This window comes from Rana temporaria, chromosome 10 (assembly GCF_905171775.1).
Source record: "Rana temporaria chromosome 10, aRanTem1.1, whole genome shotgun sequence".
NCBI lineage: Eukaryota > Metazoa > Chordata > Amphibia > Anura > Ranidae > Rana > Rana temporaria.
Genome location: NC_053498.1, coordinates 18,542,140 through 18,614,228, shown reverse-complemented (window position 1 = coordinate 18,614,228; position 72,089 = coordinate 18,542,140). Strand labels below are relative to the sequence as shown.

Here is a 72,089-nt window from a genome sequence, read left to right as displayed (position 1 = left end):
CCCTCAAGGAGCTTACAATCTAAGGTCCTTAACTCACATTTATACATACACATACTAGGGCCAATTAACTTACCAGCAAGTAATAATTAAAAATATTAACCACTTAAGGACCGCCTCCTGCAGATATACGTCGGCAGAATGGCACGGCTGGGCACAAGCACGTACCTGTACGTCCTCTTTAAGTGCCCAGCCCGCGACCCGGTCCGGAGCTCCGTGACCGCGGGACCCGCGGACCAGATCACCGCCGGAGTCCCGCGATCGGTCCCCGGAACTGAAGAACGGGGAGAGCTGTGTGTAAACACAGCTTCCCCATTCTTCACTGTGGCAGCTTCATTGATCATGTGTTCCCTGTTATAGGGAAGCACGATCAATGATGTCACACGTGCAGCCCCACCCCCCTACAGCTAGAAACACATATGAGGTCACACTTAACCCCTTCAGCACCCCCTAGTGGTTAACTCCCAAACTGCACTGTCATTTTCACAGTAAACAATGCATTTGTATAGCATTTTTTGGTGTGAAAATGACAATGGTCCCAAAAAATGTGTCAAAATTGTCCGTAGTGTCCGCCATAATGTCGCAGTCACGAAAAAAATCGCTGATCGCCGCCATTAGTAGTAAAAACATTTTTCGATAAACGCTTATTGCGATTTTTTTTACCAAAAATAGGTAGAAGAATACGTATCGGCCTAAACTGAGGAAAACATTTTTTATTTTATATCTTTTTGGGGGATATTTATTATAGCAAAAAGTAAAAAATATTGTTTTTTTTTTCAAAATTGTCGCTCTATTTTTGTTTATAGCGCAAAAAATAAAAAACGCAGAGGTGATCAAATACCACCAAAAGAAAGCTCTATTTGTGGGGAAAAAAGGACGCCAATTTTGTTTGGGAGCCACGTCGCACGACCGCGCAATTGTCAGTTAAAGTGACGCAGTGCCGAATCGCAAAAACTGGCCAGGTCCTTTACCTGCATAAAGGTCCGGGTCTTAAGTGGTTAAAAATATAATATAAATGTATTCCAGCCTGAACAAATATGTGTGACATTTGTCCGACGAATGTCTTATAAATAGACCCAAATTTTGGGCAAAATAACACCCCAGGATCCCCTCACTTCGGAGGCATTTCCTCTCATTTCCAGTTTCGGCTGTGAAGGCAAATCTCCCCAATAAAACAAAAATGTTTGACTTTATTTCTACTTAAAAAAAAAAACAAATAAAAAAAGGTCTATGTAATAATCTATACATCAATGAATAAATTATTCTCCTCTGTAGCTCTGTTCAAGCAGCAACTCTGTGGAGATGTATCATGCTAAGGATAAATCACATCTACATTTTCATAGCAATCCATACAGCCACTGGATGATGCTCCAGGCTTACAGGTCCTGCTGTCTGTCCCCATAAAGGGGTACAGCTGCTCCTCCTCCAGTAACAAGTGGTTGAGCAACCTCCGCTGCTAAATTGTCAGGTCAACCAGCAGGGGGCAGTGACTGCAGCAACTTGGATAAAAGCACAGGGTGACCATTGTCCTCTAGCACTGAAACCTTATTTACCACTTGCTGTCCACCCCATAGCAGATTTACTGCTACAGGGTGGCTCTCTTGTGCAGGATTACATATACCAGGGATATGCAATTAGCGGACCTCCAGCTGTTGCAAAACTACAAGTCCCATCATGCCTCTGACTCTGGGTGTCATGCTTGTGGCTGTCAGAGCCTTGCTATGCCTCATGGGAATCGTAGTTCTGCAACAGCTGGAGGTCCGCTAATTGCATATCCCCGACATATACTATATATATATATGTGAATTTGCACTTTGACCTGCAGGGGGCACACAGGCTCAACCAGTGAGCGGCCTCTGCTGTGATTAATCAAAGCAGAAGCCGATCTGTGGGAGCTGGGCACTTGACGATCGTCGGTACAACACACAGAACTGAGGCTTAAACAAGGCAGATCTTCGTTCTGACAGGGGGAAGGGATGGATTTTGTGTTCCTGCAAAGCAGAGAATAAAATCCACCTCTTCCCCTAGTAAAAGCACGTCACACAGTACACAAAAACACTGGCAAGGCACACAGTTAACCTATTAATTGCCCTAGATGTTTAACCCCTTCCCAGCCAGTGTCATTAGTACAGTGACAGTGCTGATCACTGTATTAATGTCACTGGTTCCTGCAAAGGGCCAAAAGTGTCAGTTAGTGTCCGACAGGCCGCTGTAATATCGTGGTCCCGCTATAAGTCGCTGATCGCCACCATTACTAGTATAAAAAAAATTCATAAATATATACTATAGTTTATAGACTCTGTAGCGTTAGCGTAAACCAATCAATATACGCTTAATGGTATTTTTTTTCCAAAAACATGTAGCAGAATACATATTGGCCTAAATTTATGAAAAACATTAGATTAAAAAGAAAAAAATTGGATATGTTTTTTAGGAAAAAGTAAAAAATATTGTTTTTTTTTAAATATTATTGGTCTTTTTTTGGTCTATAACGCAGAAAATAAAAACTGCAGTGCTGAGCAAATACTGCTAAAAGAAAGCTCTATTTGTGATGAAAAAATGTCATACATTTCATATGGGTACAGTGTCACACGACTGCACAATTGTCAATTAAATTAGTGCAGTGCTGAATAACATAAAATGGCCTGGTCATGAAGGGGAGGTAAAACCTTCTGATTGAGGATAAATCACATCTACATTTTCACAGCAATCCATTCAGCTTTTGGATGATGCTTCAGGCTAACAGGTCCTGCTGTCTGTCCCCATAAAGGGGTACAGCTGCTTCTCCTCCGGAAATGGGCCAAGTTGTTGAGCAACCTCAGCTGCTAAATTGTCAGATCAACCAGCAGGGGGCAGTGACTCCAGCAGATTGGGTAAAAGCACAGGGTGACCACTGTCCTCTAGCACTGAAATCGGGTTGTCACCTTATTAAAGAAGGCCTGAGAGAGGGCAGAAATTGGCAGGATCCAGGGCCAGACTTACCATTGGGCTTGACTGGGCTCAAGCCCATGGGCCCCACCCAATAGGGGGCCCCGGGAGGAGGAAGCAGGAAGAGCCATGCAGCTTCTGGTGAAGAGAGGTAAGAAATCCTCTTCACCCCCCGCTCAACAACTACGATCTGCGGCACCCCCCCTCAACAAGTTCGATCAGCGGCACCACCCAACCCCCCTGCTTCTCGGCCTCAGGGGGCCCCTCAATCAACACTCAAGCCCAGGGGCCCCCACCACCCTAAGTCCTGCCCTGGCAGGATCAAAGGGTTTTTATTAAACATTTACTCACACCAATATAAATAAAACCTTCTGGATAAATCACATCTACATTTTCACAGCAATCCATTCAGCCATTGGATGATTCTCCAGGCTAACAGGTCCTGCTGTCTGTCCCCATAAAGGGGTACAGCTGCTGCTCCTCCAGAAATAGGCCAAGTTGTTGAGCAACCTCAGCTGCTAAATCTTCAGATCAACCAGCAGGGGGCAGTGACTCCAGCAGATTGGATAAAAGCACAGGGTGACCACTGTCCTCTAGCACTGAAATCTGGTTGTCACCTTATTAAAGGAGGCCTCAGAGAGATAAGAATCTGGCAGGATCAAAAGATTTGTATTAAACATTTACTCACACCACTTTAAATAAAACCTTCTGGAGGGCAAGTGATGATTGAGGATAAAACACATCTACATTTTCACAGCAATCCATTCAGCCATTGGATGATGCTCCAGGCTAACAGGTCCTGCTGTCTGTCCCCATAAAGGGGTACAGCTGCTGCTCCTCCGGAAATGGGCCAAGTTGTTGAGCAACCTCAGCTGCTAAATCTTCAGATCAACCAGCAGGGGGCAGTGACTCCAGCAGATTGGATAAGGGTGACCACTGCCCTTTAGCACTGAAATCTGGTTGTCACCTTATTAAAGGAGGCCTCAGAGAGAGCAGAAATTGGCAGGATCAAAAGGTTTTTATTAAACATTTACTCACACCTATATAAATAAAAAATCTCACACAATTACATTTCCGAGAGCGATTTGCATAACTAGTATTTGGGTTTAAAATTGAAATGCAATCAGCTGTTTTTTTGATCAGGCTCCGGTAATATAAATGTGACATTTTCATTTTTTAAACATAAACCTTTTTATTTACTTTCATAATACAGATTAATTTACACACCCGGCTCTCTGTTTATTCGGGCGTAAAATGAAATGCTGACCCATATCCAGCCATTCACCTCTTTTTTCCCTGAGCTGCTTAATTGATCAATTAGCTGTTAATTGGAGAAATTGTAAAGCAGTGTCAGGAGCCAGAACGGTGACACGACTGATTGGGCTGCCGCCACCTACAACACGGAGACGCAAAGCAGCTACTACCTTGCCGTACAGCGTCCTGGCCTTCGGAATTTTAAGAATTTTGGAGATACAATGGGAGTCTTATGCCACGTACACACGATCGTTTTTTGGCATGAAAAAAAAATGTAATTTTTCAGCATGTCCAAAAAACAATGTTTTTTTTCCATGCCGAAAAATGATCGTGTGTACGCGGCATTACACGTATTAAAATGTGGGAAGCCTTCATATAGGTGCATTGGCTGGGTGAGGAGGCAACTTCAAATACAAACATGTCTCCCTCGATGCGTGCCAAAGAATGGTAAACCAAGAAAAGTGGGCATCAGACCATAAAGCGAAAGAATCCAAAATGAATTTTATTGATTAACCGCTTGCCGGCTGCCTAACGCACATTTATGTTGGCAGAATGTCACGGGCAGGAAAAAGCAACTTACAGGTACGTTGCTTTGAATCTGCGGCCTAGCGCACGCGCATCGCGGGTTTTTTGGACCGTATCCGGGTGACCCACGGACTCGTGTCAGGGAGAGGCAGAACGTGGGGGTGCCTATGTAAACAAGGCATTTCCCTGTTCTGCCTAGTGACAGGACACTGATCTACTGCTCCCTGTCATCGGGAGCAGTGATTACTGTCGTGTCACTGGTAGCCCAGCCCCTTCACAGTTGGAATCACTCCCTAGGACGCACTTAACCCCTTCCTTACCCCCTACTGGTTACCCCCTTCCCTGCCAGTGTCATTTACCCAGTAATCAGTGCATTTTTATAGCACTGATCGCTGTATAAATGACAATGGTCCAAAAATAGTGTCCAATGTGTCCTCCGCAATATCGCAGTCACAATAAAAATCGCAGGTCGCTGCCATTACTAGTAAAAAAAATATTTAGAATAAAAAGGGCAAAAATTATCCCTTATTTTGTAGACGCTATTGGCCAGATTCACGTAGAGCCGCGTAACTTTTGGCCGGCGTAGCGCATCCCATTTGCACTATGCCGACGTAACATAGTGAGGCAAGGCCCGTATTCACAAAGCACTTGCTCCGTAAGTTACGTCGGCGTAGCGCAAATGGGCCGGCGTAACCCCACCTAATTCAAAGTAGGCATGTAGTGGGCGGGCTACATTTAAATTAACCGTGACCCCCATGTAAATGAAGGCCGTTCATACGGCGCATGCGCGCGCATGCTCAAAATCACGTCGCAAATACTCAATGCTTTCGACGTGAACGTCACCTACGCCCAGCCCCATTCACGTACGGCTTACGCAAACAACGTAAAATACGACGGCACTTCCGACGTCCATACCTTGCATGGGCTGCGCCATTTTTTTGATAGCTTATCTTTACACCGGAAAAATGCCTTACGTAAACGGCGTAGCTTACTGCGACGGGCGTACGTACGTTCGTGAATCAGCGTATCTTGCTCATTTACATATTCGACGCGTAAATGAACGTACACGCCCCTAGCGGCCAGCGTAAATAGGCAGCCAAGATACGACGGCGTAGGAGACTTACGTTGGTCGTATCTTGGCCAAATTCAGGTGTATCTGGTTTCCAGAATACGCCTAAAGATACGACGGCGCACATTCAGACTTACGACGGCGTATCTACTGATACGCCGTCGTAAGTCTACGTGAATCTGGCTATATAACTTTTGTGCAAACCAATCAATATACACTTATTTGGGATTTTTTTTTGCCAAAAATATGTAGAAGAATACGTATCGGCCTAAAATTAGGAAAAAAAAATGTTTATATATATTTTTTGGGGATATTTATTATAGCAAAAAGTATTGCTTTTTTTTCAAAATTGTCGCTCTTTTTTTGTTTATAGCGCAAAAAACAAACAAACGCAGAGATGATCAAATACCACCAAAAGAAAGCTCTATTTGTAGGGAAGAAAGGACGCCAATTTTGTTTGGGTACAGCGTCTTACGACCGAGCAAATTGTCAGTTAAAACAACGCAGTGCCGAAATGCAAAAAATGGCCCGGCCTTTCGGCAGCCAATTCTTCCAGGGCTGAAGTGGTTAATAATGTGACCAACACATTTTGGGGGCCACAAAACTCCCCCCTTCATCAGGGCTTAGAAGAACTTGAATAGACACCTCCCTTGAAGGGCCTTCCTCAATGGGTGCCAAGGAATAAATCTAATTGTAAACAAACAATTAGTGGGCCCCAGACCATAATATGAAAGAGTCCAAGAAGAATTTTAATAGTTAGAATTTTAATAGACTAACATGTTTCTGGGGCCACAGTACTCCCCATTCCTCATGGCCTAGAAGAAGATATACACATTTGGATGAACACCCTTAAAGGGCCTTCTTCAATTGATGCCAAAGAATGGATCTAATGGTAAACAAACATAAATGGGACCCAGGTCATAAGATGAAAGAGTCCAAGAAGAATTTTAATACCCTGTTTCCCTGAAAATAAGACCTACCCCGAAAATAAGACCTAGCGTTATTTTCCAGGAGGGCTGCAATATAAGCCCTACCCCGAAAATAAGCCCTAGTTTAAAATGTTTGTAACATCCTACAGTATAATCCGCTCTATTACACAATGTTCAATGTGTGTGTTTCTGTAATATAATTGCGGGGAAGAGAGCTCCGGCGGGTCACAGAAGCGCTATAACGAAGGTATTTGGCACAATTATATTACAGAAACACACACATTGTACATTATATACTACTGTAATAGAGTGGATTATAGGATTTTACAAACATTTTAACTCAGAGAGAGAGAGGGGGAGAGAAGACAGCACATTACATGGTAAGACATACCCCGAAAATAAGCCCTACTGTGTCCTTTGTTGCCAAAATTAATATAAGACCCAGGCTTATTTTCGGGGAAACACGGTAGTTACAATTTCATTATACCAACTTGTTTCTGGGGCCACCACTCCCCATTCTTTAGGGCCTAGAAGAAGATATATACATTTGGATGAACACCCTTGAAGGGCCTTCTTCAATCGGTGCCAAAGAATGGATCTAATAGTAAAAAAACATAAATAGGCCCAAGACCATAATATGAAACAGTCCAAGAAGAATTTTAATAGTTAGAATTTGAATAGACCAATGAGTTTCGGGGGGCCACAACACTCACCCTTCACCAGGGCTTAGAAGAAGATATATACACTTGGATAGACACCTTTCCTTAAAGAGTCTTCCTTAATGGGTGCCAAAGAATGGATCAAATGCTAAAACAAAAATAAATGCGCCCCAGACCATGAGGTAAAATCGTCCAAGAAGACTATTATTAGTCAGGCCGCGTACACACGGTCGTTCCAAACCGATGAGAATGATCCGATGGGCCATTTCCATCGGTTCGCCGCTGAAGTGGCCTGATGGTCTGATGTGCGTACACACCATCGTTCCAAAAACCGATCCGGTCAGAACGCGGTGATGTCAAACACACGACGTGCTGAATAAAACGAAGTTCAATGCTTCCAAGCATGTGTCGACTTGATTCTGAGCATGCGTGGGTTTTGAACCGATGCTTTCTGTACTAATCATCGGTTTGGACCGATCGGGCAGCGGGCCATCGGTTCGATTTTAAAGCATGTCCCTGTAAATGATAGTATAGGGCAGTATAGTGGCAGGTTAGGGTAGTATAGAGTGGTATAGTGGCAGGTTGGTGTAGTGGGGTGGTATAGGACAGGTTAAGGTGGTATAGGGCATGTTGGGGTGATATAGGGTAGTTTGGGGTGGTATAGGGCAAGTTAGGGTTGCATAGGGCAGGTTGGGGTGGTATAGGGCAAGTTAGGGTGGTACAGGGCAGGTTGAGGTGGTATAGTGCAAGTTAGGGTGGCATAGGGCAAGTTGGGATGGCATGGGAAAGGTTGGGGTGGTACAGGGCAAGTTAGGGTGGCATTGGGCAGGTTGGGGTGGTATAGGGCAAGTTATAGTGGCATAGGGCAGATTGGGGTGGTACAGGGCAAGTTAGGGTGGCACAGGGCAAGTTGGGGTGGTATGGGAAAGTTTGGGGTGGTACAGGGCAGGCTGTGGTGGCACAGGGCAGGCTGGGTGGTACAGGGCAGGCTGGGGTGGTACAGGGCTGTTTGGGGGGTACAGGGCAGGCTGGGTGGGTACAGGGCAGGCTGGGGTGGCACAGAGCAGGCTGGGGTGGTACAGGGCAGGCTGGGGTGGTATAGGGCTGTTTGGGGTGGTACAGGGCAGGCTGGGGTAGTACAGGGCAGGCTGGATGATACAGGGCAGGCTGGGGTGGCACAGAGCAGGCTGGGGTGGCACAGGGCAGGCTGGGATTGCACAGGGCAGGCTGGGCATGTCAGCTAAAAAAAAAAACGAGATGGTGTCACCCCTGTAGTGGGTGTCACCCGGTGCGGACCGCACCCCCCGCACCCCCCTAGCAACGCCTCTGCGACCTTGTCCAACGCGGTGACGTGAAACACTACGACATGCTGAGAAAAATGAAGTTCAATGCTTCCGAACATGCGTCGACTTGATTCTGAGCATGCGTGGATTTTTCTTCCACACAGACGATCGTTTTTTTTCTATCAGTTTTTTATCCATAGGAAAATTTTAAAACATGTTCTATTTTTTTTCACCGATGGAAAACAAACCGATGGGGCCCACACACGACCGGTTTGTCCGATGAAAGCAGTCCATCGGACCGTTTTCATCAGACAAACGGATCGTGTGTACAGGGCTTTAGACAGGACAATTTGGTTGGTTGTAGGCTGATCGGTAAGTTGAGCTCTCACAGGACTGCACTAAGGTAAAGGAAGCTGTTTAGGAAAAAAAATTGTACCTTTACAACCCCTGTAAAACACAGCAAAAGCCCCACTACTGCAACTTTGTAAAAAGATTTGGCGCTTTCCACCAAATGTCCCAGGTTTTCATTTTAGATCATAGGGGATGAGCTCCCTCCTGTGGCTATTCTGCTGAATTACAACTGTGGCACAAATTGGTTTCTGAAGGTGAGTGATGATTGGTGATTCCGCTCTGCTCTTCATATGGCTGTGAAATGCACTTGGCAGCCAATAAAAGAGCAATGCCAACCGCAAATCAATGTTCATCTACAGGAGTCCAAACACACCTGAGGTTCAAACAAACCCCAAAATGAAAATACCGTCTAGTAAAGAAAAACTCCAGGCAACAAGAGAAACCATCCTGTGAACTTCTATGGCAATCCAGCAGGTGCTGCAGTCGCGTTAAAGTCTGGAAATGAACTCGGCAAACCTCATGGCTGAAGTTCTGGGCAAACCGCTAAATACGCACATTGAAATACATAAATGAGAGCGGCTGTAGCTGACAAAATTGTTTTTATTTACAGTAGTGGGGTAGATTCAGAAAGATGCGCGCATCTCTGATACGTTACGCCGCTGTAACTTTGGGCGCAAGTTCTGTATTCAGAAATAACTTGCGCCCTAAGTTACGGCGGCGTAACGTATGTGTTTGGCGGCGTAAGCCCGCCTAATTCAAATGGGGATGTTGGGGGGTGTGTTTTATTTACATTTTACTTGACCCCGCGTTTTTCCCAGTGTGCATTGCTCCAAATTACGCCGCAAGGACGTATTGGATTCGAAGTGAACGTAAATGACGTACAGCCGTATTCGCAAACGACTTACACAAACGACGTAAAAATTTCAAAACTCGGCGCAGGAACGACGGCCATACAGTCTGACACCCTGCATCTCCGATCTCGGTAAAGAGCCTCCGGCGGAGGCTCTTTACCATGTGATCAGCCGTGTCCAATCACGGCTGATCACGATGTAAACAGGAAGAGCCGTTGATCGGCTCTTCCTCACTCGCGTCTGACAGAGGAGAGCCGATCGGCGGCTCTCCTGACAGGGGGGGGGGTTCGCGCTGATTGTTTATCAGCGCAGCCCCCCCTCGGATGCCAACACTGAACCACCAGGGAGTGCCCCCCGGTGCTCAATAGAGCAAAAATAGCCCAAAAAAAATATTTTTTTTTAACACAATCGATGCCAATCAGTGCCCACAAATGGGCACTGACTGGCAACATGGGCACTGACTGAAATGATGCCCAGCAATGCCATCAGTGCCACCCCTCAGTGTCCATCGGTGCCACCCAGTGTCCATCAGTACCACCTCTTAGTGCCCATCTATGCCCAGTGTCCACCTATCAGTGCCCATCTGTGCCACCCATAAGTACCCATCAGTGAAACCCATAAGTGCCACCCATGAGTGCCCATCAGTGCCGCCTATGAGTGCCCATCAGTGCCGCCTATGAATGCCCATCAGTGCAGCATACCAGCGCCGCCTATCAGTGCCGCCTATCGGTGCCCATCAGTGCCACCTCATCGGTGCCCATCAGTGCCACCTTATCGGTGCCCATCAGTGCCGCCATATCAGTGCCCATAATTGAAGAAGAAAACTTACTTATTTAAAAAAAAAAATAACAAAAAAAAAAAAAAACGTAATTTTTTTCAAACAATTTCGGTCTTTTTTTAGTTGCGCAAAAAATAAAAATCGCAGAGGTGATCAAATAACACCAAAAGAAAGCTCTATTTGTGAGGACAAAATGATAAACATTTCATTTGGGTACAGCGTAGCACGACCGCGCAATTGTCATTCAAAGTGCGACAGCGCAGAAAGCTGAAAATTGGCTTGGGCAGGAAGGTGCGTAAGTGCCCGGTATGGAAGTGGTTAAGGTGTTACCTGAAAATGGTCACGGTGCACACCGCCCCCCAAATCACCCTTCCCCCTTGCTATATCTGAGGGCGCTTCTCTCTGCAGCACCTGTCATTTTACATTTTTCATGGCTCCGCCCCCCTACACTCACATTATCCATTATCTGTGAATGGAGAGACTACAAGTCCCACCATCCACCCCAGCAGAGGAATTGTGTTTTTCAATGCAGCACAAGTGTGGTGACATCACCGACCTCGTAGTCTGTTGCTATCTATTCCCTCCAGCCTTATAGGTGAAGGTAAGTACCTCGGGATGATCCTGCTGCTGGAGGAATGGTCTGCAGGAGGCTGAGCATTGCACCCGCCATCCACCAATCAATGCTTTGCATTATTAAATGCATGCGTGTTTTTTTTTTTTTTTTATATCAGTGTGGGTGCTTTTATTTATTTTTGAACAAAAGGTGGACTATGCCTTTAAATAACATCCCCCTAAATGGACTTCCTAATTAGAAAATCCAAGCATAGAGATTAAAGCCAATCTATAAATCAAGGCATGCCTGTTACTAATACAGAAGTCTTTTATAACACAATAAACGTTGGCCTTCTATATTGCATAAAAAAAGTTTTATTCTTTATAAAAGATGATAAAAAAAATCAGAAAACTAAATGAGCCTCAGTACATGAGTACAGTACACTGAGCATGGAGGTGTAGTTCTGTATTATGGCCACCAGTGGCAGCACTGAGCATGAACACAGAATGGCTCAGAGGTGTAGTTCCGCATTATGGCCACCGGTGTCAGCACTGAGCACGCAGAGAGCATTTTCTATCCATGCTCAGTGCTGCCACCAGTGGCCATAATACAGAACTACATCACTGAGCCATTCTCTGTTCATGCTCAGCGCTGCCACTGGTGGCCATATAGAGGAACTACACTGCCGAGCCTATCAGCTGACGTACACCACCGAGTGGGGAACCGATAGGGAGCAGAATACGACAACACACCGGCCGAAATCCCTCCCATCCCATGTCTTGCGTGGCACAACCCCGCCCCCTCCATCTTGAAATCTCCTCCCCTCAGCTGTCTGATGTCACCACGCTGCCTCCGTGGCTCCGGTTGCTATGGTATCCGGAGAGGAGAATGTTTTTCTGCACAGGCGCCTTCCTGTCTCTGCCAGGTCACTTCCGGTGGGAGAAGAAGGAACAGGTAGGATGCTGGTGGAGGGGATTTGTGTGCCGTGTATGTTGGGGGAAGGCTGAGCACACCCCAGTGTTATCTATAGGCCAGTCTGTGTGAAGTCCGGGCATGTCTGTTGTTGTTTGTTCCTCAGAAGGAGACATTTTATAATCATTTCTGTGGTGACCTATTTAAACGAATGGTCTGCCTAACGTAGCGCACGTTACACCTGCTGTGTGAAGTCAGTGTTACACTCCCCCAACTTCCCTCCATCTTTCCCTACAGCCTATGACACTTCCTGGTGTGTGTCCCGCTACACGTCATGGTACCTTCCTCCGACACCCCCCCCCCCACATGTCATAGTACCTTCCCCCGACCCCCCCTGCTACACGTCATGGTACCTTCCTCCGACACACCCCCCCCCCTACATGTCACGGTACCTTCCTCTGACACCCCCCCATCCTACATGTCATAGTACCTTCATCTGCCCCCCCCACGCTACACGTCATGGTACCTTCCTCCGACACACCCCCCCCCCCCCCCCCTTCATGTCACGGTACCTTCCTCTGACACCCCCCCATCCTACATGTCATAGTACCTTCATCTGCCCCCCCCACGCTACACGTCATGGTACCTTCCTCCGACACACCCCCCCCCCCTACATGTCACGGTACCTTCCTCTGACACCCCCCCATCCTACATGTCATAGTACCTTCATCTGCCCCCCCCACGCTACACGTCACGGTACCTTCCTCCGACACCCCCCCCCCCTACATGTCATAGTACCTTCATCTGACCCCCCCCCCCCGCTACATGTAATAGTACCTTCCTCCGACACCCCCACCGCTACACGGTACCTTCCTCCGACACCCCCCCCTACATGTTATAGTACCTTCATCTGACCCCCCCGCTACATGTCATGGCACCTTCCTCCGACACCCCCCCCCCCCCCGCTACATGTCATGGCACCTTCCTCCGAGACCCCCCCCCTACATGTCATAGTACCTTCATCTGATTCCCCCCCCCCCCCGCTACATGTCATGGTATATTCCTCCGAAACCCCCCCGCTACACGCCATGGTACCTTCCACCTACATGTCATGGTACCTTCGCCTGACCCCCCTGCTACATGTCATGGTACCTCCCCTCCGACCCCCCCGCTACATGTCATGGCACCTTCCTCCGACACCCCCTTCCGCTACATGTCATGGTACCTTCCTCCGACACCCACCCTACGTGTCATAGTACCTTCATCTGATCCCCCCCCTGCTACATGTCATGGTATCTTCCTCTGACACCCCCCCCCCCCCCCGCTACACGCCATGGTACCTTCCTCCCCTCCGACCCCCCCCCCCCCCCCCGCTACACGCCATGGCACCTTCCTCTTACACCCCCCTGCTACACGTCATGGTACCTTCCTCCCCTCAGGCCCCCCCCGCTACACACCATGCTATCTTCCTCCTACGCCCCCCTGATATGGATAGAAGAAGATCCTGGACTGCCGCACTTAAAACTATGTCTTTATTGTACAAATGGAATCCAAAAAACAACCAAAGCTATGCAGTCAAAATGAAGTGAACAGGAAAAAGGCGGCCGACATGTTTCACATCATGTGATGCTCACTCATAGCTAGTGAACAATGACAAAAACTGTGTTTAAAAAGAGGACGGGGGGGGGGTGAATGGGGTGTGTCACCAATTAGCCCACAGGTGATCGTTAGTCAATGGAACACTTTGATGAACCCTGATGTGTCGCACATGGAATACTATCGTATATGGGGGGATTCAATAAAAATCTCATACCGGTGATAAAAAGAAAGATTATTATCCATGTCCATGTGTGAAACAAATATATATCATAACCAATATGATGAAAAAAGTGATGTGTGTGTGTGTGTGTGTGCCATAAATTAGTAAAGTATTTAACAATAATAAATAAATAAATGATTGAATGTCAAGAAAGAAAAGAATATATAACAGTATGTGTATAAACACACGGACATATAAGATGTCACAAAATTCACACACAATATTTGTGTACTGTAATATAAAATGATTTGAAATTACCATATATTGCTTAACCACTTGAGACCCGGACCTTTAGGCAGCTAAAGGACCCGGCCAGGTTATGCGATTCGGCACTGCATCGCTTTAAATGACAATTGCGCGGTCGTGCGAAGTGGCTCCCAAACAAAATTGGCGTCCTTTTTTCCCCACAAATAGAGCTTTCTTTTGGTGGTATTTGATCACCTCTGCGGTTTTTATTTTTTGCGCTATAAACAAAAATAGAGCGTCAATTTTGAAAAACAAATGCAATATCTTTTACTTTTTGCTATAATAAATATCCCCCAAAAATATATAAAAAAAAAAAAAATTTCCTCAGTTTAGGCCGACGTGTAGTCTTCTACCTAGTTATGGTAAAGTAATAAGCGTTTATCGATTGGTTTGCGCCAAATTTATAGCGTTTACAAAATAGGGGATAGTTTTATTGCATTTTTATTAATTTTTTTTTTTACTACTAATGGCGGTGATCAGCGATATATATTTTTTTTCCATTACTGCAACATTATGGCGGACACTTCGGACACTTTTGACACATTTTTGGGACCATTGTCCTTTTCACAGCAAAAAGGGCTATAAAAATGCATTGTTTACTGTGAAAATGACAATTGCAATTTAGGATTTAACCACTAGGGGGTGCTGTAGGGGTTAAATTTGACCTCATATGTGTTTCTAACTGTAGGGGGGCAGGACTGGATGTGTGACGTCATTGATCATCTTTCCCTATATCAGGGAACAGTTGACGATCAATGGCAGCGCCACAACGAAGAACAGGGAAGGTGTGTTTACACTCTCCCCGTTCTTCAGCTCCGGTGACCGATCGTGGGACACCGGCGGCAATTGGGTCCTGCGGTCACGGAGCTGGGCTTAAAGAGACACGTACAGGTACGTGATTGTGCCCAGCCCTGCCATTCTGCCGACGTATATCGGCGTGAAGGGGTCCTTAAGTGGTTAACCACTTAAGCCCCGGACCATTTTGCAGCTAAATGCCCAGGCCAGGTTTTGCGATTCGGCACTGCGTCGATTTAACTGACAATTGCGTAGTCCTGCAACGTGGCTCCCAAACAAAATTGGCGTCCTTTTTTCCCCAACAAATAGAGCTTTCTTTTGGTGGTATTTGATCACCTCTGCAGGTTTTATTTTTTGCGCTATAAACAAAAATAGAGCGACAATTTTGAAAAAAATTCAATGTTTTTTACTTTTTGCTATAATAAATATCCCCCAAAAGAAATATATATATATATATATATATATATATATATATATATATATATATATATATATATATATATATATATATATATATATAAATTTTCCTCAGTTTAGGCCGATACATATTCTTCTACATATTTTTGGCTTCACTGTGTCGGCGCACCGATCGCGTCATCCCCTTTATAGGGAAGACACGATCGATGACGTCATTCCTACAGCCACACCCCCCTACACTAGTAAACACACAGTGATCCCTAAATGTTACAGTGCCCCCTGTGTTTAACTCCCAAACTGCAACTGTCATTTTCACAATAAACAATGCAATTTAAATGCATTTTTTGCTGTGAAAATTACAATTGTCCCAAAAATGTGTCAAAATTGTCCGAAGTGTCCGCCATAATGTCGCAGTCACGAAAAAAAAATCACTGATCGCCGCCATTAGTAGTAAAAAAAAAAAAAAGCAAAAAAACGATCCCCTATTTTGTAAACACTATAAATTTTGCGCAAACCAACCGATAAACGATTATTGCGATTTTTTTTTTTTTTTTTACCAAAAATAGGTAGAAGAATACGTATCGGCCTAAACTGAGGGAAAAAAATGTTATATATGTTTTTGGGGGATATTTATTATAGCAAAAAGTAAAAAATATTGCATTTTTTTCAAAATTGTCGCTCTATTTTTGTTTATAGCGCAAAAAATAAAAACCGCAGAGGTGATCAAATACCACCAAAAGAAAGCTCTATTTGTGGGGGAAAAAGGACGCCAATTTTGTTTGGGAGTCACGTCGCACGACCGCGCAATTGTCTGTTAAAGCGACGCAGTCCCGAACTGTAAAAACCCCTTGGGTCTTTAGGCAGCATTTTGGTCCGGGGCTTAAGTGGTTAAAGAGGATGTTCTGGACTCATATAATGGTCTAAATAATCATTGGTAAATGATATCAAGTATAGAGCTCATTAAAAAACAACAAAATATATATGGATCACAAATATCTAAAAATATAGTTAATGATTATAATACTTTACGCTGTACCATGTCATTTTAAAGCACCTATATATCCTCATAATATTTCTCTCATCACCTTCCAGGACGGCACCTGAGAGATGATGGCTCCTCCCCACAGGAAACACAATCACTTAACAATTTAAAAGTCCCCACCCTTCCCCTTGATCCTCAGTATTGATTGTGTTTCTCCCCAACACATGGTCACGTTTGTTTTGTTTGAAAACCTAGAGACCGGGGAGGGTCGAAGGTACCCCTGTTGAGACAGGTTTTAGGGAGGCCGGGGAGGGCTGAACGGTAAGTAGGCTTTCGGGTCCCACTCACAGGTCACCCCAAGGCGTGCACCAGCACTCTGAGCTGCGGGGAGGCTAGCCATCGCTATGGTGCAGAGGAAACGCCGCCATTTGAATCACTCTCTCTTCCCGGGCTTCCTATTTTGGAACACTGCGCTCCAAGTCTCGCACAGCGCAACCCGGAGGGAACGCCTGGAGAGCAGCGTGGCGGCGAAAGGGTCGGCTCGCGGTAACCCTTACAAGAGGTACCGACAGCCATGGACCCAGCCAAACCTCCTCATGGAACAGGAGGAGATGAAGGCGAATGTGACTGCAGGCAGATCCAGGTCGGGCGCAGTGAGTACAGGAAGGGAGTGAGAGTACTGGCTTCAGGGTTTGAGATTCGGGAGCCAGCCAGCACAGGACTGGTTTTTACTTCTCACCCCTTTCACCTCCCCAGTACAAACCTGCAGTCCTGGGGGAAGACAAAATAATATTATGCATATATGTATATCTCTTGTCTTGCAAAAACCCCCCAGCGGATCCCAGGAGACCCCAAATAAACAGTCTCCTGCCGCTACAGGGCATAGCTCCTCTGAAAATAAATAGTGGGTAGTTAACCACTTAAGCCCCGGACCAATATGCAGCCTAAAGACCCAAGGGGTTTTTACAGTTCGGGACTGCGTCGCTTTAACAGACAATTGCGCGGTCGTGCGACGTGGCTCCCAAACAAAATTGGCGTCCTTTTTTCCCTACAAATGGAGCTTTCTTTTGGTGGTATTTGATCACCTCTGCGGTTTTTATTTTTTGCGCTATAAACAAAAATAGAGCGACAATTTTTAAAAAAATGCAATATTTTTTACTTTTTGCTATAATAAATATCGCCCAAAAACATATATAACATTTTTTTTTTTCCTCAGTTTAGGCCGATACGTATTCTTCTACCTATTTTTGGTAAAAAAAAATCGCTATCGGTTGGTTTGCGCAAAATTTATAGCGTTTACAAAATAGGGGATAGTTTTTTTGCATTTTTATTTTTTTTTACTAGTAATGGCGGCGATCAGCGATTTTTTTCGTGACTGCGACATTATGGCGGACACTTCGGACAATTTTGACACATTTTTGGGACCATTGTCATTTTCACAGCAAAAAATGCATTTAAATTGCATTCTTTATTGTGAAAATGACAGTTGCAGTTTGGGAGTTAAACACAGGGGGCGCTGTAACATTTAGGGTTCACTGTGTGTGTGTTTACTAGTGTAGGGGGGTGTGGCTGTAGGACTGACACCATCGATCGAGTCTCCCTATAAAAGGGATGACTCGATCGATGCGCCGCCACAGTGAAGCACAGGGAAGCCGTGTTTACATACGGCTCTCCCCGTTCTTCGGGTCCGGGGAGCGATCGCGACGGAGCGGCTATAAACAAATAGTCGCGCCGTCGTCTCGGATCGCTGCCCGAGCGGACCCGACCTCCGCATGTACCGGGGGGGGGGGGGTCCCGATCGGCCCCGCCACCCACGTCTAGGCAGGCACGTACAGGTACGTTGATGTGCCTGTCCGTGCCATTCTGCCGACGTAAATGTACATGAGGAGGTCGGGAAGGGGTTAATTGGGAGTTTCTCTGGTGCAAACCTCTGTGATAAAGCTATGGAAATCGGCCATACAGGTGTCTGATTGCCTAAAGCCCCATACACACCATCAGATTATCTGCAGATTTTTGTCTTCAGATTTACCAAAACCATATAATAGGAGGTCAAACCTTAAGAGTTTCAATTTGTATGCAATCAGGCAGGCCCTTGTACTACATGGTTTTGGTAAATCTGAAGACAAAAATCTGCAGATAATCTGATGGTGTGTATGGGGCTTTAACTGTGGTCACCTCCTCAGGAGAGACCTAATTGATTTCCAGGTCTATGCTCATTAAAACCTTAAAGGCTTGGACTCGCCCCACCTGTGTGTGTGTGGGCCAGCTACACCTACTCAGACCTATGCAATAGTAGAATAGCAGCTACCACTACCATGGTATAGTCACACACCTCGGATTTCCATTATTTGGAACTACCATGTTCCTTCACTGGGATGAAGGATCAATATCTGAAACTCGGGTTATGCCTAGGATAGACTGTTGGTCTGTCCGCACGTCAGAAATGCACAAACATGGTTTTATCTTGGGTCATTTCTGATATATGTATGTGTGTGTGTGTGTGTGTGTGTGTGTGTGTGTGTGTGTGTGTATATGTATGTATGTGTATATATATATATATATATATATATATATATATATATATATATATATATATATATATATATATATATATATATATATATATATATATATATATATATAATTAGTGATATCCTATGACTCACCAGAAGTGCATAAGACTCACCAGAAGTGCATAAGATTGATTAGGTAACGATACTCTGTTCCTTATCGAATGCATAACACTGAATGGTGGTGACGCCTCTATTGTATATCCGCACACTATTGTTATTCAGAAACGCACCACATTGAGTTACTGTCGGTGTAATTTCTGTCGGATACATGACTGTATATTATTGCTCATCAGAGAAGCATGACATAGATCTGTCGATGACACCTCTATTATATAACCGCACGCTATTGTTACTCAGAAACATACCACACTGAGTTACTGTTGGTAAATTTTTCTGGAGGTTACATGTCTGTACACTATTGCTTATCAGAAACGCATGGCGCCTAGTTACTGATAGCGACTTTTCTGCTGGTTATATGACTGTACAATTTTGCTGATCAGAAACGCATAACCTTGTATTGTTGGTAATGATATTTATGAATTCAGATATGCACTGCTTTAAGGGTCCTTTTTTGCTAGTGACATTTCTGTTGATTAGATGACCCGACAAGGTTGCATTAAAGCGGAGGTTCACCCTTAGATTCCTGCTCGTTTTGTCTAGGGGAATCGGCTAGTTGTTTGAAAATATGAGCTGTACTTACGGTATACGAGATGCATCTTCTCCGTCGCTTCCGGGTATGGGCTGCGGGACTGGGCGTTCCTTCTTGATTGACAGTCTTCCGAGAGGCTTCCAACGGTCGCATCCATCGCGTCACGATTTTCCGAAAGAAGCCGAACGTCGGTGCGCAGGCGCAGTATAGAGCCGCACCGACGTTCGGCTTCTTTCGGCTACGAGTGACGCGATGGATGCGACCGTCGGAAGCCTCTCGGAAGAATGTCAATCAAGAAGGAACGCCCGCTCCCGAAGACCCATACCCGGAAGCGACGGAAGAAGATGCAGCTCGAAAACGGGTAAGTACTGCACATATTTTAATATAAATAGCCGATTCCCCTAGACCGAACGAGCAGGAAGCTAAGGGGAGATTTTTTTTTTTTTTTTAAATGGGTGAACTCCCGCTTTAAGTAATTTTCTAGCAGAAAAAACTGTTTTAGTCTTGTAAACACCGAATCTGAAAAACACCTAAGGTCTGGAAGTGGTTAAGTAACACATTGGGTTGTCGGCAACGTTCTGTTGGGTCATATAAACTCTCCAAGTTTTTTTCTAATCAAACTAATGCACAACGGGTATTGTGGGTTCATGACGGTATGCTGTTACTATCCAGAAACGCACAGCACTGAGTTTTTCTTGCTAAGCGGCGTTTCTATCAGGTATATGACGGTGGGTGTTGGTAATTCAGGAATATACAATGTTACTGTCTGTAACATTTTGGTCCCTTGTCCTATACCCTATTGTTTATCTGAAGTATACTAATACCACTCTCTGCTAGTTATGACTGCAGGTAGTATGACACCAGCAATACACGGTTATGTCCTTTTTTGTCTTACTGGCTATGCGACTGCCTTTTTTTAGGATCATCAGAGATATACTATAGGTGCCAGTATTATTTTCTGCTGATAAAAGACCGTACTGTGGTCAGAGTCAGGAATAGACAACACTATAGTGGTTCTTGTCCTCCTGTCTCGAATCTGCTACCTTGGGTCGCTGCACATAAGTAGAGCGCAGTAGTAGAAGGTGTCTGTGTCCTCTGCGTTTAATTACTCAGAAAAACACCATATTGGCCAAAGACCTTTCTGCTGAATGTAGGACCTATAACCTATTAAAGCGGGAGTTCACCCATTTATTGAATTTTTGCCCTTTTTCCCCTTAGATTCCTGCTCGTTTTGTCTAGGGGAATCGGCTATTTGTTTTAAAATATGATCCGTACTTACCCGTTTTCGAGATGCATCTTCTCCGTCGCTTCCGGGTATGGGTCTTCGGGAGCGGGCGTTCCTTCTTGATTGACAGTCTTCCGACGGTCGCATCCATCGCGTCACTCGTAGCCGAAAGAAGCCGAACGTCGGTGCGGCTCTATACTGCGCCTGCGCACCGACGTTCGGATTCTTTCGTAAAATCGTGACGCGATGGATGCGACCGTCGGAAGCCTCTCGGAAGACTGTCAATCAAGAAGGAACGCCCGCTCCCGAAGACCCATACCCGGAAGCGACGGAGAAGATGCATCTCGTAAACGGGTAAGTACGGATCATATTTTAAAACAACTAGCCGATTCCCCTAGACAAAACGAGCAGGAATCTAAGGGGAAAAAGTGCTCTCTAAGGGTGAACCTCCGCTTTAAGCATCAGAAGCTCACATTTGGAGCTTCTGTCCTTTCTCTAGGCTTAGGTTATATGGTATCCTACTACATATGAGAAATACACACCTAAGGTTGGTTGTGTCTTCTCTATCCTACAGGTGTCTGTATATCAGAAAACACAGCAGTGGAGGCTGGGGGTGTCTCCCTGTTTGTATGTTCCATATTAAGTCTGAGTTTACTGTCCTTCTGAGATACAAGATCTAGGACCTGTGGGCCTAATCCTCAAAAAAATGGCGCAACGTAACTTTTTCCATTTAAGTTACACCGCCGCAAAATCTCTAACTAAGTGCCCGATCCACAAAGCACTTACCTAGAAATTTTGAGCGGTGTAAATTAAATCAGGCCGGCGCAAGGCGTTCCTCTTCTCCAGGGGGCGATTACCATTTAAATGAGGCACGCTCCCGCGCCGGCCGTACTGCGCATGCTCGTGACGTCATTTTCCCGACGTGCATAGCACGAAATTACGTTACGTCGGGCTTTGTGGATTGCGACGGGACAATAAAGTTGCGTCGGGTAAAAAAAAAAGATACGGCGCCAAAAAAAAAAATTCAAATTTAAAAAAAATCGCGTCGCGAGCAAGAAAGGTCTGTTTTTACAAGCTGTAAACAGTTTACACTTTGTAAAAGCAGCCCTAATTTTGCGTTTGCAAAATTAAATTTACGGAGAAAAAACGAAGCTGAAAAGCTTCGTGGATCTCCGTAAGTCCTAATTTGCATATCCGAGGCGGCATTTCGACGCGAAATGCCCCCAGCGGCGGATGCGGTACTGCATCCTAAGATCCGGCAGTGTAATTCAATTACGCATGCCGGATCTTCGTCCTAACTATGGGAAACTGATTCTGTGGATCAGTTCCATAGATAGAAACAGGGATACGACAGAGTAACAGCAGTTACTCCGTCTTATCTTTTTTGAGGATTTGGCCCTGTATATCTGGGACATTTCGGTCATTTTATTTCAGACCTTATTTTCCATTTACATGGAAGGAACAGGATTTCTGATTGCGGGACTTTACTTGTAGGCATGCCAGAGACATTCCCTAGACCTGAACCCAGTAGGGTTATAGGACACTGGAAGGAGGTCATAAAATCACCTACCATGTTCTCTTTAGTAGGAAAGGGGTTATGCTGTTAGGGGCTGTTTCCCTAAAAAAATTCAGCATCAGACCTTATCTGACTAGCTCGGGAGATGTCCTTCATGTCACCCCCTTGGACGAACTGGATGTGAATAACCAATATTCGTCTACTCCTCCTATAGCATTGGTCCCTTGTGGTAGGGATCTGCTCAACTTAAAGCGGGAGTTCACCCATTTATTTAATTTTTGCCCTTTTCCCCTTAGCTTCCTGCTCGTTTTGTCTAGGGGAATCGGCTATTTGTATTAAAATATGAGCAGTACTTACCCGTTTTCGAGCTGCATCTTCTTCCGTCGCTTCCGGGTATGGGTCTTCGGGAATGGGCGTTCCTTCATGATTGACAGTCTTCCGAGAGGCTTCCGACGGTCACATCCATTGCGTCACGAGTAGCCGAAAGAAGCTGAACGTCGGTGCGGCTCTATACTGCGCCTGCGCACCGACGTCCGGCTTCTTTCGGAAAATCGTGACGCGATGGATGCGACCGTCGGAAGCCTCTCGGAAGACTGTCAATCAAGAAGGAACGCCCATTCCCGCAGCCCATACCCGGAAGCGACGGAGAGGATGCATCTCGTAAACGGTAAGTACTGATCATATTTTAACACAACTAGCCGATTCCCCTAGACAAAACGAGCATCCATCTAAGGGGAAAAAGTGCCATCTGCGGGTGAACCTCCGCTTTAACACTCCTTGGTGCTTGGAGTGGATAATGACCTCAAACACTGGATATATACAGAATACGGTATTCTGTTGGTGCGTGGCACTCATGTGTTTACCCTGAGTATATAGGGTAAAAATGTGTCTGCGTGTTATATGCGGGGTGTCGGTGAAAAATTTGTTTCTTTCCCCGACACCTTTTGTTCTTTTCTGTTATATACCAATGAATGCAGTGGTTACTCGCAATTTCGTAACAAGCTCCTTTTCTGCGTAGTTTAATGTATCAACTCACAGGGTTATAAGGAACTTGGGGTATATAGAACAATTTCACATCTGACATGTCGGCATTCAGATGGGAAGAAACCCAGAAATGGGGAAGGACCAGGATGGGACCTGCTTGTCAACCGGCTTGCAGAGCAGCTGTTTTGATCGGTCTAGCAATAGGCGTTGGAGACAGGATTTTGTCCACGCGTATTGGCGGACGCATGAATGAGCCACGCCAAGGCATCCTGTGGTCCTGACACTGACCTATAAGTGTCCTCGCTATAGAGTCATGGACAGGTGGACTGAAGGGAGTGCAGGAACACACCAAACGCTTTGCTTGGTCGCATACCTGTCCAGTCATTTGAGTCAAGGGAATAGACTTCCCTTAATCTAGTATCCTTGAGTGGGTTTATTTCCTTGTTTCACCAGGACTATGGCAAACAAAAAGGGGACCCACAAGGATTGTCCGTCAGGAGACCTTTTTTTCTTTCTAAACCATTCTCCTGGACAGACTAGTGGCTTAGAACCACATGTTTTCTCTTGGCTGATCAAAGTAGGTCTTTGTTTCACAGAACAAATCTCTGGCTAAACTTTGGATGGTCTTATACAGCTTTGCAGACACTATCAACCACGATGGCTAGAATATTGGCGCAGCCAACCTTTCTATCCTAAAGAATACTCAAGCTCTCAGAATTTTTTTTTTTTTTTTTTTCTTTAACCACTTAAGCCCCGGACGATATTGCTGCCTAAAGACCCAAGGGGTTTTTACAGTTCGGGACTGTGTCGCTTTAACAGACAATTGCGCGGTCGTGCGACGTGGCTCCCAATCAAAATTGGCGTCTTTTTTTTCCCCACAAATAGAGCTTTCTTTTGGTGGTATTTGATCACCTTTGCGGTTTATATTTTTTGCGCTATAAACAAAAATAGAGCGACAATTTTGAAAAAAATGCAATATTTTTTACCTTTTGCTATAATAAATATCCCCCAAAAACATAGGTAACATTTTTTTCCCTCAGTTTAGGCCGATATGTATTCTTCTACCTATTTTTGGTAAAAAAAAACGCAATAATCGTTTATCGGTTGGTTTGCGCAAAATTTATAGCGTTTACAAAATAGGGGATAGTTTTTTTGCATTTTTTTTTTTTTTTACTACTAATGGCGGCGATCAGCGATTTTTTTTCGTGACTGCGACATTATGGCGGACACTTCGGACAATTTTGACACATTTTTGGGACAATTGTCATTTTCACAGCAAAAAATGCATTTAAATTGCATTCTTTATTGTGAAAATGACAGTTGCAGTTTGGGAGTTAAACACAGGGGGCACTGTAACATTTAGGGATCACTGTGTATGTGTTTACTAGTGTAGGGGGGTGTGGCTGTAGGAATGACGTCATCGATCGTGTCTCCCCTATAAATGGGATGACGCGATCGATGCGCCGACACAGTGAAGCCGTGTTTACACACGGCTCTCCCCGTTCTTCAGCCCCGGGGAGCGATCGCGACGGAACGGCTATAAACGAATAGCCGCGCCGTCGTCCCGGATCGCTCCTGAAGCCACGGGGACCGCCGCATGTACCGGGGGGGGGTCCCGATCGGACCCCCGACCCACGTCAAGCAGGGCACGTGTATATATACGTTGATGTGCCTGCCTGTGCCATTCTGCTGACGTATATGTACATGAGGCGGTCCTTAAGTGGTTAAGAGCACGTGCCACCTAGACTTTGCATCCAAAGAGGAGACAGGAGCATAGGTGGGGCAGACCTGCAGGTCAATTTCATGATCCAGCTAGGATACCTTCATCGCACACGAGGGAGTGGAGGTGATGAAATAAAGTCAGATTCTGACATCTAGCAGAAAGACCTTGCAGGCAAGGAGTCCCACCCTAAAGTAGGCCTGCTGGTTCCTTGATTATCCTCTCTGGTGCCGCCCTGGAAGGCGATGAGAGAAAACCAACGTTACTTACCGGTAACGGTATTTCTACCAACCTTCCAGGACGGCAGGCCTACTTCCCGCCCTATGTGGAAGGAAAAGATAAGCTAAACGCTAGGTGCTAAGTACCTATATGGAACAATGTCCCTTGTGAACCAGTTCAGGATTACTTTAATTCATACTGAGGATCAAGGGGAAGGGTGGGGACTTATAAATTAAGTGATTGTGTTTCCTGTGGGGAGGAGCCATCATCTCTCAGGTGCCGTCCTGGAAGGTGATGAGAGAAATACCGTTACCGGTAAGGAACGTTGGTTTTTACAAGAAATGCTCAAAAAGACACATACTAATGTAACGTAGAATACCCCCCCGCTACACGCCATGCTATCTTCCTCCGTCCGACACCCCCGCTACATGCCATGGTACCTTCCTCCTACAACCCCCCCCCCTTACCCACTACACGCCTTGCTATCTTCCCCCGCTACAAGCCATGGTACCTTCCCCCTACACCCCCCCCCCCCGCTACACGCCTTGCCATCTTCCTCTGTCCGACACCCCCGCTACATGCCATGGTACCTTCCCCCTACACGCCTTGCTATCTTCCTCCGTCCGACACCCCCGCTACATGCCATGGTACCTTCCCCCTACACACCCCCCACTACACGCCTTGCTATCTTCCTCCGTCCAATACCCCCCGCTACATGCCATGGTACCTTCCCCCTACACCCCCCCCCCCCCCCGCGCTACACGCCTTGCTATCTTCTCCGTCCAATACCCCCCGCTACAAGCCATGGTACCTTCCCCCTACACAACCCCCCCCCCCCCCCCACCCGGCTACACGCCTTGCCATCTTCCTCTGTCCGACACCCCCGCTACATGCCATGGTACCTTCCCCCTACACGCCCCCCACTACACGCCTTGCTATCTTCCTCCTTCCTCCGTCCGACACCCCCCGCTACATGCCATGGTACCTTCCTCCTACAACCCCCCCGTTACCCACTACACGCCTTGCTATCTTCCTCCGTCCAATACCCCCCGCTACAAGCCATGGTACCTTCCCCCTACACCCCCCCCCCCCGCTACACGCCTTGCTATCTTCCTCTGTCCGACACCCCCGCTACATGCCATGGTACCTTCCCCCTACACCCCCCCCCCCCCGCTACACGCCTTGCTATCTTCCTCTGTCCGACAGACACCCCCGCTACATGCCATGGTTCCCTTCTCCTACACCCCCCCCCCCCCCCTTACCCTCTACACGCCTTGCTATCTTCCTCCGTCCAATACCCCCCACTACATGCCATGGTACCTTCCCCCCCTACACCCCCCCCACCCGCTACACACCATGCTATCTTCCTCCGTCCGACACCCCCGCTACATGCCATGGTACCTTCCCCCTACACACACCCCCCACTACACGCCATGCTATCTTCCTCCGTCCGACACCCCCGCTACATGCCATGGTACCTTCCCCCTACACCCACCCCCCCGCTACATGCCATGCTATCTTCCTCCGTCCGACACCCCCGCTACATGCCATGGTACCTTCCCCCTACACCCCCCCCCCCCGCTACACGCCTTGCTATCTTCCTCTGTTCGACACCCCCGCTACATGCCATGGTACCTTCCCCCTACACCCCCCCCCCCCCGCTACACGCCTTGCTATCTTCCTCTGTTCGACACCCCCGCTACATGCCATGGTACCTTCCCGCTACACGCCATGCTATCTTCCTCCGTCCGACACCCCCGCTACATGCCATGGTACCTTCCCGCTAATGCTATCTTTCTCCGTCCGACACCCCCCTCTACTTGCCAGTGCCAATCAGTTCCCAGCATTAACACCTGTCAGTACCTGCTCATCAGTGCCAACTATTAGTGCCCATCAATTCTACTTATCAGAGCCACCTTAACCGTGCCAACTCATCAGTGCCCGTCAGTGAAGTAGAAAACTAAATTTTATAACAGAAACAAAGAAAACCCTTTTATTTTTTTTATTTTTTTGGTCTTTTTCTGTTTCTTTAGAAAAAAATAAAAACCGCCGCAGAGGTGATCAAATACCACCAAAAGAAATTTCTATTTGTGGGGAGAAAATGATAAGAAATTTATATGTGTACAGTGTAGCACGACCGCGCAATTGTCATTCAAAGTGCAACAGCGCTGAAAGCTCAAAATTGTCCTGGGCAGGAGGGGGCAAAAGGTATTGAAGTAGTTGGGCTTTGATCGAAAAAAAAGTGTGAAAGCTGCTGATTGGCTGCCATGCATAGATTTTGTACTCGGGTTTTAGTAAATCGCCCCCCATTGTCTTCACCTCTCTTATTCAGACGGGTGCTGACGCCTGTATCCTGTGAAGGAGTGCCTTGTTTATGTGGTGCGGTGTGTAGGCCGCCTGTACTGGGATGCAGCGGTTGCCTGGACGGTGTAGGTTCGGTGCCGCTCTCCTACAGGGCTGTCCAATTGGGACGCGTGTCTGTGCAGAGGCGGGCTGACGACTGGAGCCACATAAACAAGACACTCATTCATGGGCTACAAGTCTCGGCTCCCTACTCATTTCTCCATGTAATGTCAGTCCTGAAGGGTTAATCTGTACACGGAGCTCTGACACCGTGTCACCTTGTCGTGTCCGGTGTATACAGGATCCTGGAATCTAGGGGTGTGACATCACTGAGAACACAGCTCTCGCCTCTCCCTGGGGGGGGGGGGGGGGATGAAGTATCAACATGAATTATTACTTGCAGTATGTGGGATATCCGAGTAGTCTAAAGAATATGTGAACCATCACCTTGTAAAACAACTTATTTCTGCTTTAAAAATAGAAATCAAAGGCAAAACATTTGTGTACAGATATAGAAAAACATTATCCATGACCTTTTTTTATTTATTTTTTTAAAAATTTTTAACCACTTCCATACCGGGCACTTACGCCCAGGTCAATTTTCAGCTTTCAGCACTGTCACACTTTGAATGACAATTGCACGGTCATGCTACACTGTACCCAAATGACATTTTTATCATTTTGTTCCCACAAATAGAGCTTTCTTTTGGTGGTATTTGATCACCTCTGCGATTTTTTTTATTTTTTTGCGCAACAACTAAAAAAAAAGACCGACATATTTTTGAAAATAAGTTTTATTTTTTATTTTATTTTTTTCCTGTTAATTTTTTTTGTAAATAAGTACATTTTTGTTCTTCAATTATGGGTACTGATATGCCGGCACCGATGGGCACCGATAAGCGGCGCTGGGTGGCACTGAAGGGGACTTATGGGTGGCACTGAAGGGGACTTATGGGTGGCACTGAAGGGGACTTATGGGTGGCACTGAAGGGGACTTATGGGTGGCACTGAAGGGGACTTATGGGTGGCACTGAAGGGGACTTATGGGTGGCACTGAAGGGGACTTATGGGTGGCACTGAAGGGGACTTATGGGTGGCACTGAAGGGGACTTATGGGTGGCACTGAAGGGGACTTATGGGTGGCACTGAAGGGGACTTATGGGTGGCACTGAAGGGGACTTATGGGTGGCACTGAAGGGGACTTAGGATGCATTCACACCTGAGCGTCAGTCGTTTTTTCGGGCATTTTTTTCCGGCGGTTTGTTGCTCATATTCTATGCTTATTTGCATACAGCGTCGTCCGACGTTTTTGTACTTCGACGTTTTTTATTTTAGACAATAGGAAAAATTATCATCTTCATCACTTGTTGCTATGTTGGTAGATTTTTTATACATACATACATACATACATACATACATACATATATACATTTTTCTCTGAGAAGAATAGCTGTATATAAGCATCTTTGGCACACATTTATACATATTCGGTGTATTGTCAATGGAGGTGATATATATTGGGGGTTAATAATTAAAAATATCGCCCGGAAGTAGGTGGCGATAGACTAACCACCAGGGGAGCGCAATTCACATACTATATTCATTTTTTAAGGACAAGACTCCATTGGGGGTTCTTGTCCCCTTTTTTTTCTGATTGCAGCACACCCACTATTATAGAATAATTTTGGTTTTCACTTGCGCCAGCAACACTCGTATCGCAAGGTTCCACTGTACCTGGATTTGACCTGGTATCGCAGTCCTTATACAGAGTGGGAGAGGGACAAAACTGGGTGCCAGACACTTCTGTTTGCATGCATGCTGGTAAGGGCATTCTTATAGGAGACGTAAGCAGAAAGATGGCTTCATTAGTCTGCTGCTGCTCCTTCTTTGTTCAGTAAGAATGCTGAATATACCTGAGAGAGTGTGTCAGTGGTGCTCGTGGTGTGTGTGTGTGTGTGGCAGAGCTGTGTAAATTTCAGGACTGAATAGACAGAAATGCAAATCCTCTGGCAGGTGAAACGGCTCACGTTTTTCTCTATTCCTCTCACAGGAGGCTCAGTATTGCCAGAACACCTAAACATGGCGGGCAAGAATGGGGAAGTGTTAAATGGAGGAGCAGAAGAGGGACCTGCTGGAATTATTAACAAGTAGGCTTATTTACTAACAAATATGTCATTTAATCCTTCATGTCATCTCAGTGATCATCAGTTCAGTCTGCATCCTGCATATACAATATACAGTGGCTTGAAAAAGTTTTCATACCCCCAAATTTTCCACATTTTATTATGGTACAACCGAAAACAAATGTATTTTATTGGGATTTTATGTGATGGACCAACACAGAGGGGCACATAAATGTGAAGTGGAAGGAAAATGATAAATGTTTTCAGATATTTATTTGTAAAAAAAGAAAAAAGGTGTGATGTGCATTTGTATTCCGCCCTCTTTACTCTGATATAACTAAAATCTAAGGGTAACCAATTGCCTTCAGAAGATGAGTAAAAAGTCCACCTGTGTGTAATTTAATCTCAGTATAAATACAGCTGTTCTGTGAAGCCCTCAGAGGTTTGTTGGAGAACCTTAGTGAACAAACCGCATCATGAAAGCCAAGGAACACACCAGACGGGTCAGGGATAAAGTTGTGGAGAAGTATAAAGCAGGGTTAGGTTATAAAAAAAAAATATCCCAAGCTTTGAACATCTCACGGAGCTCTGTTCAATCCATCATCCGAAAATGGAAAGAGTATGGCACAACTGCAAACCTACCAAGACATGGCCGTCCACCTAAACTGACCGGCCGGGCAAGGAGAGCATTCATCAGAGAAGCAGCCAAGAGGTCCGTGGTAACTCTGGAGGAGATGCAGAGATCCACAGCTTAGGTGGGAGAATCTGTCCACAGGACTACAATTAGACCCCTTTCACACTGAGGAGTATTTCAGGCGGTACAGCGCTAAAAATAGCGCCTTAATACCGCCTGAAAAACTCCTGCACAGCATTCTCAATGGGGCGATGCGCTGGCAGGAGAGAAAAAAATCTCCTGCAAGCAGCATCTTTGGAGCGGTGTGTATAACCCTCCTTCACCGCTCCTTCCCATTTAAAACAATGGGAAACTGCGGTAATACCGCTCGCAATGCGCCATTGCAGAGGCGCATTGCGGGCGGTATTAACCCTTTATTGGCTGCTAGCGGGGGTTAATACCGTACCGCCACCGCGCCTCCCGCCCCAGTGTGAAAGGGGCCTAAGTCATACACTCCACAAATCTGACCTTTATGGAAGAGTGACAAAAAGAAAGCCATAAGAAGTCCAGTTTGTAGTTTGTGAGAAGCCATGTGGGGGACACAGAAAACACGTGGAAGAAGGTGCTCTGGTCAGACGAGACCAAAAACTTTTTGGCCTAAAAGCAAAACGCTATGTGTGGTGGAAAACTAACCCCTCACATCACCCTGAACACACCATCCCCACTGTGAAACATGGTGGTGGCAGCATCATGTTGTGGGGATGCTTTTCTTCAGCAGGGACAGGGAAGCTGGTCTGCATTGATGGGAAGATGGATGGAGCCAAATACAGGACAATCTTAGACAAAATCCTGTTAGACATTTTGGCCCACTTAACGTTAATCAATTTAAGCAATTGTGTAATTTTGGGATCCCCATTAGACATACAAATAGATACAACTAGTTCAAAAGACTTGAGACTGGGGTGAAGGTTCACCTTCCAGCAGGACAACGACCCTAAACGTACAGCCAGAGCTACAATGGAATGGTTTAGATCAAAGCATATTCATGTGTTAGAATGGCCCAGTCACAGTCCAGACCTAAATCCAATTGAGAATCTGTGGCAAGACTTGAAAATCGCTGTTCACAGACGCTCTCCATCCAATCTGACAGAGCTTGAGATATTCTGCAAAGAAGAATGGGCAGAAATGTCCCTCTCTAGATGTGCAAAGCTGGTAGAGACATCCCCAAAAAGACTTGCAGCTGTAATTGCAGTGGAAGGTGGTTCTACAAAGTATTGACTCCGGGGGGGCGCCATACAAATGCCCCCCACACTTTTCACATATTTGTAAGAAATTTGAAAACCATTTATAATTTTCCTTTCACAATTATGTGCCACTTTGTGTTGGTCTATCACATAAAATCCCAATACATTCATGTTTTTAGTTGTAACATGAGAAAATGTGGAAAATGTCGAGGGGTATGAATACTTTTTCAAGGCGCTGTACATCTGATGATCCAGAAGATATTCTTGTGCTTCTATTCACCGTTTGCTGTTCCTTTTGGCAGGATATTTCCCAAGATGATCAGTCCGAGCACAGCCAAGGACTGGCTGATAAGACGCCGGGCTCACATCCGCCCGTGGAACAACTTTGTCGACCAGAGGCGCTTCTCCCGTCCGCCGAACTTTGGCGATGTGTGTAAGCGGGTGACACGGAATGTGGAGCACTTCCAGAGCAACTACATATTTATTTTCCTGGGCCTCATCCTCTACTGCATGTGAGTTATTTTATGTTATCTTTTTTTATTTTTTTATTTAGCCGTTTATATTTACTAAAATAATTAATTTCCATTTACTGTGTGCTGTGGGAGACCAGATATCGTGAATGCAGAGTCCTGCTGGGTTTAGTAACATCTTAAGACTGTAGTGCAAGCAAAAAAAATGTATTTTTTTTTCTTTATTTATATATATATATATATATATATATATATATATATATATATATATATATATATATATATATATATATATATATATATATACATACATACATACATACATACATACATACATACATACATACATACATACATACATACATACATACATACATACATACATACATACATACATACATACATACATTTTTTTTTTTTTTTAGATCTGTATTAAAGTGGTTCTAAACTCCCTTTTGTCACAGCAAAAAAAAGGGAGTTTAGAACCACTTTAATCCAGATCTCCAAAAAAAAAAAATAGTAAAAGTAAAAATAAAATTTTTGCTTTCACAATGTAGAGTATAAGATTTCCTATCATCTGTGCCCAGTCTTGCCACACGGAGTTAATCCAGCTCTGAGCAATCCTCTTTTCTTTTTTCAGTGAGATAAACGGACAAACAGGAGACAACTTTTGTCCGTTCTTCCCCCTTGCTGTGAGTGAAAGGTTATTTACATATCTCATGCACTAGCTTGAGACGGGGATATTTTTTAATTCCCACCCCCACTCCTTTTCTGAAGTCATGTGGTTACTTTTCTGGATTTTGACTGGATGTTAGTGATCCTAGCAGAATTTAGTGTAAGGAATACACAGGGGAAAATGCATGCTGACAGGGGGAGTGTAGAGGAGGGCGGGGAGTCTACTGACATGACTCCACCCACCGAGCTCCAGACAACAGACCCACCTACAGAATCTGCAGTTTTTCAGTTCCCTTTAACAGACAGAGGGGAGACATTTGACAGGTAAGGATACATGCAGGAGGCATCTATATCCTTATAGATCAGCACTATGGCAGTAGTTTAGAAAGGATGAGAGCGGCTTTACATCCACTTTAAAGAGGAGCTCCCCCTAGAAAATTAAGTCAGCAGCTACAAATACCGTAGCTGCTGATTTTGATATAAGGACACTTACCAGTCCAGGAATCCTGAGGTGTGTGTGTGTGTGTGTGTGTGTGTGTGTGTGTGTGTGTGTGTGTTTTTTTTATATATTTTTTTTTTCTCACCCGAGCCGATTCTTCAATCAGCTTCGGGTGCACCAACATGTCTAGTAAGGGAAACGGGCAGTGAAGCCTTCACAACCAGTTTCCTACAGTGCATGTGCGAGTCACGCTGCGCCTTGTGAATGATCCTGTAGTCTTCTGGGACCTGTGATGTGTCTCAGAAGATTGCAGGGAAAGGAGGGGTGGGCCAAACCTGCAGCAAAGATCGCTGCAGCAATATGAGCCAGAAGTGGGAGCGGGTACCTGTCAAAACCAGGTACCCGCCCACCCCCCCCCAAAAAAATCACTGAATGTGGTAGTAAATGGTGGGCGTGCAAACAAGAGGAGCTTCCCCTTTTGGGTGGGGGGTCCACTTAATGCATTCTCTGCATTAAGGTAAAAAAAAACTTCCAATACCTGCCCCCCCCCCCATTTCTAATCACTTACCTGAGTCCTCTCACGGTCCAGTGCTGTTCCTGGCTGCAGTGCCACTACTCTCTCTTCCTGGTCTCACAGACTCTGAGAGCAGCAGGGGAGCAGATAGGCTCTTGATGCTGTCAGTCAATTCCTGTGAAGAGGGAGCAGGGGGCATGGCCAAGCCATGCTGTGTGTGTGTTTGTGTCTATGGATGCACATAGCCCAGATTGGGAGTGTGTCAGCATGGGTGCCCCCATAGCACATAACTAAGCGCTTTTAATCTACAAGATGAAATGTTGAATTTCTAGGACTCCAGAGATCAGATATCTGCTTCTCCACTCCATGGTGTCACCACATTCTATAGACAGAAGTCTCATTCTTTCTGTTGGATTTTTACTGTTATACGTTATAGAACAGGGATATGCAATTGGCTGTTGCAGAACTACAAGACCCATGAGGCATAGCAAGACTCTGACAGCCACAAGCATGACACCCAGAGGCATGATGGGAATTGGAGTTTTGCAACAGCTGGAGGTCTGCTAATTGCATATCCTTGTTATAGAACAGGGATATGTAATTAGCGGACCTCCAGCTGTTGCAAAACTACAAGTCCCATTATGCCTCTGTCTCTGGGTGTCATGCTTGTGGCTGTCAGAGTCTTGCTATGCCTCATGGGACTTGTAGTTCTGCAACAGCTGGAGGTCTGCTAATTGCATATCCTTGTTATAGAAGATACTACAGGAGGAGTCTTTGTCCATTTTAGGGACGGAAGGGAGGAACTCCAGCAGAAGTGACCAGCACATCATTAAAGCGGGGGATATAGAAGGGGAGGGGAAGATTTGGGACTTTAAATGAGGTGTATGAGTATAGCACCTCCATCCCTGGTTCAAGAGAAAAAATGTATAAAGGGAAAATTTAAAGCGGGGGTTCAACATAAAAAAAAATTCTAACATTACATTGAGCCGAGTTGTGAGAATGACATTATGCTGACCTTTTTTATCTTCTTACCGTTTTATCTATATTTTCACAGCGGCTTCCGGGTATGTAATCCTGCGGGACTGGGCGTTCCTATTCACATGCTAATTGATTGACATGCTTCCCACCGGCACATACAGCGCGTCACGAGTTGCCGAAAGAAGCCGAACGTCAGTGCGCAGGCGCCGTATAGAGCCGACTCGCAGGCCGGCTTCTTTCGGCAACTCGTGATGCGCTGGTGGGAAGCATGTCAATCAATTAGCATGTGAATAGGAACGCCCAGTCCCGCAGGATTACATACCCGGAAGCCGCGGTGAAAATATAGATAAAACGGTATGTACGGCAAGAAGATAAAGGTCAGCATAATGTCATTCTCACAACTCGGCTCAATGTAATGTTAGAATTATTTTTTAGGGTGAACCCCCGCTTTAAGCCCCCAAGTACACAACTAACCAATCTTCTTTTTCTCTCGTTCACAGCATCACCAGCCCCATGCTGCTCGTTGCCCTGGCCGTTTTCTTTGGCGCCTGTTACATTGTTTACCTGAAAGGCCTCCAGTCCAAGATGGTTCTGTTTGGTAAGTTCCTCCATAGCAGATCTGTCAGGTTATGTTCAGAATGCCTGCTGGGTGCACATCCTTTATAAGCTGTCAAAATAATTATACCCACTTCACCTCCGGAAGATTTACTCCCCCGTCATGACCTGGCCTTTTTCTTTATCGTACATCACGGGACACAGAGAAGCATAGTAATTACTATGTGGGTTATATATCCTACCTTCAGGTGCTGGACACTGGTGTAATCAATTAAGCAAGAAGTTCCCTCCCTATATAACCCCTCTCATACTGGCAGTGCCTGAAGGTGTTGGTCACGAATGAACATGTGCTCTTAGGAGCTCCACTGGAGGGATCCATGCTGGATGTAAAAAGCCTCCATAAATCCGGATCCGTCCAAAGTGCTTCTGAGCCAAAGTGGACGGTACCCGGGCCCCGGTTGAGAAGAACGGGGTTTGGCCTGTAATGCTCCTCTTTTGAGGGCTGGATCCTGATTATTCAGTACTTGGTCAATTTCCTAATACCAAAAGTTTACTAAGAGGGTGCGATATGGGTCCAGGGGTGTGGTGTTCCTGTCCATGGACCCCGGTCCCTGAAGGTCTTGGACAAAACCCACGGTGAGGGGTGAAGGTTGGGCCTCTTGCTTAAAGCAACACCCTGCAGCGTGGAGAGGTAAGTGAAGGTGCCTACGGGACTTGGTCCGACAGTAGGTCCTTCAATTTTTTTCGGGGTCTATGGGGTGGCCTGTATAATGCTTTTATGCATGGGCAACTTAACCACTATGTCTTTGTAGACAGGATGGCTCTAGCACCCATATACCTCCCCGAACTGGTCCTAGTCCTCTCCTGTGGGGGCTATTGGGTCTTGCCTATAATGCAGGTGTGCCTGGGCAAAGAGACCACTATGTCTTTTAAGACAGGATGGCTATAGTACCCATATGTCTCCCCTGGAGAGGGCTGGATGGCCATGAGTAGCTGCATGTCTTATCTGTTCTCCACTACTAAAGCCAGTAAGAAGGGCATGCCTGGTGTTTCACTTACCATGCTTTCCAGAACGGAAGCTCAAGGTTAGCTGATCTATGGTGCGGCTTACTTCCTCCGTTTCAGGCTCCGCCATGATGGGGGGGGTCCCTCGTAGTCCGGGTCCACGGCGCTCCTTGGGGGATCCCTCTCTCCCCCCGCCTTCACCATTCCCTACGCGCGCGTTTTGTGGGCAGGGGGAGCGATGTGGCAGACGCAGGGCGGCCTCTTCTATAGGCCCAGACGTCAGAGCTCGGTAAAACCAGTGGGGACACAGTAGCCTGAGCACATAATACACCTTGTGGATGTTGAATACAGTTTTATCTAAGACACCTACTCAGCACCTGGCTGTGCAGATTAGCAGGCATTATTGCTAGACTAAGGATGCACCAGGGTTAAGTTCCTCTGCTTTTGGCTTAGGAGAAAGCTCACACAATGAGCGACCAGCCCTGTCAGGTGATTGTAGCCTCCCCCCAACAGTGAAGTCTCTCTGCATATGTTTTGTTGCATTGCACCTATGGGTCTATAAGAGGTTAACTGTTATATTCACAGCCTCACAAGCAGAAAACAGGGTGTGTCCCTTTCCCTGCTTTAAATCCACAAACCAGGGGATTGAAAGACCTGGGGATGAAGGTGCACTATCAGAGAACAATAGCAGGTGTCGGTTTAATGAGGGTAAATTTATCGGAAGCCCCGCAGGCTCTGGTTGCAGATGCAGTCTTTTCAAAGATTCAAGCAGCATATAAATTCCCTCAGCCTAAATCCTGGTGTGGTTTCAGGCTAACCAAATGCACAACGGGGGGGGGGGGGTGCACAGTTGCTGCTGTGCACACGGATAATGTTGCAGGTTGGCTAAATCGCATATCTGCAGAGCATAACTGCCTCTTTACCAGTCCGCATGTTTGCATGATATACATGAGTTTGGAAGGTTCAAAATGCATGTGGGGTAAAAACAGGTAACAAAGCATGTTTTATTGTTGATCACATAAATATACATGTTTTTTGTATGTTACATGGTCACATAAGGGTGTTTAATCACAGCAAAGTGCCTAAAATTGCATAAAATGCTTAAGTGCATAAAGATGCGGGATTTCACATGGTTACCTGATAACTCAAGTCCTTGATTATCCAAGGATATTGGTTCACACAAAGAGGCTTATTTCCACAGGGATGCCTAAAAATCGCATAAAAATGCTTAAGTGCATAAAGATGCAGGGTCACACATGGTTACCTGGTAACTCCAGTCCTTGATTATCCAAGGATATCTGATCACACGGAGAGGCTTGTTTCCACAGGAATGCCTAAAATCGCATAAAAAATGCTTAAGTGCATAAAGATGCGGGATCACACATGATTACTTCATAACCTGGGTCCTGGATTACCCAGGGATATCTGATCACACAGAGAGGCTTGTTTCCACAGGAATGCCTAAAATCGCATAAAGATTCTTAAGTGCATAAGGATGCGGAATCACACATGGTTTACCTGATAACCTGAGTCCTTGATTACCCATGGATAATTGGGTCACACAGAGAGGCTTGTTTCCACAGGAATGCCTGGAATCGCATGAAGATGCTGGAATGCATAAAGATGCGGGATCACACAGAGTTATCTGACCACCCGAGTCCTGGATCACTCAGGCATGTTGGTCACACAGAGCCGCAGAAATGCTAAGTCGCATTAAAATGCTTAAGTGCATAAAGATGCTGGATCGCACAGGGGCGCTCGATCATACAAGAATCCTTGGTCACACAAGGGTACTTGTCCGCACAGGAGTGCTTAAAATGCATAGATGTTGGATCGCATAGAAATTGCTGAATCGCAGAAGGATGCATGTTTGCCTACATTTTGAGTTATGAGGCATGATAATTCAGTTTTCCTTAATTATACAGGATCCCTTGGCCTTGCATAGGAATTCGGGTCTGCAGGGGTGCATGTTGTGCAATGCTGCATAACCCGTTCATAGCGCATACTTGGTTGCAAGATGCTTATTCATAGCTCACGTGCTATATGTATACGTGTATGCAGCACGCCCCCTTTTATGTTTTTTGCCAAAAACATATTTGCATGATTTCATATTTTCATGTACACACGCTTCCATAGAGGCATGTGGCTTTTAAAAATGGCCACATGCACATATGAGGAGCCATTTGCAGGTGTGTTTATTTACGAGGCTGCTAGGGCCCGCCTCTACCTAAGGGCCCAGGGTATAGCAGTAATGGCATACCGAAGCAAACTCCTGCTGACCGATCAGTCAGTAGCATGGTTGGGCCTTGGAGTCCAGCATGATTATGTATCTGGAACTCCTGGGTTAGGATCCCAGTCTAGTGGGAATATGCTGGCTTCATTCAGAGACAATTCCCTATGCTCAGTTTTAATCAAGGCTGATAGACATTGTTCGGTCTTCCTGGAACAAGTGGATCCTAACCTAGCATTATCCTATGAGTCTGATCCCAGGGATATGCTGGAATTTCAGTTAAGAGTTTTTAACTGCTTGCCGACCGCGCACCGCCATTCTACGTCGGCAAGCTGGCTCTCCTGAGCGAGAGCACGTCATACTACGTCGGCTCTTTCAGCCGCCACTAGGGGCGCTCGCCCCCGACTCCCGTGCGTGTGCCCGGCGGGCGCGATTGCCGCCGGGCACAAGCGATCGCTCGTTACAGAGCGGGGACCGGGAGCTGTGTGTGTAAACACACAGCTCCCGGTCCTGTCAGCGGGGGAAATGCTGATCTTCTGTTCATACAATGTATGAACAGAGGATCAGTGTTTCCCCATGTCAGTCCACCCCCCCACAGTAAGAACACACAAGGGACATACTTAACCCCTTCCCCGCCCCCTAGTGTTAACCCCTTCACTGCCAGTGGCATTTTTATAGTAATCCAATGCATTTTTATAGCACTGATCACTATAAAAATGCCAATGGTCCCAAAAATGTGTCAGAAGTGTCCGCCATAATGTCGCAATACCGAAAAAAAATCGCTGATCGCCGCCATTACTAGTAAAAATAAATATATTAATAAAAATGACATACAAATACCCCCTATTTTGTAAATGCTATAACTTTTGCGCAAACCAATCAATAAACGCTTATTGCGATTTTTTTTTTTTTTTTTTTTTTTTTTTTTTTTTTTTTTTTTTTTTACGAAAAATAGGTAGAAGAATACGTATCGGCCTAAACTGAGGAAAAAAAATGTTTTTTTATATATTTTTGGGGGATATTTATTATGGCAAAAAGTAAAAAATATTCATTTTTTTCAAAATTGTCGCTCTATTTTTGTTTATAGCGCAAAAAATAAAAACCGCAGAGGTGATCAAATACCACCAAAAGAAAGCTCTATTTGTGGGAAAAAAAGGACGCCAATTTTGTTTGGAAGCCACGTCGCACGACCGCGCAATTGTCTGTTAAAGCGACGCAGTCCCGAATCGCAAAAAGTACTCTGGTCTTTGGGCAGCAATATGGTCCGGGGGGTAAGTGGTTAACTGAATAATTGACAGAAGGGAAGATCCTTCATACCCGTTACCTGGGAGCAGGTTGCGAGGGCTGGCCTCTAGGGATAGAATCCAGGCCTGGAAGAGACCACGGCACAGAGAAGGTGGTCATGCTCCAAAGGAGCTTTATCTGTCAGCCTTCTTGAGCTGCGGATGGAACATCTGGCTTAAGGGCCTGAACGTTTAAAGTGGAAGTAAACCCACCTATCATTTTCAGCCAAGGAAGCTGCCATCTTGGCCTATGTTTAACCTTCAACTGCCATGGTGCTGCACATGTGGTCAGTTATGACACCAGCCATTGGATGGTTTGACAGTTTGGTTGAGAGCACAACCAATGTCACAGTTAGAAATCCCGGTGACTTGTCCTCAATTTTCCACTGTGGGGGAAGTTCCTTCACTGACTGCGCAGGCGCAAACTTCCCGACGGAAATCCATCCAGGCTCATTCTTTAACATCCCCGTGGATTGGAGGATGTTAAAAAAAGAGCCAGGAGGCCGAGCGAGCGAAGCGTGAGGCCGACTGGCCACTTACCTCAAAATTCACGTCGCCCTGGATGCCGGCCACCGTTCGGGGATTTCCGTCAGCAAGTTTGCACCTGCGCAGTGCTTGAAGGAACTTTCCCGACAGCTGGAACCAGCTCAGCGCATCAGTTTGCGCATGCGCTGGAACTTCCAGGACACCTGGAACCAGCACGGCAGAACACCGGCATGCCGGAAATGTAACTGCTTTTTAAAACTGTTAAATCGATGGGTTTACTTCCGCTTTAAGTTACAGGGTTGCTATGTCTGAATACAATCTGACAGTGCCTCTCTGGTGGTTTTTCTTATTTACCAGGGAGGAGCCTGTGCCTTGCCTATTGACAATCGTCAATTCATGGAATGCTAGATTGGTAGGCGATTCGCTAAAGCCGTCTACGATTATGTCCGGGGGATTAACCTCTACACCCCAACCTGTTTCTGACCAAATGTCAAACGGTACCCTGTACATAAGGGGCGATGGCGTCCAGGTTCAACAAGAGATTGAACAACTTTGTGTCGAGGACAAAGGATCCACCCGCATGCGGAACAGATGTGATCCTGGGGGACCAGTCGTCGCTGGTTAGGTGTTTTCTCCCCCCAGGGCCTCAACTTTCGTGGCTTCCATGCTACATCAGAAGAACGGAAGCTGTAATTGCTCCGGCATAGCCGATGCGACCTGACTGTGCAGGCACAGCAGAAGTGATCGTATGGGAACTAGGACTCCTTATGGCTTGTCCAGGGTTACACTCTGTCTTGCATACAGGGGTATTAATTGTCTGGCTGTTATAGCCTGCATTCTTGAGGATCGGGGTTTTCAGAATCAGCAGCAACTACCTTGATTCATACAGGAGAGCTGGCCTCCAGGACCAGATATCCTAGGACCTGGAAGGCCCATGTTCCTGGTGTGAAACCAAGGGGTGACATCCTTGGTAGTATGTCTCAAGTAAGATTCTTGCCTTCCTACAGTGGTAAGGAGATGGAGCTAGCCTTAAGTTCCATCAATGATCCGATCTTGGCCTTGTCAATATTTTCAAGGGTCGCTTGTGTCACACTCTTGATCCGGGCCGTTGTACAAGGGGTGACGGGTATAAGTCCGCCAGTTAGGTCGCCCTTAGGCTCGGAAGATTGGATCTAGGTGTGTCGGCTTACAGGGTCGGCACCTTGGGTTGATGCGCCATACTCCCTTAAAGCGGTGGTTCCCCCTAAAACACATTTCTAACAATAGATTCGTAAGACCCGTTGCACTGCGGGTAGGCTGGCTTTTTTTTTTTTTTTTTTTTTCGTACATACCGAGATCTCGGCGTCTCGTCCCTTGGCGGTGGGCGTTCCTAGTTGATTGACGTTCCTCGGACGGGCGCATACGTGACGTCACGACTTTCCGACAGAAGCCGAACGTCATTGCGCAGGCGCCGTATAGAGTCGGCTCTATAGGAAAGTCGTGACGTCACGTACGCGCCCGTCCGAGGAACGTCAATCAACTAGGAACGCCCACCGACAAGGGACGAGACGGGGAGATCTCGGTATGTACTAAAAAAAAAAAAAAAAAAGCCAGCCTACCCGCAGTGTAACGGGTCTTACGAATCTATTGTTAGCAATGTGTTTTAGGGGGAACCACCCCTTTAATTCTTCTAAAGAAGGAATTGGTGTTCTTGGTTGCATCTGCAAGAAAGTATTGGCAACTTTCTTTGTATAGCCACTTCGTTACTGGCCCATAGTCAAATGACGTCCTGTTTTTAAAGATGGATATCTCAGTAACGGCAGCAGCTGCTGCCACAACTGAGGTATCCATCTTTAGTGCCGACGGTCCTGTACACGATAACGGCTGTCTCCGCGGCGAATTCGCCGCGAGATCGCCGTTATCGGTGGCGGGAGAGGGCCCCCCCCCTCCCGCCGCTGTCCCGCGCCCTCCGCCGCTTACCGGAGCCGTCGGTAGCGGCGGAGGGGATCGTGACCATCCGACAGCTAAGCGGGGACGAGACTGAAGGAAAAATCTCCTTCGCCCGTCCCCCATAGCTCTGCTGGGCGGAAGTGACGTCAAAACGTCAGTCCCGCCCAGCCTCTTAAAGAGACATTTTTTTTTTTTTTGTCATTTGAAAAAATGACATTTCCAAATTTTTTTTTTTTTTTTTTGCATTTAAGCCCAAATATGAGATCTGAGGTCTTTTTGACCCCAGATCTCATATTTAAGAGGACCTGTCATGCTTTTTTCTATTACAAGGGATGTTTACATTCCTTGTAATAGGAATAAAAGTGATAATTTTTTTATTTTTTTTTATTTCAGTGTTAAAAATTGTAAAATAATTAAAAATAAATGCGAAAAGCAAAAAAAATTTTTTTTAAAGCGCCCCGTCCCGACGAGCTCGCGCGTAGAAGCGAACGTATACGCGAGTAGCGCCGACATATGAAAACGGTATTCAAACCACACAAGTGAGGTATCGCCGCGATCGTTAGAGCGAGAGCAATAATTCTAGCCCTGGAGCTACTCTGTAACTCAAAAAATGCAGCCTGTAGAATTTTTTAAACGTCGCCTATCAAGATTTTTAAGGGTAAAAGTTTGACGCCATGCCACGAGCGGGCGCAATTTTTAAGCGTGACATGCTGGGTATCATTTTACTCGGCGTAACATTATCTTTCACAATATATAAAAAAATTGGGCCAAATTTATTGTTGTGTTATTTTTTAATTTAAAAAAGTGAATTTTTTCCAAAAAAAGTGCGCTTGTAAGACCGCTGCGCAAATACGGTGTGACAAAAAGTATTGCAATGACTGCCATTTTATTCTCTAGGGTGTTAGAAAAAAATATATAATGTTTGGGGGTTTTAAGTAATATTCTATGCCCCGCAGTCTCTGATCATCTCCTGTACTATGCCCCGCAGTCTCTGATCATCTCCTGTACTATGCCCCGCAGTCTCTGATCATCTCCTGTACTATGCCCCGCAGTCTCTGATCATCTCCTGTACTATGCCCGCAGTCTCTGATCATCTCCTGTACTATGCCCGCAGTCTCTGATCATCTCCTGTACTATGCCCGCAGTCTCTGATCATCTCCTGTACTATGCCCACAGTCTCTGATCATCTCCTGTACTATGCCCGCAGTCTCTGATCATCTCCTGTACTATGCCCGCAGTCTCTGATCATCTCCTGTACTATGCCCGCAGTCTCTGATCATCTCCTGTACTATGCCCGCAGTCTCCGATCATCTCCTGTACTATGCCCGCAGTCTCTGATCATCTCCTGTACTATGCCCGCAGTCTCTGATCATCTCCTGTACTATGCCCGCAGTCTCTGATCATCTCCTGTACTATGCCCGCAGTCTCTGATCATCTCCTGTACTATGCCCGCAGTCTCCGATCATCTCCTGTACCACGTCTGCAGTCTCTGATCATCCCCTTTAGTATTTTGGGGGGAGAGCCATGCGCACTTGCGCTGTAATCGTGATGCATCGTGGAATCGAATCGATCCGTGGACTTGATAATCGCATAGAATCGTGAGACCAGTGAAGATGCGCAGCCCTAGCGCCCTCTAGGCGCAAGTGCAGAATCGCGTATAAGAACAGGATTCTGCACAGAACGGCCGCCCTGTAGCAATAGATCTGATATGGGGGGTGGCTGGGAAGTGGATACTCTATTTTCACCCAGGATTTTGTATTGTTTTTTTTTCCATTACAGCACACTATAGTAGCTCAGGATAGTGAATACCTTTTATCTGCCAGACACCGCAGTGATTATCCCACACTGTACCTGCATGTTACAGTTCGTTTATAAAATGCAGAGCTGTGGTGTCCTGTTGTGTGCATAATGCAGCATTTTAGCCGTGGTAAGGCAATGCCACTGCTTTTATAACTGGACACCTATTTTGTCTTCCAGCAACACAGAAGAGATTTATTGATCTTCTCTCTGATTCATATCTCAGAATTGTTGTATTTGTCTGCCTCTGTCCACACACTTTGCAATCTAATTGTATTCTGTTGTCCATCAGACAATGGATTCAGCTTGATGGAGGATACGCCATCTAGTGGTATGCTTGTAGAAGAGCAGGAGAGAAGCTCATTCTCGTGCCTTAGTCTGCATTCATTGTCCGTGTTTTGCCACCCTCATGTTGACCACACATCATCCGCAATGAAAGATCTGGCACTTCTGGGTATGAGAGAGCAATGTGGCATAAACGCATTGTTCCATGTAACCGTACAGGTGATTTATGGTTAAAGTGTTACTAAACCCCCAACCGTAAAATCGGCCTGTATAGGCAGTATAGCATGCTTGTTATACTCGCTGTGGAACCTAAGGGGTTAATCCTCTGCATTGTGTAAAAAGGCTGTTTGATCCTGTCTGCTCTCTAACCTCCCCTTCTTCCACAGTCCCCAATCTATCTGCTGATAGAACAGAGCATTGGGTGTGTATTGCTAGAGAGGTTTTTTCTTTTTCTTGGGAGTGCGCATGTGATCAGCACAGGGCCAATCGGCCCTGTCCAGACAGAGGGTCAGGGGTCCTGCAGCTTTATATGACAGTCAGAGCAGAATGAAAACTCCTACAAGCTTTAACCAGACACTGATAAAAGTCACAAGACTGCTGATGAGAAAAGGTATTTAGCAGTTTATATATACTATAATAATTGCATTTCCATGTTCTGTGTACTGTGGGAGACCAGATATAGTGAATGCAGAGTCCTGCTGGGTTTAGTGAAACGTTAAAGGATTTATCTTTATGCATTAAGATAAAAAACCTTCTGTGCGTAGCAGCCGCCCCAGCACCCCCCTACTATTTACTTGAGCCCCATCTGGATCCAGCGATGTCCACGAGACGCACAGATGTCCGGGACTCTCCCTCCTGATTGGCTGAGACACAGCAGCGTCGCCAAGTCAGTTAGCCAATTAGGAGAGAGAGGGCGGGGTTGGAACCACAGCGCCGTGTTAAATGGACACGCAGAGCTGCAGCTCAGCTTGGGTGCCCCCATAGCAAGTTGCTTTCTGTGGGGGCACTCTACAGGAGGGAGGGGCCTGGAGTAGCAAACGTGGACCCAAGAAGTGGAGGATCCTGGCTGCTCTGTGCAAATCCACTGCACAGAGGAGGCAAGTATAACATGTTTGTTATTTAACCACGTGCCGGCCAGCGCACGCACATTTACGTCGGCAACTTGGCTCGTTCCCGCGAATCGCCATACCTGTAAGTCAGCTTCATTTAAGAGCCATAGCAGGCCCGCACACCCCAATACGCGTGGCAGGCGGCCGTGATGTCCTCCAGCCACAAGAGCCAGAACGGTAATCTGTGAGCGCTACTCACGTATGCCTTTGCTTCTGTGCGCAAACTCGTCGGGACGGGGAACTTTAAAAAAAATCGTATTTATTATGCTTGATTTTATTCATTTTTACACTGTTTAAAAAAAATAAGTCACTTTTATTCCTATTACAAGGAATGTAAACATCCCTTGTAATAGAAAAAAGCATGACAGGTCCTCTTAAATATGAGATCTGGGGGTCAAAAAGACCTCAGATCTCATATTTACACTCAAATGACAACAAAAAAATAAGCATTTTTAGAGGCATGGGTGGAAGTGATGTTTTGACGTCGCTTCCGCCCTGCTATGCTATGGAGATGGGTGGGGGCCATCTTGCCCTCACTCGTATCCATGGCAAGCAGTGAGAAGGACCGATCGCCTCCGCCGCTACCTACGGCTCCGGTAAGTGGTGGAAGGCTCCTCTCCCCCTGCCGATAACGGTGATCTTGCGGCGAATCCACTACGGCGACCACCATTATCATTCACAGCACCGCCGCCTGAAGAGATGGATATCTCGGTTGTGGCAGCAGCTGCTACCGTTCCTGAGATATCCCTCTTCAAAAAGAGGACGTATATAGTCGTGCGGCGGGGCTTACTTGGTTAACCGCTTAAGGACCGCCTCCTGCACATATACGTCGGCAGAATGGCACGGCTGGGCACAAGCACGTAAGGTACGTCCTCTTTAGTGCCCAACCATGGGTCGCGACCCGGTCCGAAGCTCCGTGACCGCGGGACTCGCGGACCCGATCGCCGCTGGAGTCCCGCAATCGGTCCCCGGAGCTGAAGAACAGGGAGAGCTGTGTGTAAACACAGCTTCCCCTTTCTTCACTGTGGCGCAGTCATCGATCGTGTATTCCCTTTTATAGGGAAACGCAATCAATGACATCACACCTACAGCCCCACCCCCTACAGTTAGAAACACAAATGAGGTCACATTTAACTCCTTCAGCGCCCCCTTGTGGTTAACTCCCAAACTGCAATTGCTTTTTCACAGTAAACAATGCATTTCTAATGCATTTTTTGCTGTGAAAATGACAATGGTCCCAAAAATGTGTCAAAATTGTCCGAAGTGTCCGCCATAATGTCGCAGTCATGAAAAAAAATCACTGATCCACTGATTTTTATAAAAATGCAATAAAACTATCCTTTTTTTGTAAACGCTATAAGTTTTGCGCAAACCAATCGATAAACGCTTATTGCGATTTTTTTTTTTTTTTTTTTTTTTATACCAAAAATAGGTAGAAGAATACGTATCGGCCTAAATTGAGGAAAAAAATGTTTTTATATATTTTTGGGGGATATTTATTATAGCAAAAAAGGAAAAAATTGTCGGTTAAAGCGACGCAGTGCCGAATCGCAAAAACTGGCCAGGTTCTTTAGCTGCCTAAAGGTCCGGGTCTTAAGTGGTTAAAGGGGAAAAATAAACTTTTACAATCACTTTAACTCGGAGCTCTCACATGGGGGCAGGAAGGAGATTTTGATTCCACAAGTCAGTTCGAAACATACAAAGGGTTTTCTTCCCCCGGTCTCAGTGGCTACTCGGAGCATTGTGAGAGTCGGAGGCAACTGTCCTTTTTTTATTTTGCCCTGAATGGGAAAAGGAAAGGGATCTCTTTTTAACCCCTTCTATACCGGGCACTTAGACACCTTCCTGCCCAGACCAATTTTCAGCTTTCAGCGCTGTTGCACTTTGAATGACAATTGCGCGGTCATGCTACACTGTACCCAAACTAAATTTTTATTATTTTGTTCCCACAAATAGAGCTTTCTTTTGGTGGTATTTGATCACCTCTGGGATTTTTTTTTCTGCTAAAAAAAAATTAAAAAGCCTGCAAATTTTGAAAAACGCATGCTTTTTTGTTTTGTTACAAAACTTTGTAAATAAAGTTTTCTCCTTCACTGATGGGCACCGATGAGGTGGCACTGGGCACTAATGGGCGGCACGGATGGGCACAGATAGGCATGGATAGGGGGCACGGATGGGCACTGATGGGTGGCACGGATGGGCATGGATGTACTGTATTATATTGTACTTATGGATGCCAATCAGTGCCAAACAATGCCTGCCAATCAGTGATGCCCATGCACTGATTGGCATCCTTTGTGGGCACTGATTGGCATCCCTGGTGGTCTAGGGTGGCATACCTGGTGGAGGGCATCCCTGGTGGTCTGGTGGCATCCCTGGTGGTCTAGTGTGGGCATCCTCAGAGGGGGGGGGCAGTGCTGATAATCGATCAGCACAAACCCCCCCCCCCCCGTCGGAGGAGCACCGGATCGGCTCTCCTCTACTCGCGTCTGACAGACGTGAGTGAGGAAAAGCCGATAACCGGCTCTTGTTTACATCGTGATCAACCATGATTGGACACGGCTGATCACGTGGTAAAGAGTCTCTGTCAGACTCTTTACCTAGATCGGTGCTGCGGGGTGTCAGTCTGACACCCCGCAACAACGATTGCCGCGTTGCACGCCCCCGGGGGCGCGCAGCGTCTCAATATCCTGAGGACGTCATATGACAGGATATTAAAACCACTTTGCCGCCGTCATTTTGTTGTAGGGCGGGCGGCAAGTGGTTAAACTGTTTAGCTTCCCTTTTAAATGAAAAGGACTTCTGGTTTGTATTTGGCTACACAGCAGAAACCTTTGTCATGTAAATTGTATGGATATTTCTAAACCTAGTGTATATATATTTATTAGCTGTCCTTTTATTTATATATATATCTATCATTTTACTCTAAACTTGGAGGTCCTCCAGTAACTATCCTCTCATTACAGGTCGGGAATTGAGTATGGCCAATCAGTATGGCCTGGCTGGAGCCGTCTCTTTCCCCTTCTTCTGGCTCGCTGGTGCCGGAGCTGCTGTTTTCTGGGTGTTGGGTAAGAACCGCTGCCATCTTCTGGATCTCAGTGATCTTTTTTTTTTTTTTTAGGATGGTAATATATATGGGAGCCGTCATTGCTGAGTCATTCTTGCCATCACAACTGCTTTGTGCATCAAGGTGGATTATACCTTGTTGTGTGTTTTTTGTTTTAGGACAAATCGGGTTTTTATTTGGTAGTAAATGAATATAGATAGTCCGTCCTTTCTTTTCTTTTTCTTTCTTTCTTTCCTTCTTTCTTTCTTTCTTTCTTTCCTTCTTTCTTTCCTTCTTTCTTTCCTTCTTTCTTTCTTTCCTTTCTTTCTTTCTTTCCTTCTTTCTTTCCTTTTTTTCTTGGAAAACAGGCATATATATATATATATATATATATATATATATATATATATATATATATATATATATATATTCTCTTTCGTTCATAGACGGACACAGCCTTCATTGACCTTAGGGTTATGCTTCTTCCTACCAGGAGATTTAGGCAGAATTCTACAGCACTTAAGGTGTTAAAAACCTTTCCTTCATGCCGCTCCTCCCAGGGGGGCGTGGCTCCCCCAGGCATAACCCACACCCTGCTCTAGCAGCCTCAGTTTGTTTTCTGCCTAACGACAGGAGGTCAGGCTCTCTCTGGAGTTCCTGTACTCTGGAGTTTTTTCTTGCGATTTTTTTTTTTTTTTTTTCTCGCTTTTATTATTTTGTTCCTGCATTTTTGAATCCTGCGATTCTTCTATCAACAGCCGACTGGGTGACAGGCTGGGTCCTCGACCCTTGTAGTCCCCCCAGGTTCGGCCTTCGAGCGTGTGCCGGCCCTCAGCTCAGCTTTGGGACGTCCACGACAGGCCCCGTTGCTCCAGGGGTGGCCGGGGAACTTCGGTTCTAGGGCACACATATGACCGGTCTCTATGGCTGTGTCACAGTGTGTCTGGCCGACAGCCATGCCGTTTACGGACGTTGGTTCTGTCTGGGATACCTCCAGCCGGGTAGTCGCAGGACGGGTAAGTAGTGGCCCCTTACTCAGGTAAGTGGTCTGGCTGGTGTTTTCCCTGGGGAGGTCGACTGAGGGTCCGCCCTGCTTTCCTCTCTCCCCTTCCTCTCCCTCCTTCCCCTGACTGGGTAGTGGCTGTGAAGGGGGGGCCTCCTGGGTTTTCTTTATTACCACCGGGGCCCGTGTGTTGTTGGGGGACTGTGTTGTTACTCTGGGGGGTGCTGCTGTGTTCTATGAGGTAATTTTTACCTCAGACAGCAGCCATCTTGGAAATCTCCTTGGTAACGCTGACAGACACAGCACAGCCTCTGGTATCTTGTACAGTTTTAGTGCTGTAACAGTTTTTTAGGCCTCTGGTCTCTTCTACCAGTTTTAGTGCTGTAACAGTTTTAGTGCTGTGAAACGCTGTGAATCTTCCATGAGGTGAAGACACATCACAGCCAGTACATCAGAGCACACCTCAGGTTTTTTCAGCTCCCTCTGCAGCTGGGTGGGGTGGTGAATACCGGGGGCCCCATGCTCTGCAATAGCAGCAAGGAGGTGACCAGTGGGGTTTTTTTTTTTTTGTCCTGCCTTGCAGGGTGGGTGACTCAGCGCTGACACTATGGAACCTGAGCCAGGTCTCCCTCTCAAGCTATGCCTGAGTTAACCCTTAACGCCCCTTCCCCTGCCACATCTGTTATGTTGGCTGTCCTGGGTTTCTTGCCAGGTTTGAAGCAGCTAGTGCCCGGATGGGGGGTAAAAAAGCGCCCCCTCCCTGAGCCTGCTTCTGGGGGTGACACAGAATCGCTGTTTTTTTCTGGTTCTGTTATGTCAGAGGCTGCGGGTTTAACCCTTATGGATAGTGAGGATGACTCTGCTGCAGTCAGTTGCTGGCAAGAATTTGTTGGAGCTCTTGTTTCTGCGGTGCGTGAGACTCTAAAAATTGAGGATGTGGCGGAGACACTTCCGTGTCAGTACCAGCAGACTGTTGAGAGCCAGGGGCTTAAGGACCGAGGCCTATTGGGCTCGGTGGTCTCTACCGTGCTGCCTGCACGGAAGTCTACCTCACGTAGGTTTTTTCCTCATACATGGAAGGCCTACTTCTCTGTGTGTGGGGAGATGAACTGGCACTCTCGTACATGCGTTGTGTACAGGATTCTGCTGTCTTTGCAGCAGGGAGTGGTTCAGGCTCTCGCCTTATGTACGGTTAGGAGCCAGATTTCTGCTCTGGCTGTTTTTACTTGCAGCGACCCTTGGCATCGCACTCCTGGGTGCGTACGTTGGGTAAGGGGGTCTGGCAGGTGGCCTCTCCGGTGCGTCCTCCATTACCCCCATGGGACTTGAATTTAGTCCTTTCAGTGCTTCGGGATGCTCCCTTTGAGGACATTCGGGAGGTTTTTTGTTTATTGTCACAAAAGGTGATTTTATTTCTGGTAGCAATTACCTCAATCAGATGGGTGTCTGTCTGTTCTGGCGGCCTTGTCTTGCAAGGCTCCCTACTTGGTCATCCGTAAGGATAAAATGGTGGTGCTGCGGCCGCAGCCGTTTTTCTCCCTAAGGTCGTTTCGGCTTTTCACTTGGATGTGGACATTGTTCTTCCATCCTTATGTCCTCGGCCGAAATGCCAAGAGGAGGCCACTTTGCATCCTCTGGATGTGGTTTGGGCCCTACGAGTGTACTTATATGTTACGGTTCCGTTCTGGAAGTCGGGCTCACTGTTCGTGTCGGTGGCTGGCCCTACAAGAGGGCCTGGCAGTCTAGTCAGCCACCGTTCCTAGGTGGTTCCGACGGATTGTGCTTCAGGCCTATGCCCTGAAGGGGCGTGCGCCCCCCTTTCGGGTCACGGCACATTCGACCAGGGCGATCGGGGCCTCTTGGGCTTTCCGACACCAAGCCTCTGTGTTACAGGTGTGTAAGGCTGCGACCTGGTCGTCGGTCCACACTTTTTCAAAGTTTTATAAGGTGGATGTGAGTGCATCTTCTGATGCCTCCTTCGGCCGCAGGGTGTTACAGGCGGCAGTTTAAGTTTGGAGTTCCTCCGTTGAGTAACTCCGGTTTTTTTTTTGGGTGTAACCTGTTTTTGCTGTGTTATTTTTCCCACCCCTCGAATTTTTTGACACTGCTTGGGGACGTCCCTAAGGTCAATGAAGGCTGTGTCCGTCTATGAACGAAAGAGAAAAAAGGATTTTTGTACTCACCGTAAAATCCATTTCTCTGAGTTCATAGACGGACACAGCACCCACCCCTCCTTGGTTTGTACTGCTTGTTACGAACTGAGGCTGCTAAAGCAGGGTGTGGGTTATGCCTGGGGGAGCCACGCCCCCTGGGAGGAGCTGCATGAAGGAAAGGTTTTTAACACCTTAAGTGCTGTAGAATTCTGCCTAAATCTCCTGATAGGAAGAAGCATAACCCTAAGGTCAATGAAGGCTGTGTCCGTCTATGAATTCAGAGAAATGGATTTTACGGTGAGTACAAAAATCCTTTTATATATAATATAATTTTTTTATTTTTTATATGTAGCCGTATATTTATTGGTAACCTACCACCAAAGAACAATGCAAAATAAATTCTCCTACTCCTAACGATCACAGCGATACCACATATGTGTATATTATTTGTTGTTTATACCCGTAGTGCAGCCCAGAAACGATCGTTTTCTTTTCTTTTTCCTAATGAATGTATACATACACTTTTTAAGGCTAAATGCACACTGGGCTTAAAAAAAAGTCAGTTGTCTTTGTAGTAAAAAACTTCCATATAGAGCATTTTTTGTACAAAGTTTAGATGACTTTAGGAGAGTTTAACGTGTTTTTTTTTGCCTCCCAAGCTCCAATCAGAAATGTGAATGAGAAGGATTTTTTTTTTCTGCCTCCTAAACGTTGAACTCAAAATATGCCTCTTCTTATCGTCCTGATGTGTATGGGTATCATTGAGCTGCTTCTACAGGCAGAACAAAAAACTCCTGTAGAAGCAGCGAACAAGTCAGTGTGCATGGAGCATAAGCCTTCAGCCTGCACGTGAACACTGCCACCTTCAGGATGCAATAGGATTTGCAGTGTCATCTACTTAGAGGTGTGATTGTTGGATACAGTTGCACCAGTAACAATTCAATTAAAGCGGGGGTTCACCCTAAAACTACTTTCTAGTATTACAATGTCTCGACACATTACAATACAATTATGCCTATTTTTTTTTTTTTATGCTGTACATACCTCGGTACAGCTAGTTCACCCGCGGCTTCCGGGTTGCGAATCCCGTGGGAGTGGGCGTTCCTAACTTGCTGGTGATTGATGTGATGACCAAAAACAAGCTCCCCCCCGTCGCGTAAGCTGCTTCACGATTGCCGAAAGGAGCCGAACGGCGGTGCGCAGGTGCAGTATAGCGCCGACTCGCCGTTCGGCAATCGTGACGCAGCTTATTGCGACGGGGGGAGCTTGTTTTTGGTCATCACGTCAATCACCAGCAAGTTAGGAACGCCCGCGGGATTCGCAACCCGGAAGGCGCGGGTGAACTAGCTGTACCGAGGTATGTACAGCATAAAAAAAAAAAATAGGCATTATTGTAATGTGTCGGGACATTGAACCCCCGCTTTAATTTTTGTTAACATTTTATTCTATCTTTTCATGTGACAACAGTGAAGAAATGACTACAATGTTGTGTAGTGAGTGTACAGTTTGTATAACAGTGTACATTTTCTGTCCCCTCAAAATAACTCAACACACAGCCATTAATGTCTAAACCGCTGGCAACAAAAGTGAGTACACCCCTAAGTGAAAATGTCCAAATTTGGGTCCAATTAGCCATTTTTCCTCCCCGGTGACATGTGACTTGTTAGTGTTACAAGGTCTCAGGTGTGAATGGGGAGCAGGTTTGTTAAGTTTGGCGTTATCGCTCTCAGGCTCTCATACTGGTCACTAAGGATGAGCTCCAGCGTGTTCGCATGGTACACGTGCAGAGCCCGCCAGGAAGTCTGCACAGCGCTGCGCTAATCACAGCCAGGGAGACATTGTCCCGATGCTCGGCTGCAGAGAGATCGGGAAAATGTCTCCCTGGCTGTGATTAGCGCAGCGCTGTGCAGACTTCCTAGCGTGCTCTGCACGTGTACCATGCGAACACGCTGGAGCTTATCCTTAGTGGTCACTGGAATTTCGACATGGAACCTCATGACAAAGAACTAAGAGCCAATTAGGAGAGAGAGAGGGTGGGGCCGAACCACAGCTACATGTCTGAATGGACACACGGAGCTGCAGCTCAGCTTGGGTGTTCATTGCTTGCTGTGGGGGCACTCGACAGGAGTGAGGGGCCAGGAGCAGCGAAAAGGGACCCAAGAAGAGGAGGATACAGGTTGCCCTGTGCAAATCCACTGCACAGAGGAGGCAAGTATAACATTTTTAAATGGAAAAGAAAAGTCTCAAAAAGCTCCAAACATCTTTACTTTTCTGAGCACTGTTTAATTTTTAATCTTGTGTTGATTAAAATATATGTTCTCTCTTTCTCTCCTCTTGATTTGTCTGCACAGGTGCCACACTTGTCATCATCGGCTCTCACGCTTCCTTCCATGAGATTGAGGGGGACGTGGAGGAGCTGCAGATGGAATCGGTCTAACAAGCTGTCTCTGGGGACTTTGGGGGGCGCTATTGGACTGTTCTCTTCATATCTTGCCATATCCCTTTCCTCCCTCTTCACCAAATGCAGCCCCTCTCTTCCCTGACATGCACTTTGCACAAGCTTATTGCACAGTATCAGAATAAGACCAACGACTGCCAAATCCTTCTGTACACAGTATAGAATAGCGATGTCGATGTGTTATTCTGGTGGCACAAAGAAAAGCACTGCAGAAAAGTATAGCAGACAAATCTTTCTAGCTTGAGATTGATTCAATGTTAAAGTATAAGGTAAGCCTTCACTGACACACACATCTAAAATGGAAGTAAACCCCCCTATCGTTTTCCGCCAAGGAAGCCGCCATCTTGGTCTCTGTTTAATCTAGAACTGCCATGATGCTGCCCATGTGATCAGTTATGACACCAGCCATTGGATGGCTTGACCGTTTGGTTGAGAGCGCAACCAATGTGACGGTTACATTTCCAGATGATCTGCCGAGCTAGTTCCGGCTATCGTGAAAGTTCCTGTGCAGGCGCAAAGTGATCTGCCGAGATGGTTCCGGCTAACGGGAAAGTTCCTTAAAAGACTGCGCAGGCGCAAACTCGCCGACGGAAATCTCTGAACCTCGGCCGGCATCCAGGGCGACGTGGATTTCGAGGAAAGTGGCCAGTCGGCCTCACGTCCTCGCTGTGCTCGGACGGCTCGCTCCGCCTCCTGGCTCTTTTTTTTACATCCTCCAATCCACGGGAAGTTAAAGAATGAGCCTGGATGCCGGACGAGGTTCGGAGATTTCCGTCGGCAAGTTTGCGCCTGCGCAGTCCTTGAAGGAACTTCCCCGTTAGGGGAACCTTAAGGACAAGTCACCGGAAATGAAACTGTTTTATGGATGGGTGTACTTCCACTTTAAAAGCAAACATTTATTATATTGCAGCTTACCAATTCTAGATGTGATGGCTGCATTTATTTCCTTAAGGCTTGCATCTTTCTATTTTCATCTGGTGAGTGTTTAAAAAAAAAAAAAAAAACAACTCAAGCTCTTCAGTGTCAGTTTTCATGGATGACTTATCACTGACATGGGTGTTTACAATAATCAGCTTTTATCTATTCAAGCAAAACCTTTTTCTCTTATTGTCCATGGACGGACACAGCTCCTTAAATCTTGACAAGTGGGTTATGTTTCCTGTAAACAGGAGATCCTCTCCTACAGGAGACACTGCTCCTTAAATCTTGACAAGTGAGTTACGTTCCCTGTTTACAGAAGAGGATCTCCTGTAAACAGGGAACATAACCCACTTGTCAAGATTTAAGGAGCTGTGTCCGTCCATGGACGATGAGAAAAGGATTTTACGGTGAGTACAAAAAATCCTATTTAAAAAAACCTACTCTTTGCTGTAACTGATTATAAAGTGTGAGATGGAGTTTAGCTTCAGTTACTGTAATTTAATCTGCTAATATATTTAACACAATAAATGCTGTGGACCAGATGCTGTGGTCATTCCTCTCACTGATACAGGAGGTGTATTACTGGCCAGATCACCAGGTGGAAATGTGGGGAAAAAAGCCAGAGAAAAGGAAACGAATGCAGCCACCACATCTAATGGTTGGTAAGCTGCAATATATTACATTTTTGATTTTGGGATTAATACCGCTTTAATGCAGTCCTGTAAGATTAGCCCTAGGATGCATTAAAGTGGAGGTTCACCCAAAAACTAAATTTTTAACATTAGATTGAGGCTCATTTTGGGAAGCAGAATCGGGTGTTTTTTTTTTTTTTTTTTTTTATTCGAAGCAGTACTTACCGTTTTAGAGAGCGATCTTCTCCGCCGCTTCCGGGTATGGGCTGCGGGACTGGGCGTTCCTATTTGATAGACAGGCTTCCGACAGTCGCATACATCGCGTCACGATTTTCCGAAAGTAGCCGAACGTCGGTGCGCAGGCGCCGTATAGAGCCGCACCGACGTTCGGCTTCTTGTGACGCGATGGATGCGATTGTCGGAAGCCTGTCAATCAAATAGGAACGCCCAGTCCTGCAGCCCATACCCGGAAGCGGCGGAGAAGATCGCTCTCTAAAACGGTAAGTACAGCTTCGATTTAAAAAAAACTATCCGATTCCCCTAGACAAAATGAGCATGAATCTAAGGTTAAAAATTTACTTTTCGGGTGAACTCCCGCTTTAAGGTGATAAAACACGGGGGGTTTGCGACCCCTTTAAGAGATACGTGGAGGAAGTGTTTCTGTGTTATCGGGGTAACAGTCGGCATCTTATGGGGTCTGCACTTTGGTAGCACTTTTTTAAAATACAGGTTCACTTTAAATAAAATGGAATTTCATCATCGGAACAGGATCGGACTTGTGGTTTCTCATGAGGTTGTCGGAGTCTTTCTTTGTAATGTATATCCTTTATAATAAACTTTCATTTCAGTGTATGGTTTGCTTGTTGATCATCTTTTTTTTCCTCATTCAGTATTTTTATTGAAAGAAGTTGGAGAATTCCATACAAGAAGGCAGGTTGCCCGCCGTTGTATAAAACATTGTACAAAGATGACGTGAGCGCACTTCTAGGTTCATATCTGGTAACTTAATAATTGCATGTGTGATGAGCGTGGAAAGGGGGTAAGTAGCTCAATACCCGTCTGATCATCTTTTTTAATAGGAAACTTAACCACTTCCCGACCGCCGCATGTATATGTACGTCGGCAGAATGGCACAGACAGGCACATCAACGTACCTGTACGTGCCTGCCTAGACGTGGGTCGGGGGTCCGATCGGGACCCCACCCGCTACACGCGGCGGTCGGGTTCCCTCGGGGAGCGATCCGGGACGACGGCGCGGCTATTTGTTTATAGCCGCTCCGTCGCGATCGCTCCCCGGAGCTGAAGAACGGCGAGAGCCGTATGTAAACACGGCTTCCCCGTGCTTCACTGTGGCGGCGCATCGATCGAGTGATCCCTTTTATAGGGGAGACTCGATCGATGACATCATTCCTACAGCCACACCCCCCCTACAGTTGTAAACACACACTACTAGGTAAACCCTAACTCCTACAGCGCCCCCTGTGGTTAACTCCCAAACGGCAACTGTCATTTTCACAGTAAACAATGCAATTTAAATGCATTTTTCTCTTATCGTTCATGGACGGACACAGCTCCTTAAGTCTTGTCAAGTGGGTTATGTTCCCTGTTTACAGGAGAGGACTAGGCAGAAACATGTTAAATACATGTTAAATTAACAGAGTTGAACAGCCCCGCCCAGGGGGCGGTCCCTCCAGACATAACCCTCCTCACTGCAGCATGCAGCCTCAGTTTCGTTCTGCCTAGCAAGGAGAAGGACGTATGGCTCCCTTTGGGCCCAGCGCCCTGAGGAGAAATTATATTTTATTCTATCTTATTTTATTTTATTTTCACTTTTTCTTGAAGAATCTTCTTTCAACTGTCGGCTGAGTGACAGGCTGGATATTATAGATCCTTGTAGTCTACTCAGTCCGACCAGCAAGCGTGGACACACCTTTGCAAAGAGGCTTGGTCTGCCACGCCATACCCCATGACTCCTGGGGTGGCCGGTGAGCGTTGCTCCGAGGTCCACATATGACTGGGCTGTGGTGTTGTCTCACTCACAGTGGACCGGGCCGACAGCTACCTCCATTGCGGTTGTAGGTCTGTCAGGAAAGCGTCAGCGAGTCCTCGCTTGGACGGGTAAGTACAGTCCCTCCTACTTCGGTGGGTTGGTACGGCTGGGCATTCCTGGGGTTCGGAGGTGCTCTGACAGTGGAGGAGCACTCCTCCCTTCCCTGCTCCTTTCCCTTGCTGCATTGCTAAGGCACGCTGTCCGGGGGGGGGCTTTCTTGAGAGGGCTGTGTTATCTGGCATACAGGGTTTTTCCTGTGGGGGTTTTCACTGTAAAGGCTCTAGGAGGCTTTCCCTGTTTAAAAGGTGGCGTTTTGCCGCCGTTTGGCCGACGCTGGCGCCATTTTTTGGGAGGTTTTCAATTACATTGAAAACTCCCATTGGCGGCCATTTTGTCGTAGCCGCGCCATGTGCAGCGGGCGGCCATCTTTGTGCAGTTCTGTCCCCTAGTGCTGTATCTACGGCGCACACAGGTCCCTGCAGACGCCGCAGTTCCTTCATGGTTTATTTCCTCTCCACACGCTGTGTGATGAGAGCGGTCGGCAGCGCTGGGCAGTCTCCTCCTGAGGTGAGTCCCCTGGCTAACAGACTTATATTGGGATAAGTTTTTAACCCCCCGGGTCAGCGCAGCAAGTGGGTAAGATGCCCTGTATAGGGCCCTGGGAGCGTCAGTTTTTATGTTAAGACAGGTATTACAGGGCTTGTCTTGCAAGCCGCCATGCTTGATCCTCCATAAGGATTAGGTGGTGGTGCGCCCGCGACCTTCCCTTCTTCCGAAGGTGGTCTCGGACTTTCGCCTGAATAGGGGCATTGTTCCATCCATCCTTTTTGCCCTCGGCCGGCGCATCCTACGGAGGTTTTTTTTTTCATACTTCTGGCGTGGTACGCGCTTTGCGGGTGTATCTACCTGCTACGGCTCCGTTTTGGAGATCTGACCCTCTTTTGTGGTCCACAAAGGGCCTGGCGGTCTCGTCGACCACCCTGTCTCGGGGGATCTGACAGACCGTCATACAGGCCTATGCTCTTAGGGGGCGGGCCCCCCTTTTTCCGGTTGCGGCACTTTTGACCAGGGCACCTGGTGCTTCCTGGGTTTTTTCCGACTTCATACGTTGGTGTCACAGGTGTGCAGGGCGGCGGCTTGGTCGTCCGTTCACGTTTTTGTTTTTCAAAATTTCCTGGTTGCTGTGAGTGCATCATATCATGCTTTCGCCCGCTAGCGTTTGCAGGCGGCCGTTTGAGGAGCTCTGCTTGTTTTGGGGTGAAGTTAAAATTGTTTTTACTGATATATTTCCCACCCCTCGTTTTGACACTGCTTGGGGACGTCCCACTTGTCAAGACTTAAGGAGCTGTGTCCGTCTATGGACGATAAGAGAAAATAGGATTTTTTGTACTCACCGTAAAATCCTTTTCTCTGAAGTCCATGGACGGACACAGCTCCCACCCCTCCTTTTTAGGTTTGTACTGCTTGTTACGAACTGAGGCTGCATGCTGCAGTGAGGAGGGTTATGTCTGGAGGGACCGCCCCCTGGGCGGGGCTGTTGAACTCTGTTAATTTAACATGTATTTAACTATTTAACATGCTTCTGCCTAGTCCTCTCCTGTAAACAGGGAACATAACCCACTTGTCAAGACTTAAGGAGCTGTGTCCGTCCATGGACTCCAGAGAAAAGGATTTTACGGCGAGTACAAAAAATCCTATTTTTGATGTGAAAATGACAATGGTCCCAAAAATGTGTCAAAATTGTCCGATGTGTCCGCCATAATGTCGCAGTCACGAAAAAAATCACTGATCGCCGCCATTAGTAGTAAAAAAAAAAATTATTAATAAAAATGCAATAAGACTATCCCCTATTTTGTAAATGCTATAAATTTTGCGCAAACCAAACGCTTATTGCGATTCTTTTTACCAAAAATAGGTATTAGAATACGTATCGGCCTAAACTGAAGAAATTTTTTTTTATATATATGTTTTTCGGGGATATTTATTATAGCAAAAAGTAAAAAATAGAATTTTTTTTCAAAATTGTCGCTCTATTTTTGTTTATAGCGCAAAAAATAAAAACCGCAGAGGTGATCAAATACCACCAAAAGAAAGCTCTATTTGTGGGGAAGAAAGGACGCCAATTTTGTTTGGGAGCCACGTCGCACGACCGCGCAATTGTCTGTTAAAGCGACGCAGTCCCGAACTGTAAAAACACCTTGGGTCTTTAGGCAGCATATTGGTCCGGGGCTTAAGTGGTTAAAGGAACACTAAAGACAAACTTCTTTTTTTTTTTTTTTTTTAAATAACATGTTATACTTACCTCCGCTGTGCAGCTCGTTTTGCACAGTGTCACCGATCCGTGTCTTCTGGGGTCCCTCGGCGGCTGTCTCGGCTCCTCCCCACAAAAAGCTTTCCACCTTCATGCGAGCTTGCATGGTGGAAAGCTTTTGCGAGCGTGCTCCCGTGATACAGCGGCGGGCATAGTATCACTATGTATCACTGGGCCCGCCCCCGGGGCGCAGCGTCATCCGCTGTGATTGACAGCAGCGCCAGCCAATGGCTGTGCTGCTATCAATCCGTCCAGCCTAGCCAATCAACGGCCAGGCTGGGAACCGAAGAGGATCACATGTATGCGCACGGGACTTTCGAGCGGTCAGGTAAGTAAAACGGGGGCTCGGGGGGGGGGGGGGGGGGGGGGGGGGGTACCGTCGGATGTTTTTTCACCTTAAAGGGTTTGTAAAGGTAAAAGTTTTTTTACCTTAATGCATCCTATGCATTAAGGTAAAAAAACATCTGACAGCACCGCCCCCCCGAGCCCCCGTTTTACTTACCTCACCGTTCGAAAGTCCCGGGCGCGTGCTTGTCATCCTGCTCGGTTCCCAGCCTGGCCGTTGATTGGCTAGGCTGGGCGGATTGATAGCAGCGCAGCCATTGGCTGGCGCTGCTGTCAATCACAGCGGATGACGCGGCGCGCCGGGGGGCGGGGCCGAGTGATACAGTCGGCGGCTATGGCCGCTGCTGTATCACGGGAGAGCGCTCGCAAAAGCTTTCCACCATGCGAGGGAGCTCGCATGAACGTGGAAAGCTTTTGCGAGGAGGAGCCGAGACAGCCGCCGAGGGACCCCAGAAGACACGGATCAGGGCCACTCTGTGCAAAACGAGCTGCACAGTGGAGGTAAGTATAACATGTATGTTATTTAAAAAAAAAAAAATTGAACCTTTAGTGTTCCTTTAATGCATAGGATGCATTAAAGCGGAGTTCCACCCATTTTTCGCACTTTGTCTGGGCTGCGTGCCCTGACTTTATACTTCTCACAATGGCAATTATTTATTTATTTTGGTGCCTCTAAATACTTTTTTTTGTTAGTCCCGTCCCTAATCCGCCCTAATCGCCTAGGCGAAAACGTCACTAGGCTATTGGCAAGGGTTCCTGGGATAGCAGCGTCATGTACCCCAGGAGTCCTTGTGAATCGCCTATTGCCAAAATCTCGTGAGTGGGAGGAGCTACTGATCTCGCCGGGAGGAAGTAAACATCTACTCCAAACGTGAGTATGTGGCCTGGCTATTCATGCAGTGCCACGGGTTTGCAGTAGGACGGTAGCCAGGGGGCGGTGCCCAAGTCCGGGAGTAAGATCTAATGTCTCCCCTTTTCCTCGTGACATCCTTGTTTAGCAGAGCAGCGTGTCAGCCAATCATAGCTCCTCCCCCTCCCCCCTTCTCTGCTCTGTATACACGAGGAGGGGGAGGGACGCTGCTGATCTCAGGTCTGTAAAGTTTTCTATACTGTGTAGATGGACGGGGGAAGGGAGGCTGGAAAGGCGCGGGATGTATATGATGGGATGCAATTTGATGATGCCATGTGCTGGGGGATGATGCGATTCGTTGTGCTGGGGGATGATGCGATTCGTTGTGCTGGGGGATGATGCGATTCGTTGTGCTGGGGGGTGATGCGATTTGTTGTGCTGGGGGTTGATGCGATTCGTTGTGCTGGGGCGAATTCATTGTGCTGGGGGGGTGATGCGATTCGTTGTGCTGGGGGGGTGATGCGATTCGTTGTGCTGGGGGGGTGATGCGATTCGTTGTGCTGGGGGTTGATGCGATTCGTTGTGCTGGGGGTTGATGCGATTCGTTGTGCTGGGGGTTGATGCGATTCGTTGTGCTGGGGGTTGATGCGATTCGTTGTGCTGGGGGTTGATGCGATTCGTTGTGCTGGGGCGATTTGTTGTGCTGGGGGGGTGATGCGATTTGTTGTGCTGGGGGTCGATGCGATTTGTTGTGCTGGGGGTGATGCGATTTGTTGTGCTGGGGGGTGATGCGATTTGTTGTGCTGGGGGGTGATGCGATTTGTTGTGCTGGGGGGTGATGCGATTTGTTGTGCTGGGGGTCGATGCGATTTGTTGTGCTGGGGGTCGATGCGATTTGTTGTGCTGGGGGTCGATGCGATTTGTTGTGCTGGGGGTCGATGCGATTTGTTGTGCTGGGGGTCGATGCGATTTGTTGTGCTGGGGGTCGATGCGATTTGTTGTGCTGGGGGTCGATGCGATTTGTTGTGCTGGGGGGTGATGCGATTTGTTGTGCTGGGGGTCGATGCGATTTGTTGTGCTGGGGGTCGATGCGATTTGTTGTGCTCGGGGTCGATGCGATTTGTTGTGCTGGGGGTCGATGCGATTTGTTGTGCTGGGGGTCGATGCGATTTGTTGTGCTGGGGGGCGATGCGATTTGTTGTGCTGGGGGGCGATGCGATTTGTTGTGCTGGGGGGCGATGCGATTTGTTGTGCTGGGGGGGCGATGCGATTTGTTGTGCTGGGGGGCGATGCGATTTGTTGTGCTGGGGGTCGATGCGATTTGTTGTGCTGGGGGTCGATGCGATTTGTTGTGCTGGGGGTCGATGCGATTTGTTGTGCTGGGGGTCGATGCGATTTGTTGTGCTGGGGTCGATGCGATTTGTTGTGCTGGGGGTCGATGCGATTTGTTGTGCTGGGGGGTGATGCGATTTGTTGTGCGGTGGGGTGGTCCGGAAGTGTTTATAATCCGGAAACCTGACCTTTCACATTGCTTAAGAATTTGGCACAGAAACCAATCACAGATCTGCCTTCTCACCACCAATCACTGGCAGTCAGCGCTCCCATTAGAATTTGTGTTCAACATTTACAAACTGGAGTTGAATGGTACAACAAAAGCTTCAACAGAGCTGAAAGCTCTCCAAGTACTTTGTGAAAGATTGCGCTTATACAAGCTGAAACTTGTGTGAAACAAACTAAGAGCTTTGCTACATGGCTGATTCACCTTAAAGCGGAGGTTCACCCTTAGAGGGCACTTTTCCCCCTTAGATTCCTGCTCGTTTTCTCTAGGGGAATCGGCTATTTGTTATAAAATATGAGCATTACTTACCCGTTTACGAGATGCATCTTCTCCGCCGCTTCCGGGTATGGGCTTCGGGAATGGGCGTTCCTATTTTGATTGACAGTCTTCCGAGAGGCTTCCGACGGTCGCATACATCGCGTCACGATTTTCCGAAAGAAGCCGAACGTCGGTGCGCAGGCGCAGTATAGAGCCGCACCGACGTTCGGCTTCTTTTGGCTACGAGTGACGCAATGGATACGGTCGGAAGCCTCTCGGAAGACTGTCAATCAAGAAGGAACGCCCGCTCCCGAAGACCCATACCCGGAAGCGACGGAGAAGATGCATCTCGAAAACGGTAAGTACGGATCATATTTTAACACAACTAGCCGATTCCCCTAGACCAAACGAGCAGGAAGCTAAGGGGAAAAGAGAAAAAAAAAATATATAATTGGGTGAACTCCCGCTTTAATAGGCAACCTTCAATACCCCCAACAGTTGTAGAACTACAAATCCCAGAAGGCACGGGAATGACTCCCGGAGGCAGGCACATGCTGGGATTTGTAGTTTTACCACAGCTGAAGTGCCTGAACATTGACTACTCCTGGACTAGAGCCTATTCCGGTGATAATTGTCAGAGGAAATGTTTGTCTCCATACTGCTACTGAAATCTCAAGCATATAAGTGAGTATCAAGGCAAATACAGATCAGAGGACGTCAATGACGAAACGCGTGAGGCGGAGCCATGCACACAACGTCACATTCGGGTAGGAGAGACAGTCGGGTGGAACGCACTCTGCTATTCCCCGGCTCAGGCTCACCCGGTTACCTAACCAGATAGCATTTTCTTGTAAGGATTGCCATTAACGCTGTATGAAACTTGTTTTTATTATTATTTTTAAAATTACTTTTAAATAAATCTAACTTTTTTTTTGATCTTACACCATGGGAGTTATTATATTTTTTCTTATGAGGAGCATACATGAGTGTATCAGCAATTGCCTAATACTTGGATATCGGGTGACACCCAAGAGAGATTCTGGAGAACCAATCGTAAGAGTCACCAGGATTTGAGTCCTCATGCGATACCCCTGTAGGGATAAAGGATCTGGTGAGTGGGGGGACCTAAGAGGGGGAGCACAAAAGTCACCCGCTAATCCTGCTACAGCCAGCACAACTCACATCGGAACTTTTGTGGGGTTTTTGGCATTTTTATGCACTTTTCATTTTTTTTGGATACCTCATGAATTATTGGACTGATTTTTGTCAAATTGCATATGAACATTTGATACTTAATTATATGCTACGTTATTTTGATTATTGGGTTTATTGATTTTTGTTGCTCTGCATTAGGCCTGAGGGTTCATTACTCTGCTAGCCCCCCCCCCCCCCCCCCCAGCAGCCATGATCTATCTGCATTGCATAGAGCGGCACAAACACCCAGTCATTAAATCACAGAGTCAGTGGCGGCTGGTGGTTATTTGTTTGAGGGGGCGGCAAACAAAGTACATTTCCCTCTCCCTTCATATTTTATCCCTTTAAGCAGAAAGATAAGTCTCCCCAAGTGCAGACAGAACCTCAGCAGGGTTTTTCTAACCCTTCACCTCTTAAGACCCGGACCTTTTAGGCAGCTAAAGGACCTGGCCACTTTTTGTGATTCGGCATTGCGTCGCTTTAACTGACAATTGCGCGGTCGTGCGACGTGGCTCCCAAACAAAATTGGCGTCCTTTTTTCCCCACAAATAGAGCTTTCTTTTTGTGGTATTTGATCACCCCTGCGGTTTTTATCTTTTGTGCTATAAACAAAAATAGAGCGACAATTTTGAAAAAAATGTAATATTTTTTACTTTTTGCTATAATAAATATCCCCAAAAACATATATAAAACATTTTTTTTCCTCTACCTATTTTTGGTAAAAGAATAATCACAATAAGCGTTTATCGATTGGTTTGCGCAAAATTTATAGCGTTTACAAAATAGGGGATAGTTTTATTGCATTTTTTATTTTTTTTTATTTTTTTCGTGACTGCGACATTATGGCGGACACTTCGGACAATTTTGACACATTTTTGGGACCATTGTCATTTTCACAGCAAAAAAAAGCATTGTTTACTGTGAAAATGTCAATTGCAGTTTGGGAGTTAACCACAGGGGGCGCTGAAGGGGTTATGTGTGACCTCATTTGTTTTTCTAACTGTAGGGGGGTGTGGCTGTAGGTGTGACGTTATTGAATGTGTTTCCCTATAAAAGGGAACACACGATCAATGACGGCGCCACAGTGAAGAACGGGGAAGCTGTGTTTACACACAGCTCTCCCTGTTCTTCAGCTCCGGGGATCGATCGCGGGACTCAAGCTGGGATCGGGTCCGCATGTCCCAGGGTCACGGAGCTTCGGACCGGGTCGTGGGCCCACGACCCACGGCTGGGCACTTAGAGGATGTACCTGTATGTGCTTGTGCCTAGCCGTGCCATTCTGCCGACATAAATGTGCAGGAGGCGGTCCTTAAGTGGTTAAGATGGTCATACACTATGCAATCTTGTAAAATCTCTTGCAGAGGTAACAAACCTAAGTAACATGAGGAAAAAAACGAAACAACCAATTGGTATCATGCACTTACAGTTGATGGTTGATCTAAAGGGGTTTGTAAAATCAGAATGTATATTTTATGGCAGTGATGGTGAACCTTGGCACCCCAGATATTTTGGAACTACATTTCCCATGAGCTCAACTACACTGCAGAGTGCATGAGCATCATGGGGAAATGGGGTGCCAAGGTTCACCATCAGTGGTTTATGGTCAGCCGTAGAGAAAGTATTGGCTCGTGTTCCATTATAAAAATGCTTTTTGGCTCTTAAAGGGTTTGTATAGGAAATGTTTTTTTTTTTTAGCTTAATAGCTTCCTTTTTACCTTTAGGGGTGCAACGGGTTGACCTGTTCGGATCGGCACAGAATGCGATCCGCGGAGCGCACTGCCGCCGCAGGAAAGGCCGCAGCTTTGGCCTAGCTCCGGAGCGGTCGGCCATCTTGGTACACCCGGCGGCGGTGCAGTGAGTTGATTCATGTTGTTGGCTAATGTAATGGCTATTATTACAGTGGGGAAAATGGCTATACACCTACAGTGTTGCTGTTTACTAGTGTGGGGGCAATGTTGGACTGGAACAGTGATGGTGAGTGGGGGGACAATGGTGGACATTACTTACAGTGACTAGTGGGGGGGGGGCAAACTTATGTTTGTCTTGTGTGTGTTTTTTTTTTTTTTTTTACGGATCGGATCCGTGACTCCTGATCTGAGGATCGATCCGATCCGTGAGTTTTTTTGATCCGTTGCACCCCTATTTACCTTAATGCAGTGCTGTTTTCATGTCCTCATTGTTCGTTTTTGCTCTCAAGTTGCTGTAATTCTTCTCTGATCTCCACACTTCCTGGTTGTCTGTTTCCAGATGACCACAGTACTGGGAGCTTTCTCTCTGTGGTCACTAATCAAGGAGGTGTGATAACTGTGTGTCTAAAACCCCTCAGCACCAATCGGTTTCATTTTCCAAACCATCACTGCCCTGTATGGGCTCTGTGCAGCAGAGAAGCAGGAAACAACATGCAAAAACGAAACTAGAAACTGCAGGTACATTATATGATTGATTTTTATCTATTTTTAATCGTTTTTAAAAGGAATCGGTTAACTATTATGTCTCTATACCCTGTAAACAGTCATTTCAGCATACATTTTTTATTTATTTACAACTCCTTTAAAGGATAAGTTTACCTTTTTGTTACATGTTACACCCATACCATATTCAGGGTGTAACATTGTTACAGATGCCCACGGTCCCCCATTCTGAGAGCTATCAGTGGAGCGTTCTCTTCCCCCCCCCCCACACACACACACACACACACACACACACACACACTCTGCAACACATGTGGCCACCCAGCTGCGTCGTCCCTTAAAGCGGGAGTTCACCCGAAAACGTAATTTTTAACATTAGATTGAGGCTCATTTTGTCAAGGGGAATCGGGTATTTTTTTTAAAATCGAAGCAGTACTTACCGTTGTAGAGAGCGATCTTCTCCGCCCAGGTATGGGCTTCGGGACTGGGCGTTCCTATTTGATTGACAGGCTTCCGACGGTCGCATACATTGCGTCACGATTTTCCGAAAGTAGCCGAACGTCGGTGCGCAGGCGCCGTATAGAGCCGCACCGATGTTCGGCATCTTTCGGCTACTTGTGACGCGATGTATGCGACCGTCGGAAGACTGTCAATCAAATAGGAACGCCCAGACCCGAAGACCATACCCGGAAGCGGCAGAGAAGATCGCTCTCTAAAACGGTAAGTACTGCTTCGATTTGGAAAAAACTACCCGATTCCCCTTGACAAAATGAGCCTCAATCTAATGTAAAAAAAAAATTTCGGGTGAACTCCCGCTTTAACATTAGATTGATGCTCATTTTGTGAAGCAGAATCGGGTGTTTTTTTTTCAAATCGAAGCAGTACTTACCGTTTTAGAGAGCGATCTTCTCCGCCGCTTCCGAGTATGGTCTGCGGGACTGGGCGTTCCTATTTGATTGACAGGCTTCCCACAGGCTTCCAACGGTCGCATCTATCGCGTCACGAGTGGCTGAAAGAAGCCGAACATCTGTGCGGCTCTATACGGCGCCTGCGCACCGACGTTCGGCTACTTTTGGAAAATCGTGACGCGATGTATGCGACTGTCGGAAGCCTGTCAATCAAATAGGAACGCCCAGTCCCGCAGACCATACCGGGAAGCGGCGGAGAAGATCGCTCTCTAAAACGGTAAGTACTGCTTCGATTTGAAAAAAAAAACACCCGATTCTCCTTCACAAAATGAGCCTCAATCTAATGTTAAATTTTTAACAGTGTTCTGTGAATGGGAAAAACTACAAGATCCGACAGCCTTTGCAGCTATTGGCTTGCCGTTCTCAATGAACTACCATGGCGCTGTTGGGTGCTGTGGTAGTTCATGCATGCTTCCTGTTACAATGTGACTGCCTGGCCCTATTTGGAGGTATAGCCAGACAGATACATGGACAGTATGCAGGACCATGGCATTACACCCACGAGCTGCTGGTCATGGGTGCAATGCTTTACAGGTCCATTACAGTAAGAAAAATAATAAATGCATATTTACATGCAAAATAAATAAATGTGCATTTATTTTTTGTAAAGGTGAACTTGGCCTTTAAACTGGCCATAGATGGGTCAAATCTCGGCTGGTTCAGCAGGGACCAGCTGAGATTCGATCCAATCTATGGGCAGGCTGGTTGTACTGAAGTCAACCCCTCGATCATCTGGCTATAGGTGCTAGTAGTGATCATGGTGTTCTGCCAGCACAAAAAGACTACCAGCCAACATTCACAAAGCCAAATGGTTCTTCCGCTCTTTAGCGCCACCCTTTGGGCAACTTCTGCTAATGTTGTCTTATGGTTAACATTGGTTCGGAGCATGCGTGTGTTTGTACTTTTGGATTTTAGTCAGACAGACTTGTGTACACATGATCGGATAATCCGATGGAACACATTTGTTGTCGGACAATTCAACTGCATGCACAGCCAACATTTGTTGTCGGAAATGCTGACAACAATTGTCTGATGGTGCATACAGACGGTCGGATTGTCTGACAAAACACGCCCGTTGGACAATTGTTGTCGGAACGTCCAGTCATGTGTACGGGCCTTTAGAAAATCTGAATTTTGTTGTCGGACAATTTGAGAGCAGGGCTATCCACCATTTTCACTTTTTAGCACTTTATTATTAAAGCGGGAGTTCACCCAATTATATATTTTTTTATCTTTTCCCCTTAGATGGATGCTCGTTGTGTCTAGGGGAATCGGCTAGTTGTTTTAAAATATGAGCCGTACTTACCGTTTTCGAGATGCATCTTCTCCGCCGCTTCCGGGTATGGGTCTTCGGGAGCGGGCGTTCCTTCTTGATTGACAGTCTTCCGAGAGGCTTCCGACGGTCGCATCCATCGCGTCACTAGTAGCCGAACGTCGGTGCGGCTCTATACTGCGCCTGCGCACCGACGTTCGGCTTCTTTGGGAAAATAGTGACGCGATGGATGCGACCGTCGGAAGCCTCTCGGAAGACTGTCAATCAAAATAGGAACGCCCATTCCCGCAGCCCATACCCGGAAGTGGCGGAGAAGATGCATCTCGTAAATGGTAAGTACGGCTCATATTTTAAAACAACTAGCCGATTCCCCTAGACAAAACGAGCATCCATCTAAGGGGAAATAGTGTCATGTGCGGGTGAACCTTTAATAACGATTGTTGAACACGTTGGTAGCGCATTAGTACGTTAGTGTTTGTTTATCCAACATTTGTTGTTGGAAATTCCGACAACAATTGTCCGATGCAGCCTACAGACGGTCGGATATTATCTGACGAAACGCGTCCATTGGACAATTGTCGGAATATCCGATCGTGTGTACGAGGCTTAACTTTGAGCAAACCGTTGATTGAGTCCTATTGGTATTTGTCTAGTCCTGTCTCTATTAGCAGTAGCTGACAAAAGATGATTTTTGTACCCATAACTTTTTTCGTTCATCCAAAACCAGAAATCAGACAGTTTGCAGTTTTTTGGGGTATTTTTTTTATTATTATTTATTTTTGTAAATCACAGAAAATGGCAGGAAAACACAAGATAAAAAAAGTCTGACAACCTGACAAAAACTAATGCAAGGGGGGGGGATGGAGACACATAACAGACACAAACTTCACTCAACCCCTCCACCTAGTAAGAGGTACCAGGGTCACTCTTCAACCTATCAACATCCAGCTCTAGTCCACAGACACACCTCTCTCCGTTTCGTATCGCCCATTCTGTGCCCTCTTCGTTTTTTGTTTTTATTGCTTGCTGGCTCTCAGCTCCTTCCCTTCTACCACCTTTACAGCATCATTCATCTGTTAGCCCCGTGGTTTTCTTCTCCCTTACACCAATCGCCTGTGGCCACGCAACTGCCGCTTGTCTTAAACGGGCTTCCGAAACAACGCAAGTTGTACACGTCTGTCTGCACCCAGTCCTATTTTATTGAAAGCACTTTGGGCTTCGTGAAGACCGAATGTTGCTCCTTTATGCATTTGTCAACCAATTTTTTTTTGTTTTGTTTTTTTTAACATAACCATGACAAAGGATAAGTTGGAGCTGAAGACATGAGTGTACCAGCCCCATACCATTTCCGTTTTGTACGCCTAATATCTTGGTGTCACTATGTACCCATGTCCCCATTGACACCGCTTTAGCGCATGTCTATGCTCCTCCACTGTAACTACTCAGTCTCTGGTTCTTACTCATTGAGTAGCGATCAAAGCTACCGTCTAGGCCTGGCTACTTTACCCCTTTTAAACAGACCCCCCCCTCCCAACCCTTTCCCGTTTTTATCTATCATACGACGATCTGTACCTCCACCCTGTGATCACAATGAGACACACATTCACCATTCCCTCCTAATACACAGACATCAGGACAAGGTACCCTATCACCCCCTTCTAATACACAGACATCAGGACGTTTTAGCTCTCACCCCCTCCTAATAACAGAGACAAAATACATGAACCTTTCACGCTCATAAAGACCGAGTACATCAGATATGGAGAAATATTAAGTGGGGTGGTTGGGTGAAGGGGGTATTTATTACACAGATGAGACTCCGATATGAGACTCTTCGGGGGTCTCTTTAGAAGTCAAAGGGCCCTAATAATGCCCCCCCCGTAAAGACCCTACGCTGTACACCAGACATTGTTCATGAGGTGTCCTATGACCACAGTACCGGTGCCCTCGCAAATCCCCGGGTTAACCCTATAGCTGATGAAGCAGCACATTACTGGTATATGTACGTAGAGCGGTGTGTTGAGAAGCCTTTGGCAGCATAGAGGTCGTTAGGAAGAGAGTTTGTTCAGCCCCTCCCCCCCCCCCCTAATTCAATGGTTTCTCCACTTTTTTTCCTTCCCATTCTTTGTCCTGGCACTCCAATACCAGATTTCCCAAGAGTGAAGAGCTTAAAATCCGTATTATTCTCCAATCCAACATTTTTAGACCCTCCACTCAATCTCCTTCTCTGTTACAACCCTCTCTCTCCCCCTCCTTTATAATAAAACATTATAGAAGCAAATAATAATAAATAAAAAAAAGAAATAAAATCCTGGTTCTATTTATATTTATATATAATATATATTTATATATATATTTATAATTTTACAGAAAAAAAAAAAGTGGGGGAGAGAAATGACTTGAAGAAACCCAACATGGAATCTGGAACAGAAGGCTTGGCAGGTGGGAGTTATGGCGCCTTTTGTAATTTTTTGAATCCCGTGGAGCTTGTTGCTGTTTTATTTTGGGGGTTTGTTTTTTTTTTTTTTTTTTTTTTTCTTTTTATTATGTTTTCGTTGTGTCTTTTTTCTTTGTTTTTTGTTTGATTCAAAGGGGAGGGGGATTCGGAGGTTGGAGAGGGTCCAGGTCTGGGAGATGCGTCTCGGCGAATTTAATAATAAGATTCTTTTTCTACCCAACCTGTAAGAGAAAAAGGAAATGAAGATCATTAATAGAATCCGTTTATTTAACACACAGGGAGAGATACATTTCCGTCAGCATTTGCCACATGCCAAGGTATTTAGTCATGTGCATGGCTGCCGTGAAATCCTGGCTTTAGGCTCGATTCACACCTATGCATGTTGCTTTTGAGCGTTTTTGCTGCGTTTTTTGACGTGCGTTTTTATCCCCATTTGTTTTGTTTTTTTAGCCAGTAATTAATTGTTTTACTTTTCCTTTAACAACCAGCTATAAACAGGTTGAACAAAACTCAAAATCGCGGCAAAATGCATTTTGGATGCGGGTCCATTGAATTTTATTACATGCAAAACGTTGCTTTTTGCTGGAAAAAAAGTCCCCGACCCTTTCCAAAAACGCAGAGGCACAAAAAAGCATTGATGTGAACATGTTCCATAGGAAACCATGTTAAAAAATGTCCTTGCATTTCTGCAAAATGCATAAAAAAAAAAGCATTAGTGTGAATGGAGCCTTAAAGTGGGACAACAAATATAATTGTAGTTTTATATTCCACATTTACACTATATGGCCAATAGGGGATGAGCCGAACACCCCCAAGTTTGGTTTGCGGCAGAACATGCAAAAAATTTGTTCGAACACCGTTTAACGTTTTTTACGTTCGTGTCCAATA

At 46.3% G+C, this 72,089-nt stretch overlaps 2 protein-coding genes across 4 annotated transcripts in view; one reads left to right on the top strand and one right to left on the bottom strand.

Moving 5' to 3' along the window:
* The first annotated feature begins 12,008 nt into the window (after positions 1 to 12,008).
* On the top strand, positions 12,009 to 54,026 carry RABAC1 (Rab acceptor 1). 3 transcript variants are annotated; one of them, XM_040327325.1, is made up of 6 exons: positions 12,009 to 12,131; positions 29,628 to 29,724; positions 31,860 to 32,069; positions 35,134 to 35,231; positions 48,279 to 48,380; positions 53,866 to 54,026. In XM_040327325.1, exons 1-6 carry the CDS (start codon positions 12,047 to 12,049, stop codon positions 53,949 to 53,951), a joined length of 678 nt encoding a protein of 225 aa, XP_040183259.1. In that variant the 5' UTR covers positions 12,009 to 12,046; the 3' UTR covers positions 53,952 to 54,026. The 3 variants fall into 3 exon arrangements, with proteins under 3 accessions (XP_040183259.1, XP_040183260.1, XP_040183261.1); XM_040327326.1 differs by lacking the exon at positions 12,009 to 12,131 and adding an exon at positions 16,908 to 17,001; XM_040327327.1 differs by lacking the exon at positions 12,009 to 12,131 and adding an exon at positions 29,374 to 29,398.
* Positions 54,027 to 71,303: 17,277 nt separating this feature from the next.
* The window catches only part of ATP1A3 (ATPase Na+/K+ transporting subunit alpha 3), a 92,564-nt gene continuing 91,778 nt past the window's right edge, over positions 71,304 to 72,089 (bottom strand). Inside the window, exon 23 of the mRNA XM_040327324.1 lies at positions 71,304 to 71,422. Within this exon, the coding sequence (XP_040183258.1) occupies positions 71,394 to 71,422 (29 nt within the window). The 3' untranslated portion in view covers positions 71,304 to 71,393. The remainder of the gene's footprint in view (positions 71,423 to 72,089) is intronic.

Bases quoted from the DNA above. Each gene is read 5' to 3' on its own strand.
- RABAC1 (XM_040327325.1), top strand. From the start codon at position 12,047: ATGGTATCCGGAGAGGAGAATGTTTTTCTGCACAGGCGCCTTCCTGTC. The intron at 29,725-31,859 runs GTAGGCTTATTT...TCCTTTTGGCAG, and splicing joins CCTGCTGGAATTATTAACAA to GATATTTCCCAAGATGATCA. The intron at 35,232-48,278 runs GTAAGTTCCTCC...CTCTCATTACAG, and splicing joins GTCCAAGATGGTTCTGTTTG to GTCGGGAATTGAGTATGGCC.